This window comes from Salarias fasciatus, chromosome 7, assembly GCF_902148845.1.
Source record: "Salarias fasciatus chromosome 7, fSalaFa1.1, whole genome shotgun sequence".
In the NCBI taxonomy this organism is placed as follows: Eukaryota; Metazoa; Chordata; class Actinopteri; order Blenniiformes; family Blenniidae; genus Salarias; species Salarias fasciatus.
The window spans coordinates 8,928,182-8,999,057 of NC_043751.1; the positions used below are offsets into that span (position 1 = coordinate 8,928,182).

The 70,876-nt window shown below is 43.8% G+C and overlaps 5 protein-coding genes across 5 annotated transcripts in view; 3 read left to right on the forward strand and 2 right to left on the reverse strand.

Annotated features, from left to right (window-relative positions):
• Positions 1-491: 491 nt before the first annotated feature.
• LOC115391721 (peroxisomal succinyl-coenzyme A thioesterase-like) lies at positions 492-13,263 on the reverse strand. Its single transcript, XM_030096056.1, has 11 exons — positions 13,219-13,263; positions 8,915-9,111; positions 8,733-8,832; positions 8,460-8,650; positions 8,217-8,386; positions 7,379-7,498; positions 6,793-6,875; positions 6,440-6,527; positions 4,162-4,242; positions 2,099-2,240; positions 492-1,997 (listed from the first exon to the last, which is right to left on the reverse strand). Exons 2-11 carry the CDS (start codon positions 9,108-9,110, stop codon positions 1,861-1,863), a joined length of 1,308 nt encoding a protein of 435 aa, XP_029951916.1. The 5' UTR covers position 9,111; positions 13,219-13,263; the 3' UTR covers positions 492-1,860.
• A 1,706-nt stretch (positions 13,264-14,969) lies between these two features.
• Positions 14,970-27,801, forward strand: LOC115391720 (peroxisomal succinyl-coenzyme A thioesterase-like). Its single transcript, XM_030096055.1, has 11 exons — positions 14,970-15,053; positions 16,162-16,358; positions 16,441-16,540; positions 16,623-16,813; positions 16,911-17,080; positions 18,112-18,231; positions 18,378-18,460; positions 18,694-18,787; positions 20,036-20,116; positions 27,156-27,297; positions 27,388-27,801. Exons 2-11 carry the CDS (start codon positions 16,163-16,165, stop codon positions 27,522-27,524), a joined length of 1,314 nt encoding a protein of 437 aa, XP_029951915.1. The 5' UTR covers positions 14,970-15,053; position 16,162; the 3' UTR covers positions 27,525-27,801.
• A 9,254-nt stretch (positions 27,802-37,055) lies between these two features.
• Positions 37,056-58,828, forward strand: LOC115391544 (peroxisomal succinyl-coenzyme A thioesterase-like). Its single transcript, XM_030095819.1, has 13 exons — positions 37,056-37,068; positions 39,059-39,073; positions 41,802-41,805; positions 47,749-47,950; positions 48,035-48,134; positions 48,217-48,407; positions 48,515-48,684; positions 49,901-50,020; positions 52,017-52,099; positions 52,515-52,605; positions 57,442-57,522; positions 58,448-58,589; positions 58,692-58,828. The coding sequence occupies exons 4-13, from the start codon at positions 47,755-47,757 to the stop codon at positions 58,826-58,828; spliced, it is 1,311 nt and encodes a 436-aa protein (XP_029951679.1). The 5' UTR covers positions 37,056-37,068; positions 39,059-39,073; positions 41,802-41,805; positions 47,749-47,754.
• Positions 58,829-64,584: 5,756 nt separating this feature from the next.
• Positions 64,585-70,876, forward strand: part of LOC115391546 (peroxisomal succinyl-coenzyme A thioesterase-like) — a 26,832-nt gene continuing 20,540 nt past the window's right edge. Inside the window, exons 1-4 of the mRNA XM_030095822.1 lie at positions 64,585-64,780; positions 64,862-64,961; positions 65,044-65,234; positions 65,342-65,511. Of these exons, the coding sequence (XP_029951682.1) occupies positions 64,585-64,780; positions 64,862-64,961; positions 65,044-65,234; positions 65,342-65,511 (657 nt within the window). The remainder of the gene's footprint in view (positions 64,781-64,861; positions 64,962-65,043; positions 65,235-65,341; positions 65,512-70,876) is intronic.
• LOC115391727 (uncharacterized) lies at positions 68,266-69,636 on the reverse strand. The gene is made up of 4 exons (XM_030096061.1): positions 69,561-69,636; positions 69,336-69,445; positions 68,983-69,098; positions 68,266-68,647 (listed from the first exon to the last, which is right to left on the reverse strand). The coding sequence occupies exons 1-4, from the start codon at positions 69,633-69,635 to the stop codon at positions 68,346-68,348; spliced, it is 603 nt and encodes a 200-aa protein (XP_029951921.1). The 5' UTR covers position 69,636; the 3' UTR covers positions 68,266-68,345.

Genomic DNA, 70,876 nt, shown 5'->3' on the forward strand with positions numbered 1-70,876 from the left:
AATTACAAGAAAGCAATTGAAATGGAAAAAACTCTTGAATGTTGAGCAGGTTGGACGATGATCTCTCAGTGGAAAGAGGTGGGTCGGATGCGGAGGGACACAAATTAAGCAACTATTAGATGAAATGGAAAGTAACAGATGAGACAGATAAATTACTATTTACCAAAAATCCTGCAACTAATCTCCAAGAACCTGGGAAGCCGCGGTGGCGCCACTGAATTTACACCAGGCTGCCACAGTCTTTGAAAAACTTGAGTTTCTATCAAAGAACAAAAACAATTGAATTTGACAATGTTGATTTTATTGATATTTCATATCAATCATTTTAAATCATAAAAATATAAATTTGTGGAACATACATATGTCAGAAGCTTTGACTGAGAAAAAAATCAAACACAAGAAGCTTATAAATCAATCTGTATTTACAAGAACCTAAGGTGCTTTCAAACCAGTTAGAACTGGAAATGAGCAGCACCACAGCTGGATCGCAGCATCTCTAAAAACCACCTGTTCAGGACCCCCTCAGAGTCCACCTGCACCAAAGGTCAACAGGTCAACCTAAACATGGCCGGTGTCGAAGCAGAAAGTCGAAAGCTTTACTGGATGACGATTTAGTGCCAACATGTCCCTGGGATATTTGGGAATTTTCTTCCATTGGTTTTGTTTATGGAGGCCAGAGAGAGGTCTGTCGACTCTCCTAAAGCCGAATCTCACTGCTGCCACACAGCTCAACCAACAAGCTCACGTAGTAAGAACTGTACCATTTATAATGTCGGTGTTACTGCCACTTTAATCCTCGAAATATCCAAGTTTAAAGACTTATACTTCAGCTGTGATAAGGGGTTTGAAGCCTAACATGCACACTCTGCTGTCAGTGAAGTAGCTTCGGTGATGGATATTTTTGTCCGTCCAAGCCAATGGCCCAGTTTACATAGGTGTTTTTTCTCAATCCGATTGAAAACAATCATATTAAACGCATTTGTATACATGGACGGCATACAAAGCGTCGCACCTTCAAATCCTCGTTTACAAGAGCCCTGGCTGAAGCGGATTATACGACGTCCTCGCAAATGGACATCTGTGACACGCACAAAGTCTCTCACAGCTTTGCAGCCAGCAATCCGCAGCGCCTTGTGCTTTTATCTGCTGGATATCTGCTCAAATAATGTTCCAACCTCTCCACGATACAGGGAATGCATGTGCAGAACCAATAATCACCCTTTGCTCCACTGTCAAAGACCGTACATATGAGACACAGAGCGGATTATCGATCGGCGTAGACTCCTGCGTACAATCCGATCCGAAATATAATCCGCTCCAAGTGAAGCGGATCCACTCGGGTGTTTAAAGGACACATTTACAATCTGCCTCATCTTAAAATCCGAATCTGAACGTGGCCACTGTGAGCATTTTCTGGTGGTGCCATTTGAAAACTCGTCCTAAAGACAAGCCGTTTCATCTCAAATGTTGGCTGGGGATCACAACAGCTGGCGATTATTTCAATACAAGACATAAGCAGTTATTATTTCCCTGCACCCCACTTCTCATATAAAGGTTGGGGAAACTCTGTTAAAATGTATCAGAAACAAGTTTGATGATTTTGTTTGGCTAGCAAAATGTAAAGTGGATAGTGCAGCTTCTGGAAGCAGGAACTGTGAATTAACTGGTTTCATCAGATGGTGCAGCAGATATGCATTTACTACAATATTAACATCATGGGGAAGAATAAGCTAAAGGAATGATGATTTTTAGAGTCGTCAACACTGAACACTGGGCATCTAGTGTGATCACCTTCAACATAATTCAGCTATTTTGAAAGGAGGCCCAAAGACTTTCTCCAAACCATTAGCTCCGCCGTAGTTAAAGATTGGAAAGAGACTTTCCATCAGGTCTAGCTCCACTGAACAGATTCACCCTGAGAAAGAACAGCATCTTCTTCCAGGAGTCCTCTTGAGCTCTGGAATGTGCCAAAGTCTGTCCGCCCCACAGAACCATCACTTCACAGAGAGAAACAGAAGTCAGAGCTTCAGTGTTGGATTTTAATTAAGGCGATCTGCCTGTCCAGTGTTTATCATATACATTGTCAAAGAGAACCTACCCGTAAAATCTGTGCCGACTGATTTGAATTTGCTGAATCGAACGTGTGGCGTGTACGGGGGTTCGATCAGGTGACCTGCCTCAGGGTAGGACAGGACGGTCAGCAGATGGCTGTTCCCCGCTCGCTCCATCATCTCCTTCATCTGGAAAACAGGACATCAAATCATCGAAAGGACTGGAACTCAGTGTTACGTTGATAGACTCGCCAAGACCTTGTGGACGTTGGCTACCGACACAAGACAGCTGCTTCCAGAGACTTCCACTATGACTACCAGGTCAGACGAGCTCGCAAGAAAGTCGGGCTCTCTGTGGGTTGTTGTTGGGCTTGGGAAGCGGCACAGACGGAGGAGGAAGAGGAAGCAAAAGCGGGTCTGCAGGTCCGGCCTCCTGCTGAAGCTGAAGACCAACCCACACAAGTCACCTCTACTGAGGATATACCTGCCTAACGCCAGATCCATCACACACAAAATGAACCACCTTGGGGGTAATCACTACGTCTGAGGCTGCCGTGTTCTCATCGTTACGGAGGCCTGAATTCACCCGAACGTCCCCGATGCTAGCATGCAGCTAGCTGGCTGTTTTCTACACCGCTGGGGTCAGGCTGAGGACTCTGGTGAAAGCAGAGGTGAGGGACTTTGTATCTATGTCCATAATGCCTGGTGTAAGAGTAGCGTGATTGTAGAGAGACATGCTCCCCTGACATCGAGTACATGTCTGCTAGATGTTGGCCTTTGTTCCTACCGAGAGAGCTAACAGTAGTGATCGTCACTAGCACCAGGTGCTAATGTTAGCATGGTGCTTTCTCTCTTGCTGAATGCCATTAAACAGACAGCAGCAGCCCCACCTCAATGGCATCCAATGACCCAATCCAATGGGGACTTTAAAAACTGCTCTCCAGATCTTCCATCAGCACCTCAAATGTCAAATGCTACAGATTCATAAAAGCAATGACAGACTAAAAAACAGCTTCCTTCCAAAAATCATCACCACTCTGAACTCCCACGATATATCACCTGTTCAAGCTGTCACCTCCAGGAGGCGCTATAAGACAATAATTCCAAACAGACTGGGCCAGTCAGGACACTTCAGGGCTGGGAAAGCTCAATAAATCACTGTCAGATGAGCACTGGTGTCATCCTTGTTCTTTTTATCCACAGCAGATCCCTTATTTTGTACAGTATTTTTACATATTATTTATTGATTAACTCTATGTCTTTTTTAAAAAAAGTCTTTTATTGGCACTGAATGGGACAGCGTATAGTTTTGTTGTCCCTTACGCTCAATGACAATAAAGATCTATTTATCTAGCTACCTATTGTGCATCTCCTCAGTTCGCATGCACAAAATCAATTCACAAAACAATCCTCATCCCCTCCATGATATCCAGGTAACAGCAGGAGCATCTTCAGTAATACATAGACTCCTACCACCAAAGGACTCTATGATGTGTCCTTGAAAATTTTAAGTTGTTTTTACTCTCAAGTTAAGAACATATTTTGAACATAATATTACTATTTTATTTTAATCTCTTCTATTTCTATTTATTCTGTGTGGAGCATTTCTGTAAAATAAGTATAAGTAGTTTGGTAACAGCTCTTTCAGCTTTGAAATGTAAACACAAAGATGTCATCTGGTGATGATGCCATATCCTTACCAAAAAAAAAAAAAAAAGAAAGAAAGAAAACATTTGGTGTTCATTTGAGGCCCCAACAAAGTCGAAGTTCAGATCAACACTCTTAAATGTGAAAGAAGAAGAAAAAAAAAAAAACGACAAAAACAAAAAAAAAGTCTAAAAGTCTGAAGATTTTTTTACTGAAAAAAAATTCAAAAAACCTGAAACAAGATTGTCACTTTTTTTTTTTTTTTTTTTATTTCAAAGGTTACAAATCTATAACCAACCATTAAAAACAACAACAAGCGAATTGAAAAACTAGACCTGTTATCGCTGTAACACTTTACAAGGTTCCTAACATTTGTTTGGCAGAACACATCAGTAAGTTTTACATCATCGTATTTCCTCCATGCTGGTTTCAATAAAGAAGGTTGACTTGTCACCAAACTTACGTCGTTTGCAGACTCTTCGGCGGCCCAGTTCTGGTCGTCCTCACCAACAATCAGCATCAGAGGACACTGCAGTCGTCCCATCTGCAAGGACACAAAACACAGCAGCTCCTTCACTGACTGTTTTGTTTAGAATTACATTTACAACATAGAACTTTTCTCTCTGCTGTGGTTGCATACTTTTTGTGACGTGTGAGGTTTTCCAGCTAGAAACTTCAGAAAGTAGAGTCTGGACACTTAAAAATCCCTAGAAATTCAATTTTTGCAAAACAATGAGACAACAACTTTGTGTCATTACATTAATTATGCAGCAGACACAACCAGCGGCATCTCCACCCCCCACCACACCAGACACTAACACCAGGTCCAGTAGTGCACCAGTAATGCACCAGTAGTACACCAATAATGTGCCAATAATACACCAATTGTGCACCTGTAATGCACCAGTAATTCACCAAAATGCACCAACAGTGCACTAATAATGTTACAATTCTCTGTTTGCCTTCTTCCAGTGTCAGGAGCTTGTGAACTCTGTGGTGAAAAGCGTTTAACAACACCCAGTTGGTTCAGAGAGTAAAATCCACTTTCACCCAATAAACCAAACTCACCTTGAGGAGACAATACCTAAATATAATATAATATCTAAAGACTTCCTGAAAACTGATCCAGTCAATGACCTCAGAGCAACAACAGACTGGAAGTAAATGTCATGTCTCACAAGTCTTATCAGAGGTCCTGGAAACTGCTGATATGAAAACACTTCTCAAAGGGCAATCTAGCTTTATCAACCCTCTTTATCAAAAATTTGGTCCTGTTTTAACTTGAGTTTTACTGGCAGGCTTAGCACTGCTGATCATGACATTTGGTGACGGACTGGGTGGGCCTCAGGGACAGCACTAAACCTGATATGAATCTTATCCTATCTCATCCATTGCGTAAGTTGTGGTGTATTTTCTCCCTACTGATCACACTTTAGCAGCTCTATTAGATTGAGATCTGGTTACTCCTGTTGCCCGATTGTATTGAAATGTTTCATTTTGTAATTTTTTGCACTATTTTTGTTTGCATATTGTAGCAACGTTGCTTTTTTTAAATTGCAGTGTTTCTTTTAAATCCCCTTTCAGTTGCTATTTCTATGCTGGTGACCTCTATAGACAGAAGAGAAAGAATTCCATTGTGCAGGGAAACATGTTTTCTGAGGAACAGATGACAATAAACTTGAACTTAAAGAAGAAGAGGATTTGTTGCTGGTCACTGAGCGAGGACTCTGGATCACTGGGCTTAACAGGTGCCAACCAGAGACAAGCCATCAGTCACACCGTGGAGGCAGCGGAGACCGACACCAGATGGCTCAGGCTGAACAGAGGAGAGCAGCAGAATGCCACTCGGACACGGTCTTGGACGAGCCTCGGTCAGGACACCTGGAGAAGGGTGTCTGTCGTGAGACCTGAAACACCCAGCGATCCCAGGAAACAACACTGATGATGTGTCCGAGGTTTTGCACCACAAATGTGCTTCTGTAACTGGAGAGGAAGGAATATGCTGCAATATTTGTCCATTTTTCTGGTAAAAAAAGCTCAAACTCAGATTGACTGGACAGCAACTGTGAAGAGAAATTTTCAGAGAGATTGGATTCAACTGGATGAAGGTGTGAACCTGGACTGGTCCATTCTAACACCTGAACATGCTTCCATCTAAACCTTCCATTGAAGCTCTGCTGATGTTTCAGCTGGTTGTCCCGCTGAAGGTGAACCTCCGTCACAGTCTCCGGTCTCATCAGACTCTAACATGGTCCTGGATCTGTCTCCGTCTATCTGAGCAGCCTGCCTGTTCCTCCAGAAGAAAAGCATCCCCGCAGCATGATGCTGCCTCCACCGTGCTTCACAGTGGGGATGGTGTGTTCAGGGTGGTGTTCGGGGCTGGTTCTCATTCTGTTGTGTTTTACTCAGATCAGAGCTCCTTCCTAAACATGTTTTCTGATTCTCCAACATGGCTTGTCTCAAACTGCAAAAAATATTTGTGTTTCAATAACGGCTTTCTACTTGTCTGATTTGTGGAGAGCAGGTAGGTGTCCAGTGGGCAGATTGTGGCACTCTACAGCTCCTCCAGAGTTCCCATGAGCCTCTAGGCTTTTCCCTTTGGACCTTGCCCTTGATTTGACTGAACGGTCTGTTAATATTTGTTTCCGTGTTTGATGATCTCCGATTTTGAATTAACATGCTCTGTTTGTATGTCAGCGAAAGCTGAAAGGTGAATGACCCGTGACACCAGTGATACTCACATCAACCTTCTTGGAAGGTTCCGTGGGGATGGGCAGCACTAGACCTCGCCAGATTATCTGCTTCTCCTCATTCATACGCATGTTTGCTCTGAATGAACAAAACAACAAGGACGAGCACAAGAATCATCAGTTAGGCAGTTAGGCCACAGTGTTCACATTAAGGTATGATAATGAGTCCATCACAAGGCGCAAACACACCTACACCTAGAGGCCAGCTAACCTCACACTCACTAGGAACTGGCTCAGACTTGCTAGGAAAAAAAAAAACCACATTGGTAGATCTTTTCATGTTCTCATAATTACATTATTGGGAATCTGACCATCGGCTTTCACAGAACAACACATTTACTTACTCGTTAAGGGAAGTCAACATGGCTCCCATTTCTTTGTCAACCGGCTGCACGTGACTCCCACTGATGCACACTGCACATCTGAGCTGGGAGAAACACATGATAAATAAACCATGATAGACTAAATTAAAATGAGCCAGAAAAGATACAAGTTTGACATGCCTCAGCACAAAGCAAGGTCAACGGCATGTGAAAACGGATCGAAATTCAACCATGAAGGTGAACTGCTGTTACAAAAGAAGTGATGAGAGCCTGAAACTTGTAGCATTTAGTGATGCAGACTGGGCAGCAGACCAGACTGACAGAAATACTACGACCAGTTACGGCTGACTGCATTTCTGGGAAATCAAAGAAACAGTCCAAAGTAACTTTATCAACCTGTGACCAGTGATTGAACCCACAACCTTTTGATAGCAAAGCCAACGCTGTAACCCGCTATGAATTAAATTTTTCTATTAGACATGCCGGTATGTTTTTTGGTGTATTTTGGCAAACGAATCAATAAAAAAAAAGATAGTGTCTGACATCTGTTGTGTGCAAAATAATGATGAAGGCACAGATGAGCACAGGAGATGTCCTCTGAAGTTACCTTCATAACTTCGGAGTAAGCAGCCATTCGGAGGGTCACACCGGTGCCAAAGGAAAGTCCCATCATGGCGATCCTGCTACCGAGGATCTGAGGATGCTCCTGCAGGAATTTGTACGCAGTCTGTAATCAGAAAAGAAAAGGTTAATGAAGTGTTTCTTTTCTGGCCACATCTTAGTTATTCCAACAAACAGGCTGCTGATCTGAGAGAGACTTTTAACCAAAAAGTGTCCTGCTGAGTGTTCAATAGCATTTGTCTGTCAAACTACTTATTCAACCAACTTTTTTTCAGTATATTCACACTGAACAGATCTGTCCAGATTCAGCTGCTGTTGTCAGGCTGTTGCTGTAATGTGTTAATCATAAACTGTATTATAAAACTTTTACCCTTTTTAGTCCCAGACTTAATCTTTAACTGTGGGGTGAATGAACTGCTGACACTAGTTAGAGGGTTTATTACCACACAAACACACTCATACGCCCAGAGTCTGCTGTAAAAATGACGATACACCTCAGGATGTTCAGTGAGGCGTGTTGAGTGTGTGAAGACACTGTCTGTCTTTTCAGCAAAGGACAATTTTACAGCATTACAGTTAAAAAAAAATAGTGTAAATAAATGGCATTTCACCTCTTGATCTCTTATTAATTTTGGTTTCGCTGATCTACAGTTATTCAACTTGAGAAAAAGGCCTGTTCTGCACAGTGCACTGAACATTTTACCATTTGGTAAAAAAGCCTATAACCTTTTTACCTTCTAGGATATTTCACAACTTCACCAAATTCTGACACAAGTTTCCCAGGGTGATAAGAAGTCCACAGGCTTCACTGGGTGGACAGTTACCTCAAAATATGTGGCGCTCATATTAATTCCTGTTTGACTGGTATTTTTAGCTGTCAGGTAGTCGATGGCCAAAGCAGCAATGCCGTGTGAGGCCAGCAGCGCCGAACGATACTCCACCAGCTGCCCACCTCCCCCCCAAAGGTCCATGACAGCAGGGAAAGGTCCAGGTCCTTCACACAGGTCAACATGGGTCAGATCATCTTATCGTAAACTTGATGATGATAGAAAGTTCTCTGGTCCTACCTGGGGGCAGGAAGAGGGTTGCAGTGAGTCCACCCTCTGTGACCGGGATCCTGCGGACACCAGGCGCCATGTACCAGCGCTCCACCAAGACACTGGCAAGAGGGACAAGATCTGCAAAGCCCTCTTTCCTGTGACCCTCGTACACCGACACTGTGACCAACATGGGCTCCTGGACGTTCTTCTTCCGCAACCTGAGGAAAGACCAGCCGGTTACTGATACATGGTTCAATCCTGGAGAACATCATCTGCAAACATTCAGCCCAGATGGTCTACCTGAGTCCAGGTTTGCTGCCTGGAACTGGTCTGAGGCTCCACAGTAGACCCATCGGTTCAATTCCAGAATATGTTCCTCCCAGACTGCAGTCCTCAGACACTGAAGTGGAAAGGAACAAAGTTTAGACAATATTTCCTACTGAACTCCCCCTTTATTTAAGGCCATGTGGAGAATTTCATACCGTTCACTCTGCCGGTGGCATCAGAAATGTAGTGAGCAAACGCATCCCAACCATGACCGTCATCACACTGGTGCAAGGCGTGAACAGTCAGCTCAGAACCAGGAGGGGCATGCTGGACCAGGATGACAAACTTCTCGTCCATGAGTCCCCGAGACGGATTCACCGACAGCTGGACACAACGATGCTTCTCGTCCATCCTGAACAGAACAGAGAAGACAAATCAGCAGAAGACAGCAAAACGTGGCCAAAAACTGCGGTCTAGTTATTTCTTTCAACACAACTTGTTTGATCATAACTTGACCTCTGTGACCTACAAAGTCCTACATATTGCGCATAAAAGTTGACTAGCCTTCATGACTCTGAACAGAATTCAGATAGACTTATAGATACAGCAATCAAAACAATGAATCAAGACAGCTGATCCATTGATTGAATGAGACAACCCTGGACCCAGTGGGTGCAAGTGGTTTACTTAACCCCCAGGCTCCTGCCATGTGGAACCGGCTCCCAGTTTCGCTTCACTTCTCTCCTTTCTTTCTTGACATGTTTCATTACTTCATGTCATTAACCCTTGTCTCTGTTGCAGTCTATGAACTCGCCGCCTCCTGCAGCCCACCCCCAGGACCGCTGGAGGTCGTCATCTGAAGACTCCTGTTTTGATCCACCTGCTTGGGTGGAGCATTGCTGAGTTGATACACAGAACTGTATCTGTCTGTCCTATCTCGTTCTCTCTTTCTTTCCCCTCATCCCAAACGGAATAGCAGAAAGCCGCCACCTTGTCTTCTTTTATTATATGCAAACATCTACATCTTAGTATAGAGCTGAAAGATAAAAAACATAAAATGATGTTATCAACTATTGCCATCACAACATGACTTAGAATATTAAAATCTTCATTTTACCGTGTTTGTTCATGTTTAAGACTCATCAGATTAGACTGAAGTTAACCGTGGAGTTCCATAGAGTTCCGTTTTAGAACCTTTACTAAAGTTAAACATGGAGTTCCACAGAGTTTTGTCTTAGAACCTTTACTGAAGTTAAGCATAGAGTTAAACAGGGTTCTGTCTTTGGACCGGTACTTGTCAAAATCTACATGTAGGGAATATTATCAGGAAACAATCCTTTAACTTCTATTGTTATGCAGATGATACACACATTTATTCATCTATGAAACCAGATGATGCTGATCAATTGGTCCAACCAGAGCACTGTCTTGAAGACATAAAATTCTGGGTGAGGTGTAATTTTCTTCTTCTGGTCTTTTTACTTTAACCTCCAGTAACACTGAGAGGAACCCGGGAGTAACGTTAACCAAGACTTCTCCACATTAAACACATCTGCAGAACTGCTTTCCTTCACCTGCATAATATTTGTAAAATTAGGAACATGTTGACATTAAGCCATGCATTTGTTTCCTCCAGGGTAAGCTACTGTCATTCATGATTATCATGGTGTCTGAAGAATTCTTCAGCTGATTCAAAAAGCTGCAGCAAGAGGAAAGACATGGCCTAGCAGGAGAGATCACATCAGCACAATATTATAAAGGCTCTGTGGGACTGCGGTCAAGTGAGCCTACACTTCTTAGCCCGCAGTCAAATGAGCCGCACGTTCACTAGCTGTGCGCAAATACACCGAGCATTACGGTAACACCGTTCCAAAACCCATTTTAAAAAAAAGTGGAGCACTACGGAACACAGCTCACTGCATGTAATACATTATATATTGATGATTATATATTACTGCACTTCATAAATTATATATTACTTTCATAAACACTATGAAGTATGAATACTGTGTACTTTTACTCTCATTTGTTGCCAAAGTTCATTAGACATAGTAAGACAAGCCATTGTTAATCTGACTTTGAAGTGCATTAAAATCCTGTTTTTCAATAAGTAGTCCACAAAATCAGTACTGCTGGACTTAATACATTACAAATTACTTGCACAAGTACTATGAAGTACAATTACTGTCTACTTTACCTGTAATTTGTCGCCCCGTTGCTGTAAATAAAAGCCAATTTCGCCTAAGTTTGAAGTGCAATATAATCTTTTTTTTTTAATAAGAAGTCAAAAAAATCAGTACTGCTGGACTTAGTACATTACATATTACTTGTACAATGACTATGAAGTACTATTACTGTGTACTTTTCCTGTAATTCATGGCCGAAATCCCCATTTCATGTGAATAAAAGCCATTTTCGCCTGACTTTGAAGTGCATTAAAATCCTTTTTTTCAATAAGTAGTCCACGAAATCAGTACTGCTGGACTTAGAACATTACATATTACTTGTACAATGACTATGAAGTACTATTACTGTGTAGTTTTCCTGGAATTCATTGCCAAAGTTCCCTGTTGTTGTAAATAAAAGCCAATTTCGCCTAACTTTGAAGTGCATTAAAATCCTTTTTTTCAATAAGTAGTCCACGAAATCAGTACTGCTGGACTTAATACATTACAAATTACTTGCACAAGTACTATGAAGTACTATTACTGTGTACTTTTCCTGTAATTTGTCGCCAAAGTTCCCTGTTGTTGTAAATAAAAGCCAATTTCGCCTGATTTTGAAGTGCAATAAAATCCTTTTTTTCGATAAGTAGTCCACAAAATCAGTACTGCTGGACTTAGAACATTACATATTACTTGTACAATGACTATGAAGTACTATTACTGTGTAGTTTTCCTGGAATTCATTGCCAAAGTTCCCCGTTGTTGTAAATAAAAGCCAATTTCGCCTAACTTTGAAGTGCATTAAAATCCTTTTTTTCAATAAGTAGTCCACGAAATCAGTACTGCTGGACTTAATACATTACAAATTACTTGCACAAGTACTATGAAGTACGATTACTGTGTACTTTTCCTGTAATTTGTCGCCAAAGTTCCCTGTTGTTGTAAATAAAAGCCAATTTCGCCTGACTTTGAAGTGCAATAAAATCCTTTTTTTCGATAAGTAGTCCACAAAATCAGTACTGCTGGACTTAGTACATTATATATTACTTGTACAAGGACTTTGAAGTATTTTTACTGTGTACTTTTCCTGTAATGTGTCACCAAAGTTCCCCGTTGGTGTGAATAAAAGCCATTTTCACCTAACTTTGACGTGCATTACAATCCTTTTTTCAATAAGTAGTCCACAAAATCAGTACTGCTGGACTTAGTACATTACATATTACTTGTACAATGACTATGAAGTACTTTTACTGTGTACTTTTCCTGTAATGTTTCACCAAAGTCCCCTGTTGTTATAAATAAAAGCCAATTTCGCCCGACTTTGAAGTGCATTACAATCCTTTTTTTCAATAAGTAGTCCACGATATCAGTACTGTTGTACATAATACATTAAAAATGACTTGCACAACTACTTTGAAGTACTTTAACTGTGTTCTTTTCCTGTAATTTGTTGCCAAAGTTTCCTGTTGATGTAAATAAAAGCCAATTTCACCTGACTTTGAAGTGCATTAAAATCCTTTTTTTCAGTAAGTCGTCAACGAAATCAGTACTGCTGTACTTAATACATTACAAATTACTTGCACAATGACTATGAACTACTGTTACTGTGTACTTTTCCTGTAATTCATCGACAAAGTTCCCAGTTGATGTGAATAAAAGCCATTGTCGCTTTGAATTGTAGCCCGAATTTAAAGTGCAATAAAATCCATTTTTTCAATAAGTAGTCACCAAAGTCAGGCAAAATTGGCTTTTATTTACAATAGGGAACTTTGGCAATGAATTCCAGTAAAACTACACAGTAATAGTATTTCGTAGTACTCGTGCAAGTAATTTGTAATATATTAAGTCCAGCAGTACTGATGGCATGGACTACTTATTGAAAAAAAGGATTTTAATGCACTTCAAATTTGGGCCAAAATTAGCTTTTATTCACACTTACAGGGAACTTTGGTGACACATTACAGGAAAAGTACACAGTAAAAGTACTTCATAGTCATTGTACAAGCAATATGTAATGTACTAAGTCCAGCAGTACTGATTTCGCGGAGTACTTATTGAAAAAAAGGATTTTAATGCACTTCAAAGTCGGGCGAAAATGGCTTTTATTCACATCAACAGGGAACTTTGGCAATGAATTACAGGAAAAGTACACAGTAAAAGTACTTCATAGTCATGTCTGTCTGCAATAACATTTATCAATGTGGAAAAGAACTGATAAATGCAAGCTAGAATCTGCAAAAAAATCATTGCGTGTGTATCAATCATTAGTTAGGTTGGAATAAATGTGTGTTTAATGCACACACTGACCTTTTTATGGAGTCACTGCTACACATAAATATGTATAAATCACTTACTTTGCTCTGCAGCCTCTTGTCTTCTGCTCTGCTGTGTGTAAACCTCTCCGGAAGCTGCTCCAGCTGAATCCAACTGTCAGAACCTCCCTAAACAAACTGCGGGTCCGCAGCAGCTCCTCCCTCCAACTGGGTTGCCAAACACCAGACAAAATCCCTTCAATGAATGAATGAATGAATGAATGAATGAATCAATGAATAAATAAATAAAATAAATAAAAATCATGTCTGAAAACTGCATAAAAATCAATCAAACAAATCAATAATTAATTAAATCAATATACAACAAGCTACAGACAGTTTTATCTCATAGAGATGAAAGTTGACAGAAAGGAAAACAGGTGAAATATTTTGTTTTTACACTGAAATGTTTGGAATGACTTCAAAAATCATACAAGCAGATTCATGCAGTTGAAATGTCCAATATGCAAGACATAATTTCTACTCTACTACTGATTATATCCATGAAAAAAAATAACTTGGCAAACAAAATCATGATGAAGAAACAAATACATGATCGTCTCATTAAAAAGTGTTTTCCACCTTGTAATCCAATACTATAATGAACACTGAAATTGTGAAAACAAACTGTCAGCCACGGTTTACTGTTATTGATTCTTTTAGGTAAAAGCTGAAGGGCTCTGCTGCGGAAGGCCGCTGCAATGTGAGTGTGTGAGGACTTTGACCTTTCCTCTGTGTATCCTGTTCTTTATCTCTCTCTCTCTCTCTCTCCTTCACAGACACACACACACACACACACACACACACACACACACACACACACACACACACACACACACACACAAACACACAAACGCAAACACAAACACAAACACACACCTGTAGATGATACCGCATTTCAGCAACTAAGTTTTACAAAAATATGCATTCATCCCTTATGTACACTCTGCGCCACAACAACTTAAGTTCATATTTAATTCATGTAATTACTGAATTGGTAGTACTATTTTACCGGGGTAAATTTGGGCTGTTTGTGACCCCTGAACACCGATGGATTACAGGAGTCATGTCTGTGTCATGTTGCTGTGACCACTCGATCTCAGAGCCACCTCCAGGAAAACCAGCGTTGGTCAATATGGCCATTTCCAATTGACACAGGGATGCTTTTCTTTGAAAAATGTTATTTTTATTTCAATTATTATAATTATTATTATTATTATTGTATATTTGAATATGTTACTTCACGTTTGAAACCCAATAGAATTACTCAGAATGGATTAAAGGTCATATACAAGTCCATTTGTTGTTGTATAATATTTTGTACAAAGTCTGCCCCCTAGTGGTACCACACATATACTACACACACACACTCACATACACGCACACATACACGTGTGTGTGAATTGTCCTGTATCTCCTGGCTGAAGGGAGAAGTTTGAATATGTAAAACCAATAGTTCTCACATGTATGTTTTCTCTTGACATTTGAATGGGGAAATTACACATTCCAAATAGTCCAAATCTAAAATAATCTCTGAGTCTTCAGAGGGCTGGGGGAATGTGGAGTCACGTGACATGAGCCACTTGTACACAGAGGGAAGGTCAAAGTCCTCACGCTCAGATTACAGCAGGCTGCCTCACGAGAGCATTCATTCATTCATGCTGAGCCTTTACAAACTTTACTGCCTTCACTTACTGGGGGGGATTTCATTTGGTCCTCCAGCCCAACCTGGCAACCCGGCAGGAGGGAGGAGCTGCTGAGGACCTACAGTTTGTTTACGGAGGGTTGGAGAAGAGACTTCAGCAGGAGCAGTGTACAGAGAGGTTTACACACAGTTCACACACAGCAGAGCTGAAGAGAAGCGGCTGCAGGGCAAAGTAAGTGATTTACACACGTTTTTAGAGCAGCAGCGAGTGAGTGAAAAGACCATTATGTGCATTAATCACACAGTTATGTGATCCCTGTGTGAACACTTCCCATGTGGAAACTCTTCTCATCTTTGACCTGATGCAAAGACTAAATAAAACCAGATGTTTTTGTGTGGGAAATCTAGACTTATGGTCTCAGAGATTTCAGGTGAAAACATGTTTTTGAACTTATTATTGGACGGACAGAACAGAACTATTAAAGACGCTTAATCTGAGCAAACAAAAATCTACACTGTGTTTAAAGAAATGTTTGCAACCATCCACAGGAACGCACAATCATTTTATGAAGATTCCAGTTTGCATTGATCAGTTTCTTTCACACATTGATAAATGTCAATTTAGACAGACAGACTGAGACACAGACAGACAAATCTCTTCACACATTAACAGAAAGGTTTGCTCCAGTAATGGAAGAGGAATCACAGTTTACCGTAGAGTACAGTGTGCAGTCATGTATTACAGGTTTCCAGTTATGAAACTCAGGGCACCATGATACACAGCATCCAAGTGATGTAAAGAATGAGCAGAGGCATTCATATACATAACATCACCGTAATATAGGAGTGGTAAGAGCGTTTCCTGGCATTGAAAGACAAACAGGCTCTATTTCCAAAGAAGAATCCTAGCTTCAGTGTCAGCTTCCTCAGTAACTGCCCAATGTGACTTTAAAAGAAAGACTGTCATCGGCTGTCATGCCCAAGTATTTATATTTGGTCGCATGTTCAATCGGGGTGCCCTGAGCAGAAGAAATACAGGGTAAAGACACAGGCACTATCTTTTTGTTAGAAAAGAGCATGCATTTAGTTTTCCCTGCTTTTAAAAGTAGCCTTAGGTCCTATCGTTGCGTCTGGACAGTTTTAAAAGCGGACTGCAAACAGCTGAGCAACTGATGTTGCATGACAGTAGAAGACTGTGTCATCGGCATACAGATGCACGGACGCACTCTGTAGGTCACAGAGGTCAAATTATGACCAAACAGTTGTGACAGACAGCAGTGCTCAAGGTTTTGGTTACAAGTTGCCGTCTTCTGCTGATTTCTCTTCTCTGTTCTGTTCAGGATGGACGAGAAGCATCGTTGTGTCCAGCTGTCGGTGAATCCGTCTCGGGGACTCATGGACGAGAAGTTTGTCATCCTGGTCCAGAATGCCCCTCCTGGTTCTGAGCTGACTGTTCACGCCTTGCACCAGTGTGATGACGGTCATGGTTGGGATGCGTTTGCTCACTACATTTCTGATGCCACCGGCAGAGTGAACGGTATGAAATTCTCCACGTGGCCTTAAATAAAGGGGGAGTTCAATAGGAAATGTTGTCTAAACTTTGTTCCTTTCCACTTCAGTGTCTGAGGACTGCAGTCTGGGAGGAACATATTCTGGAATTGAACCGATGGGTCTACTGTGGAGCCTCAGACCAGTTCCAGGCAGCAAACCTGGACTCAGGTAGACCATCTGGGCTGAATGTGTGCAGATGATGTTCTCCAGGATTGAACCATGTATCAGTAACCGGCTGGTCTTTCCTCAGGTTGCGGAAGAAGAACGTCCAGGAGCCCATGTTGGTCACAGTGTCGGTGTACGAGGGTCACAGGAAAGAGGGCTTTGCAGATCTTGTCCCTCTTGCCAGTGCCTTGGTGGAGCGCTGGTACATGGCGCCTGGTGTCCGCAGGATCCCGGTCACAGAGGGTGGACTCACTGCGACCCTCTTCCTGCCCCCAGGTAGGACCAGAGGAAGGTCAAGAACTTGTGAATTGTCTTCAAACATTACTTTTTATTGCTACCATGCGTATGCCGTGACATGTTGACTTGTGTGAAGGACTTGGACCGTTCCCTGCTGTCCTTGACCTTTGGGGGGGTGGGGGGCAGCTGGTGGAGTATCGTGCAGCGCTGCTGGCCTCACAAGGTTTAGCTGCTTTGGCCATCGACTACCTGACGGCAAAAATTATCAAGGAAACAGGAAAGATGACCACCTTCAAGTACTTTGAGGTAAATGTTGTCATTCAGATTTCCATACTTATCATTTTCTTTTGAATTGAAGATCCGACAGCTGTGTTCTCTGTGCTGAAGTGATTTGCCTTTCAGGTGACCTCTTTTTGTGTGGCAAAAGAACATTTGAAATTGGTCTGAAGAATGAAGTCAGCTTGGATTTAAAGGTTCTATTCTGAGCTTCACGTCGAGCTCATTTATGTTTGAAAACATTTTCACACTAAATTCAAAAAGCCAGTTCTTCACTCAGCTGAATAAATTCATTGGATTTCCCCACTCCAAAAATGCACCAATTGCCTCTTTCAGCTCTGATCATCATTGGAGCGCTTTGTGGTAAATCAAGTTCCAGTGATCCATGACAGTTTTCACCAGGGATATAATGAAGTGACCGTGCTGAAGCCACAGGGACTCCACGATCAGAAATATCTCTTATCTCAGCGGTGTACTGTAAATGTTATTTTGTGTTACATTCATCCAGTGCGACTGAATACAGCTTGAAGTCCCACTCCAGTTCCCTTTTGTAGCTATTTTTAAACATTCTCAAGAGTGTTTAAATTGTGATTATGCAGTTTTTAGCCAAAATAAATAACCTGTGCCATTTTCCAGGCCTCTGTATCTGCAGAGTTCCAGAGCTCATGAGAAATTTGCCTCTGGGCTGTGGGCAGACTCAGCGCTGCTCCGCTCTCCCCTCTCCGCTCTCCCCTGTTGCCCCCCGGTTGACAGCTAGCTGCTAGCTTCCCCCACTAGCTTGCCTTGCAGCCACGTTCTGATTGCCCTCCCCCCCACAATAGATCTGCTGTCTCTTTCACAATCCCACCTCGCAGATAGGTTTATGAGCCTTTGCTAAGAAAAGCAATGTTTAGAGGGGCGTCCAGAAATGATTAAAGTATGTTACTGATAAACTTCAGCTGACACTCAGCAGGATTGGTTGGGGTCTAAAGTCTCTCTCAGATCAGCAGCTTGCTTGTTGGAAGAACTGAGATGTGGCCAGACAAGAAACACTCGATTGGCCTTTTGTTTTCTGATTACAGACTGCGTACAGATACTTAGAGGAGCATCCTCAGATCCTTGGAAGCAGGATCGCCATGTTGGGACTTTCCTTTGGCACCAGTGTGACCCTCAGAATGGCTGTTTACTCCAAAGTTATGAAGGTAACTGTAGAGGATCACCACTGTCCTCATCCTCAGATGTGTGTTCATGGGCCATTTTGATGTAAAAATCTAGTGAAAGGAATCATAACCAGGCTCGTTGTGCCACCTGTTTCAATGCCAGTGTTAAAATTGTGTGTTTCTCCCAGCTCAGATGTGCAGTGTGTATCAGCGGGATTCACATGCAGCCACTTGACAAAGAAATGAAAGACATTCTGAGGACCTTTAATGAGTAAGTGTTGTTATTTTGAAGCTGATATTCAGAATCTCTCTCTCTCTCTCTCTCTCTCTCTCTCTCTCTCTCTCTCTCTCTCTCTCTCTGTTCTTCCCCAACAACTAAAGTTTAATGACCTCACAAAAAAAAAAAGAAATTTCAAAGGGTTGACGTCCTTTTTCATCCCTCTGTTCACTGGCTTTTCCAGTGAAACAGGTGTGTGATTATCCCTCTTTTTTTCGTCCAACCAGGAATGTTGCTAACACTCGCATTACTGAGGAGAACCATGTGATCTTGCGAGATCTGTCTTTGCCCATTACCACGGACCCATTAAAGAAGGTGGATGTGAGTATTACCGGCAAGTTGACTGCAACGCAAGCATGTATTTCAAAATCAGAGAAAGTCGCGCAAGTCCAAACTTGGATCCAAAATATAAAAGGGCTTTCTAAACAGGTAAAGGAAGAATAATTCCAATCCCATTCTAACTGTGGAACAACAGATCATGGACTACACTTACATAGTGCTTTTACACAGCATTGACAGAGCCCAAAGCGCTTTACACTGCATGATCACATTCACCCATTCACACACACATTCACACACCAGTGGAGGCGGCTGCCATGCAAGGCGCTCAGTCCGTCCACTGGGGGCAGTTTGGGGTTCAGTGTCTTGCCCAAGGACACTTCGACATGCAGACAGGGAGAGACAGGAATCGAGCTAACAACCTCCTGATTGCAAGACGACGGCTCCCCACAGTGGGGAGCTCTTTACCCTCTCACAGAATATTGAGGGGGCAAGGGAGTTTGCAAATCCAGGTGACATGTAGACCTGGAGAAGACCTACAACCGCGTACCCCAACATGTCTTTTGGGAGATGTCAGGGAGTAGAGAGTACCGGAACCTCTGCTGTGGACTATCCTGTCTTTGTACCTCCACTGTGGGAGCTGTATCTGTGTATCCGGCATTACGACGGACCTGATCAAGGCGGCCGCTGGACCCTGAATTTAATGAACAATGTGGGAAGGTACTGCTGAGGCTGCAGAAAGTGGCTTCTCTGCTTTTTGTGGATGATGTTCTCCTGGCAGCGTCGCATGAAGGCCTCCAGCATTCACTGGAAGAGTCCGCTGCAGAATGTGAACTTGTTGTCTACATCTCTGCCTGCACCTGTGATCATGAACTTCCTGTCATAACCGAAAAAAATGACATTTCGGTCACAAGTGTTCAAAATGAGTTTTCTCCACAGGGTGGCAGTGGCACTCTTCATAGTAGACAATCGTGTCTTTGCAGAAAAAAAGCACAAGAGCTGGTGACATCCAGCAGAGCATCAAGATTATTCCCACTGGGCTGGATAAAAACGTCCCAATCTGGGCAGTTAAAACACAGTACCGACTCTTCTTACCTCTCAGTGTCCGTGGTCCTCATCTTCTCTCGTTTTAAAACAGACTTATAGATGGGCAGGATGTGATGGTCAGAAGGTCCCAAAGGAGGAAGAGGCATTTTTAAATGACCCACAACAAAAGTCCAATATTTTGTGCCATCTGGTCGAACTGGATACATGCTGGTAAAGGTTTTTCAGGATTGTCTGTCTGTGCAGGTGGGACGACTGCAGTGTCCTTTGATGCTGGTTGTTGGTGAGGACGATCAAAACACAGCCGCTCAAGAGTCTGCAAATGATGTAAGTTTAATGAATCCTCTTCATGACCACGAACGTGTAGCAAACACAATGGCATGAGGTGACATGAAGAGTCACCGTGGGGACCAGTGCTGTCCCTGATGTTTTATTCTTTGTGAACCAACTAATGTGGTACTTGACATGAATATCAACACATTTATTTCCAAATCCTGATTTTTTTTTAAGCCCTCCAGGGATCTTTTTTTTTTGTTGTTTTTAATTTAATGTATGACAAAATATTTCTTTAAAAATATCTGAGAGCATTTAGTGACATTCTTGCCAGGAGTTTGTAGTTTTTTCATGATAAATCATCAGATTTTCACTTGCTTGATCATTTTTTTTCTTTGATTGGGTTATTTTCCTTATCACATCAAATGTACCTTCAGTCCTATTGTTTTGTTTCAGTAAGTATGGATGTTTAATTTATACATCTGCATTCAATACCTTAAACAGTTCTTAATAAGATCTTAGATATTGACAGCTTGTTAGTTGTATTGTGTTTAAATGTGTCTGGAAAATGTGGCTTCTCTACTCAGTTCCACCTGTTCCAAACTGACAATTTGTTTTGAAAATCATGAACCAATCATCACTAAGTTTGAGGCCTCCCGGTGATAAATGGACAGACGTTACACCATCAGGCGCGTTGCTTGAGAAAGCTGACTTTGGGAACTCACAGCATAAAGTAAGCATGGTAAACGGTCACTACTTAAGAATAGAAAACAATTCTGATGATAAAAAAAATCACAAAAACAAACTGGTCAGTCATTTAAATATATAATTTGGGGCTCCAAATCCCACTTTTAAATGAAAAATAACCAAGTTCAGCCGTGAATCCTGCAGCCTTCATGGCGGGGCTCCATATTAACACTTGGCTGACCGGAAAAATTGATAGTGCTGTAGAAGCTCCTGATGCTATTGAGTCGAAAAAGGCCATATCTTATTGTTTGTTTACAATGAGCAGGCTCTGTGTCTTCTTCTCCAATTTTTGTTGTGTTTCTGTCAGAGTTACAACGCCATCTAAAAGTCTGGAAGATGTACTGCATTGTTTTGAGTTGGGAAATCTTTTGAAGAAGCACAGGGAGACAAAGGATGGTTTTGCCTCGTGTGGACAGAGTCTAGGAGGAGGAGGAGGCTGATAACAAACGAGTTGGCACAAGTATGTGGCTCTGGGACAGGTAGTCTACTCCCCAAATACCTGTCTCACAACTTGTGACTGACCGACTGTGTCGGTGGAGCTCATAAAAAATGAGACAGACAGAGATAAAACACTAAACAGACTGAAACAAACCATTGTAGAAGGACGGCCCGATGTGAAGCAAGGCTGCTCACCTGACCTGATGGAGGACAGGACCTGCAGAGCTGAACTTTCAGTTGTGTAGGGTGTCATCTACTGGGGAGGTAAGATCATCATTCCTCAGAGCATGAGGAAAGAAATGTTGCTGAAAATCCATGGCAGACATCTCGGGATTGAGAAATGTAAGAAAAGAGCACACGAGGTGATGCACTGGCTGCAGATTAACCAAGATATCACAAATGAGGTGTTGAAATGCACAATATGCCTGAAATACGGTGCAAACAATCCAGCAGAGCCACTAAAGCCACACCCAGTGCTGGACAGACCTTATCAAAAAGTAGGTGCTGACCTGTTTGTTTACGATGAATGAGACTAAATGGTAGTTACAGACTATTATCCCTTTACCAAAAAGTGCGTAGGCTCCACACCACAACAGCAGAGGCGGTGATGAAAGCCATTTTTACAGACATGTTGTGCCAAGTGAGGTCTTCACGGACCATGGGCCACAGTTTGCCAGCGCTGCATTTTGCTGAAGAACGGAGCTTCTTGCTCTCGACATCAAGTCCTCATTTTCCACAGTCCAGTGGTCTTGTGGAAAAGTCAGTACAGACTGTAAAAACACTGATATACAAAGCGAAAGACAGTGGAGCTGATTTCTACCGCAGCCTCCTTGTTTACCGCACAACACTGCTGGAATGTGGTGTGTCACGAGCACACCTCCTCATGGGCCGCCGCCTGAGGTCAAACCTGCCTGTCCCGGAGGACCGACCGAAAGCATGGGAGGGTGAGGCAATGAGGAGGTTCAAACAACATCAAAAAACAAAGCAGAAGTCTGATTATGATCAGGAACCTGTAAATGTTGTTTCAAGTTACTTATATTAAGTACTTCTCTTCAAGTTATAAAAGTGTGTTTGTTGGACCCACACATACACTGCAGAGTTTAGCTGCTAAAAATGTAGTCATTACTGACTGCTCAAGAAACTAAAAAACAAAGAAACAGTTGGGACACGGGACCTCTCAGCCCTAAATTGAGGGCTGGGGAGTGTAAATTTAATGAGGCCTGGTTGGAGAAGATCTCACACTCCACCTGGTTGACACCAGTAAATGTGGTGTCTGTTTGAAGCTTGTTGCACTTTGTACAAGAAATCAGTTGAACTCTGAACAATGAAAATCAAAGAGCTGAGTTGAATGAGAAATCATATAAATACACAACCCAAGTAAAAGCCGGACAACAAACTCCTGACGTCTGTGTTCACGTCTGCTTTGAGATGATCAGGTTCCCATCTGTACACCTACTGGTACGTCTCATCCGGAAGCAGACGAATCCACCACCCAACAATGTTTGGTTTTACCCCAACCTAAAAAGCTGAGGTTTTTAGGACTCTAAATAATGTGGCTAAGCACATTTCATGCAGTTCCAATGATGGACTCACCAACCTGTTTAACTGCATTTTCCCTGCCGAGGAAAGAGCTCACAGAGCTAAATTAAACTGGAGACTGTGGGAGTAGACCTCAGAAACATACTTTTGACTGTTTTTTGTAGCATTGTTAATTGTGACCTTTTGACATTTTAGTTATTGTAGAGGGATCTGAGATCGCTAAAGAGACTAAATGGTAACGCTTCCTTTTACAGTACGGTAATTACCATGTATTAACATGGTAATTGCAAGGTAAGTACCATGTAATAAGGAGAAGTTACTGTAAAATTACCATGTAATTACAGGGTAACTATGTTGCTAATTACCTAGTACTTTTAGAGTAATTACCAAGCCAATTCCAGGCAAATACCAAGTAACTACCTGGTAGTAAGTATTAATTACTGGGTAATTATAATGTATATAGCAACTATGTCAGTAATTGCCAAGTACTTACTAAGTAATTGCTAAGTAATTGCTAAGTAATTACCATGTAATCATTGGGAAATGTAGACTTTTTACTAGGTATTACTGGGTACTGCTAGGTGTGTACGCTATGTATTTCCCTATTAGTCAAGTGTTTTTTACTACTTACCTGGTAACTTCTTAGTATTTCCCAGTAACTACAACATTTACCATGTAATTACGGTTGAACTGTAGACTACTGCAAAAGGAAGTGAGGCCTGTTTCCACACTATTACCTGGTAACTACTTATTCGTTACCCAGGAACTGCAAAAATACCTACCTGGAAATTACATAGTTATTAAAGTGGATTTGTACTGTAAAAGGAAGTGAGGTCTGTTTCCATGTTATTACCTGGTAATTACTCAGTATTTAGCCCGTTACTCGGAAACTTTCACATTACCCCACACACTTGCACCAAAAATGCAGCAAACCCCATCAGTGTTTGTGATACAGTGTCTGAACAGCACACTGTATCTGTCAGGAGATCAGAGTTTCCATCAAAACCACCATCACCAGCCATCACATTACATTAAGATGAACGCATTATTATTACACTTCCTCACTCCAAACACCTCACTGTGACAGACATGCAAAAACAAGAGAGCTGCCAAAGATAAACATTTTAATCAAATGGAGTTCAACTTCTTATAAAACAATTTACAAAACAGTGCACATTTTTAGCAGTCAGGCACCTTTTTTTTTTTTTTAAGAAACAAAACAGATTTCTTTTGCAAAAAACAAAATACAAATAACAAGTGATAAACAATCACTATAAATCAACATTAATAAGTACACTGCTCCAGTCTTGTGAATTCACATCATGTGTTTTCTGCAGACCCGTCTGGTCTACAGGAACCCTTGATCTCCATCATCCCGAATACCCAGGACCGCCGTCGCCAGGTGTTGTCACGTCGTCCACGTCCAGACTTGTACCTCCATCGGCGTGATGAAAACGAGGACAGCACAACTGTTCCTTCTTAATGCTCAGGGTTTATTCACTTTAACACCCAAACCCCAAACGTGAGAGCTGAAAACATACAAATATACATATTAATAAACAGAAACTTAGACAATAAACAAATATACACATTGCACAAAACACAAATATCTTTAAACCTTCAAACATACACATGAAACCGACATTACAGCCGAAATATCCACCCAAGCCTGAACCACAGCCACCCAGCACCAGCTGCAGAGCTCCACACTACCACCACGATAATGATCAATAAAACACCAAGAAAAACGAAAATATACACACCTCACTGGCTGCTTCACATTGTAAAGGAGGTAAGCCGTTTGTTTTTGCTCTTTTCACTGAGTTTTTTGTTCTTATTTTCTCTCTCCGCGTTTATCTGTGCATCACTTAATGTGGTCCTACCCGGAATGTTCCGCCGTAAACACGCTTTCTCTCATTAGAGTAGGAACCGAAATTTAATTAAATATAAATTTAACCATATCACCAAGTGTCTGCAGACGTTCTGCCATAAATAAGCTTTCTCTCAGTCGAGGTAGAACCGAAATTTAATTAAATATAAATATCACCGAGTGGCGGAACTAACCCTCTGCAGACGTTCCGGGTAGGACCACATTAAGTGGTGCACACAAACGTGGAGAGAGAGAAAACGCTCCAAAAAGTATGTAAAAAGAGCAGAAACAAACGGCTTACAATGTGAAGCAGCCAGTGAGGTGAGTATATTTCCGTGTTGCTTGGTGTTTTATTGATCACAGTGGTGGTAGTGTGGAGCTCTGCAGCTGGTGCTGGGTGGCTGTGGGCTCATGTTCAGGCTTGGGTGAATGTTTCGGTTGTAATGTCGGTTTCATGTGTATGTTTGAAGGTTTAAAGATATTTGTGTTTTGTGCAATGTGTATATTTGTTTATTGTCTAAGTTTCTGTTTATTAATATGTATATTTGTATGTTTTCAGTTCTCACGTTTGGGGTTTGGGTGTTAAAGTGAATAAACCCTGAGCATTAAGAAGGAACAGTTGTGCTGTCCTCGTTTCCATCACGCCGAGGGAGGTACAAGTCTGGACGTGGACGACGTGACAACACCTGGCGACGGCGGTCCTGGGTATTCGGGATGATGGAGATCAAGGGTTCCTGTAGACCAGACGGGTCTGCCGAAAACACATGATGATGTGAATTCACAAGACTGGAGCAGTGTACTTATTAATGTTGATTTATAGTGATTGTTTATCACTGTTATTTGTATTTTGTTTTTTGCAAAAGAAATCTGTTTTGTTTCTTAAAAAAAAAAAAAGGTGCCTGACTGCTAAAAATGTGCACTGTTTTGTAAATTGTTTTATAAGAAGTTGAACTCCATTTGATTAAAATGTTTATCTTTGGCAGCTCTCTTGTTTTTGCATGTCTGTCACAGTGAGGTGTTTGGAGTGAGGAAGTGTAATAATAATGCGTTCATCTTAATGTAATGTGATGGCTGGTGATGGTGGTTTTGATGGAAACTCTGATCTCCTGACAGATACAGTGTGCTGTTCAGAGACTGTATCACAGACACTGATGGGGTTTGCTGCATTTTTGGTGCAAGTGTGTGGGGTAATGTGAAAGTTTCCGAGTAGCAGACTAAATACTGAGTAATTACCAGGTAATAACGTGGAAACAGACCTCACTTCCTTTTACAGTACAAATCCACTTTAATAATTATGAAATTTCCAGGTAGATATTTTTCTATTTACTGGGTAATAAATGAGTAATTACCAGGTAATAAAATGGAAACAGACCTCACTTCCTTTTACAGTACAAATCCACTTTAATAACTATGTAATTTCCAGGTAGATATTTTTCTATTTACTGGGTAATAAATGAGTAATTACCAGGTAATAACATGGAAACAGACCTCACTTCCTTTTACAGTACAAATCCACTTTAATAACTATGTAATTTCCAGGTAAATATTTTTCTATTTACTAGGTAACAAATAAGCAATTACCATGTAATAACATGGAAACAGACCTCACTTCCTTTTACAGTACAAATCCACTTTAATAACTATGTAATTTCCAGGTAGGTATTTTTGCAGTTCCTGGGTAACGAATAAGTAGTTACCAGGTAATAGTGTGGAAACAGGCCTCACTTCCTTTTGCAGTAGTCTACAGTTCAACCGTAATTACATGGTAAATGTTGTAGTTACTGGGAAATACTAAGAAGTTACCAGGTAAGTAGTAAAAAACACTTGACTAATAGGGAAATACATAGCGTACACACCGAGCAGTACCTAGTAATACCTAGTAAAAAGTCTACATTTCCCAATGATTACATGGTAATTACTTAGCAATTACTTAGTAAGTACTTGGCAATTACCGACATAGTTGCTATATACATTATAATTACCCAGTAATTAATACTTACTACCAGGTAGTTACTTGGTATTTGCCTGGAATTGGCTTGGTAATTACTCTAAAAGTACTAGGTAATTAGCAACATAGTTACCCTGTAATTACATGGTAATTTTACAGTAACTTCTCCTTATTACATGGTACTTACCCTGCAATTACCCTGTTAATACATGGTAATTACTGTACTGTAAAAGGAAGCGTTACCGACTAAATCTCTCTAAAAAGCAATCTGGGGATTTAAGATTGTTCGAAACCACATTTTATACTAACCCACTTCTAAAGTTTGATGCTGCCTGACATTGGAAAGTCATGATGCATTAGCAAATTAATGCCAAAAAGTAACTAAAACAAACACTAGAATCGCATATGAAATGATGAATTGTCTCCCAAAAAGTATAATCATGTCATAATTTTGATCCTGCAACACAGTAGAGAACTTTTGAAGTTGGGAGTCAGTGGAGATTTTTCAAGGTAAATGTTATTGTTTGATGAATGCATTTCCTGTTTTCCAGATGAAGGAGATGATGGAGCGAGCAGGGAACAGCCATCTGTTGACCGTCCTGTCCTACCCTGACACAGGTCACCTGATCGAACCCCCGTACACACCGCACGTTCGAGCCAGCAACTTCAAACCAGTCAACTTAAATGAGATATGTATGCTCTTTTTGGCACTTCTTCTGTTGAGATGCAGATAATGTGGATTAAAATCCAACGCTCTGACTTCTGTTTCCTCTCCTTGTGAAGTGATGATTCTGTGGGGCGGACAGACGGCGGCACATTCCAGAGCTCAAGAGGACTCCTGGAAGAAGATTCTGCTCTTTCTCAGGGTGAATCTGTTTGGTGGAATAAGACCTGCTGCAGTGCCGCTTTCCCACCTTTAACTGTGATGAAACGTCATTTTTTTAAAGGAAGTGTATGATTTTGGTTTCGACAAAGCTATTGTTTGATCACTCTTATTATTCAGCAATGTGAGCTGTAGTTTCAGCTGATTTCAGCTCTTTAAAGTTGTTGTCTCATAAAAAAAGTGGATGTGGAGATTCTGACAAGCCCTCAGCTCTCAGCCACATTTTTGGAACTTGCAATTCATTTGGGGCGACAGTAGCTCATTTGGTAGAGCGGGTTGTCTTATGACCGGAAGGTTGGCGGTTCAATCCCCGCTCCCGCAGGTGTAAAACTGTCGTCGTGTCCTTGGGCAAGACACTTCACCCACCCAGTATGAAAGTTGTGAGAGTGAATGGTTGGTGGTGGTCGGAGGGGCCGATGGTGCAGACTGGCAGCCTCGCCTCCGTCAGTCTGCCCCAGGGCAGCTGTGGCTACAGTAGTAGCTTACCACCACCCAGTATGGAGAGAATGAATAATGCAATGTAAAGCGTCTTTGAATGTCCAGAAAAGTGCTATATAAAATCAATGCATCATTATTATTATTGTTGTTTGCAGTTTAAAGCTCGGATTGGTAATTCTGTTCAGATTCTAAGTAATTCTGCTTTTTGTTATACTGGGTGAAATGGCAGTTCCATCCTGAAAGTAGTCAATGCAGTTATAAATAGGAATTATACAATTATAAATAGGAATGAAAAAGATAAAAAGACCACTGTTAGAACTGCAATTGTTGCCCATTTGAAATGAACACTGTAGTCCATAGTCTCTTGTTGTTTTTATTTTGAGCTCAATTTTTAGAATGTTTTTTTTTTTTTTTGTACAAATGTCAACAAGGAAAAAATCCCCTGTGAAAACACACAGTGCAACAATCAGTATAATTTAGGATTAAGTTAGCAGTGAATCAAATGAGGATAAAAGGAAACACGTCTTAGCCACGATCACTTTACTGCAGGCCACAGCCTGGTTACTGCACCACACGCCAGCTCACAATGAACAGGCTGTGGACCTACTCTACACAACAAGACCACACCCCGCACCTGGCGTGGACCGGGCGGTCACGTGACACACATTTCCCGAGATGTATCAAAATCAAACCGACTAAAACGAATGTAATGATAATCGCAGAAATTCCAAATAAACATATATACTGTTAGATACAGTGAACCGATAATACAAGATAAAGTGCAGTAGTGTTGTACAAAAATGCATATGAAAAACCAGTTGGCAACACAATATTGTAAAAATTGACCAATTCCTGCCATTCGATCGGAATGGAAACAACCTGTAGCATCAGGTATACTGGCAGACGGACACCCCGTCTGTCCCCCTGCTGCTGCAAAAAAAAAAACAAAAAAAAAAACATGAGACCATGGTGGTGGGCATCTCTTTACATGATAGACAAATGAGTTCAATCATCTGGGAGGGAATCAACGTGGAGCTGCTCCTCCTCCACATTGAGAGGAGCCGCTTGAAGTGATGAGGATGCAGCCTGGTCACCCCTCCACCCCTCCTCCCCTCCATGGAGGTTCAACAGGCACATCAGATGGAGGTAAAGGATAGTTGAAGCTCTGTCAAACAGAAATACTTTGGAGAAATGGTGGCATGCACAGATGCAGCAGCTCGGTGCTCCTGGTCTTTTTGTCTGTTTTTCCTTTTTCTCGTGCTTTTCGTGACATTGATACCTTTATCTTTCGACAGGATCTACCAGCACAATTTCATGGCAGTGTTTTACAGTGACAATAAAATACCTCTGACCAAAAGTACCTCATGACCAGCAGTGACAAGTACAACAAAGGCATACTCATGTGTGGCTGAGATCAGTGGGGATTTGCCTTATTTGCACCATGAATCGGAAATGTCAGGAGATAATTGGTGCACATATAATCAAGAATGAGTAATGTTACTTCAGGTGCAGCAGGGAGAGCTTCTGAATTCTTTTCAGTACTTCTAAGCTGAACATGGCCTCTGGCCATCCAGTGTTCCACAAACTGTTGTTTTTATCCTTGATTAAATTATTGAAATAATTGCATGAATTAGTGATTTTGTATGAAACATCATTAAAATCAGCACTGGAAACTTCAAATTCTTTTAGTTCTCTGAGAGAAACTCAAAGTTTGAGTGATCACAGGCTGTGGCGACCTGCTAATCTTTCAGGTGGCAGGATTATTGGGAAAGTCTTGACCAGACTTCCATTCATATAAATCAGCTGATGGTTTTATTTTATTAGTTAAAGTTTTACATAAATCGCCCTATCACACTGCCTCCTCTGTCCATGTCATGTGGTCATGTGACAGGCTGGGCCAATCACAGTTACATCCAGTTTCAAATGTTCAATGTGGAAACGTCCTGGTCACTCAAATTGACTTTATTCCATCCCAGCCATTTATGGAAGAGCTTCCTCGGCAATCTTCCTTTAGTTTAGATTTTCCAATGAGTTCGTTTGGTGCTCAGCGTTTTCTGTTGGAATAATAATGCCTTTTGTGTGTGTGTGTGTATGTGTGTGTGTGTGTGTGTGTGTGTGTGTGTGTGTGTGTGTGTGTGTGTGTCCTGTCCAGCATCGATGCAAGCAGAATGAAGCGTTGTGGCTGCTGTAATGTGCCAAAGAGATTTGATCTTTCAATAAATGATTGTAGGTATAAAGCTCCTTTTGATTATGATTTCTTCCTTTATTTTATTGAGTTTCAATACTTGTACATGATATTGCTGGACCTGACGGGGGGACAGAAAGACAGGTAGAGAGAGATATAGAGAGAGGGAGGAAAGAAGTGGACTGTTCGATCAGAACTAACACACCTGCAGAGAGCTATATCAAAGAACATGCTACGGGTTTTTGTTGGGAAACATAGCTGGAATTATATGAGATGTGCAAGCTAAGGATCCAGGTATCAAATTAAAAACCAGAACAGCAGGAGAGACCTAATACAGATCACCATAAGTCTTAACACAACACGGTGACTGAGTCCACATGCAGAATATGAAGAGAGATCAAAGATCAGTGTGATCATTCAAATATGACTGTCATCATACAAATATGACCTCTGACTTTTGAGAATATCAGATGCCAGAGAGGTCGTCAGGACCCAGACAGTCTGCAGCAATCCCAGAGCCCAGATCCCAGCCAGCCCATCCAGGAAGACATCCACACACTGGTCTAGAAGGGGGCAGAAGAAGGCCCCGGCCGAGACCAGAGAGGCAGAGAGCCCCAGGCCCCTAGAACTGCCCCCGCCCACTCAGACAGAGGGCCATGGCCATACCCAGGAGCTGCCCCCAGACGGCTACCCGGACTGGGCCAGTGCCCAAAACCCCGTGAGTGTGTGAAAGAGTAGGGTAAGAAAGGGCTGTGGGGATGACGTCTGGACTGAAGAAATCTTCCCTCCGGAGGGCGAGCCACTGTCCTCCATGGGCCCCACGGTGAAGGGCAAGTCAGGAGCAGTCCCGCCAAGACCCAGGCACTCAGCAACCGCAGTCGGTGAACTGCTAACTCAAGAAGCACCCAACCATCACACATCAGGAGGGGAGGTCCACCAACCAGGCACACGAAGGCCTCCTCCTAATCACTCCCACACACACACACACACACACACACACACACACACACACACACACACACACACACACACACACACACACACGACATGTGTTTCTGCAGCTATGAACATGAACAAGGTCCAAAACGTAATTCAAAGCACTCAGTGACAAGATTTGATTTAATTATTTCTCAAACTCTCAGAAGTGCTCCTCTCACAATCTGCACACCAACCAGAATCTTCTGGGCAAGTCATTTTCCAAGAGAGCTGATTGGTCAGGAGGTGGAGCTTTTATACTCATTGATCTGTTATCCAGGACATAACCTCCTGCGGGGCATGTGAGCCATTCAGTTTCAGTTACCGGTGATTTACCCCAGTAAGAAGTGAAGCACCTTCGTTGGAGGAAAACCAGAGTGAACCCTGAAGAGAGGAGACTGGAGCCCTGTGTCTACAGTAAGTCATTGGTGGATGTTTTATGAGAATGTTTCATGTTTATTAAGTGTATCAAACATGGATTGATGCAAACATAACAAATAACAACTGAAAAGACAAATATGTGTCCTCTTAAGTTAAGTCAAATCGTGTTGGAAACTGTAATGATCTATGATATCAAAACTTAACGAAACCAGGTGGTTTTAAGTTTAAAATATGGGGTCGTAGGATTTTAGGTAAAAAAAAAAAAAATGCTGTGGAATTTATTGTTAAACTGTCAAAACCAAACCATTGTACAAGACTGAAAAATACAGTCACATGCATTTAACAAAGTCCAACTGGCACTCGTGATTGTATCAAGGTGGACAAACAAACAAAAAGAGTTCACAACAGCAGCCAAACTTAAAACAGTTCGAAACAGTTAAACTGAAAAACAAGATGAACGGACCTCCTATTTTAGTTTATGAACATGAAACAAATAAAAGGTTTGGTATGTTTTGTGATAAGTGGCAGTCACCCACTGATAGTGTTGATTAGGTTACTTGTAAACACTAATTAGTTAGTGATTACTGATTACTCCTCCAAGAAATCAATCCTGTTACTTTAGTGACTCCTTATTTTCAAAAGTAATTAGTTACTTTCTTACTTTACTTTTCAAAAATGTGATGCACAGCTTGAATAAACTTTAAAGAAATAGTTTTCAGCCTAATTATACTCTTTCTGCAAATTCCATCATATAAAACTGAATCAAATAAAATGTCCTTATTCAACTTTTTATTAGTTTCAACCTTTTAACTTTATGCACAATGCATCCACCATATTTAATTAAGATAAAGTTATGTTTCTGTATATTCCAGCATAATAAACACAAATGTATTATTTGTGTACACTCCTCCATTCCAACACAACAAAATGCAAAAATAAAATAGTCAATGGTGTGTATCCTTCCAGCATCCGCACTATGGCAGCAGGAGGCGCTCCTGGTGGGGATGTGGTCTCCTCACTGGAGGTTCTCCTGATGGGGGTGCTGTATCTGTGGCACCCCCAAAATTGGGGAACCACAAGTTAGAGTGGCTGTATTTAATTTTGAACATGGCAGCTAATTTTGTTAATATTTATTTGTTTTTGAATGAATATTTTGGGCACAGAGTTGCTACTTTTATGTTAACAGTGAGAGGGGGGAACGTTCGTGTTCGGACCAGTTGCACTGGGGAGCGATTAAGGGGAAGCGGTCCCCTCCCGTATCCTCAGATGCAGCCTGGGAAGACACGTGCAAAGACGTTTCTGACTCCTCTCTCTCTAAACTATTTAAACAGGTTAGTAAGCAGTCCTGACATTACCCTGTACGGTGTCCTGACAATACCCCTGATATTTATTTTAAGTTTTCGTGATGCTTTGAAGATTTATATGTTGTTAAATAACTTAAATAAGTCGGATGGTTTTGTCACGCGGCCGCCATTTTGGATCAGGTCCGGCTGCAGTTTCATTATATACAATGGGGAAAATGGCAATGAGGCTTCTGTACACTCGGGTTTTGCTAATGTATGTATTTTTTTATTGCCCAGTATTTGTTCATCACAGTTTGGTTAAAGGTGTATGAAAAGGAAGAGAAGTGTAAAATAAGCACATTTATTTCAGATATTTGAGGCTCTTTGATAGAGACAGACAGATTCAGATTCAGCAGAGGTTGAAACACTATTTAGGGTAATATATCCAGTTTATTCAGTCTACACTGAGCAGAAACAATGATAAATTCATTTTACTTGTTTATTGAGATAAATGATTAGGAAGCATGTATTTACAGACATGATTGGAAAATGAGAAGACATGGGAAAATGTGAATTGTGATTGTCAAGTGATGTGAAATGGAAATTGAAAGGAGATGAATGACAAACCCTAACTGAACTGTCTTAAGAAAATGAAAGTTATGTGCTATGGATTTTTGTTGTTTTGACATGTTCAAGAATAAACTGAGATGCAGCCTGGGAAGACACGTGCAAAGACGTTTCTGACTCCTCTCTCTCTAAACTATTTAAACAGGTCGGCCGGCCGGTCGACATTATTTTTGTTACTGCGGCCACTTCACTGGGACCCGTAACAAATCTTGGGGGCTCGTCCGGGATCGGCGCCACCGGCTGGTTTGGAGCTGATCCATCGATGACATCTGGGACCTAGAACAGAACGACTGCGAGCAGAGGAGCGGTGAGCTGGACCATTGCCGAGCTGAGCGGAGCGACTGCCATGATGGAGAGTGGGAGGAAGAGCCTAGTGTGGGACATTAGGAAGAGCCTGGTCACCTTATCGGCAGGAGAGCTCCTCAGGATCGCCAGACAAGTGGGTCCACTGCCAGATCACGACCAGCCTGAGCTCGAGAAGGAAGATCCGGAAAGCTGCTTCGATTACATCAGTACTTTCCTGTACAGTAAGCACTTGTTAGAATTAGAGGATGGTGGGATGGTGCATTTGCTGATGCTAAAAGATTGTATTGATACTGTAATCAAGGAACGTGATGTTATGCTGTCATCAGAAGTTAAAGGGGATGCTGAGTTACACCTTATGCAGCCAGACACACAGATGGAGCGTACTGCTGACATGATAGATGACACTGACAGTCATCCTTCCACAGTCGATCCAGTTACACCAAGGTTAGCCAGGGCTGCACCAGATATCACCAACACTGAACTGCAGCAGATGCTATTAGACTATGAGGAGCTTGGTAGGAAGCTCAGACAGAATATCACTCTCACGACTGCCCAGTCACCACCACACTCCTCCGGGATGCGATCCCATGTTAGTCAGCCGAGTAGTGACTTATCTCAGAAAAGGGCCAATTCAGTTGGTCGGCCTGCAGCGCGGCCTGACCATGAGGTGCTTCTCCCCTTTAGAGACTTTTCCTGTTTTCAAAGAAGGGAGTTTAAAGTCCAAGGAGGTCAGGTTGGCGATCATTCGTCCGACATAAGCTACAACCACATAATCAAACAGATTGAAGAGGGGAGCCGAGAAGGGTTCCATGACACAGAGATAGTTCGTGGTGTGCTGAGAATAATCAAGCCGGGGACTTTCAAAGAAATGTTGATCAACAAAGATGATCTTACTGTGTCAGAATTGAAGGGGTTCCTCCAGGCACACCTGAGAGAGAAAAACAGTACAGAGTTGTTTCAGGAGCTGATGTGTGCCAGACAGGATGAAAACGAAACACCACAGCAGTTCCTGTACCGTGTCATTGGACTGAAACAGCGAGTCTTATTCACATCCAAATTGTCAGATGCAGGTGTGAAGTATAATGCTGCAACTGTCCAAGATGTCTTCCTACACACTGTTTACCAGGGGTTGGGATACAAACACAGTGATGTTCGACGGGAGCTAAAACCTCTATTGTCAAACTGTGAGGTGAGTGACGAAACCATCCTGCGTCATGTAATGAGGATCACAAGCGAAGAAAGTGAGAGACAAAAGAGGATGGGGTCTTCTCGTAGACAGACTGCAAGTGCCCATAGTGCTCAGCTGGAACTTAATGCAATCCAAGAACAAGTGAAACAAGAGAGTCAAGTTCCTAAAGCAAAGACAGACCCAATCAAAGAACTCACAGATAAAGTGGCGAAGCTTACAAGTCTGGTTGAAGCAATGCAACAACAAAATAAGCCTCAACCCCCGGACCATGTGACCTATTCTCAGAACAGAGTCAAAGGAAAGAGGGAGAGACCTTATGGCTGTCCAGCATGTGTTGAGCAGAACCGTCAAGATTGTGGCCATTGTTTCATCTGTGGTGAAGTGGGTCACAGGGCGGTTGGCTGCCTGAAGAAACAGCAGAACCAGGGAAATGTGAGCCGGTCGCTGCCACGGGGCACTCAGTGATCGGGTCTCAAAACCAGCCCCAGAGTGAACACCAAGCAGAAAGAAAAGATCCAGCCGGCAACAAAGATCCAAATCCGACTTCATCAGGAGTCGCCATCCATAAACAAGGTGAGACACTTGCTCTCTTCAGTGATGAAGCGTCGTGCAATAAACGAGGAGCAGTTGCTAAACTGATTGGGAGAAAGGCTCTGATACAATGTAATTTCAGTGGCTTGACGGCTACTGCTTTGCTTGACACTGGTGCACAAGTTAGTATCATAAGCCGAGACTGGAAACAGAGGTATTTGCCGGACTTGGTCGTGAGACCCCTGTCAGAAATCATTGAAGAACTGGATGAACTGAAAGTCTGTGCAGTAAATGGGGACCCCATCCCATTTGATGGCTGGGTACCTATAATGATCAACTTACCTGGAAGTGAGGATCCTGGCCTCTCCATCAGCACACCGGTGCTTGTCAGCAGCCTGCCCATGGACAAACCACTGGTTGGTTTCAACGTCCTGGAGCAAATCATGAAAGGACAACCAGAACAGTTAATACCTACACTGGTTACGTTGCTTCAAAAGGCCATCTGTGTCTCTGCTGAGAAAGCTGAGGCGATTGTAAGCTTCATTCAGACAGAAGTGTCCCACCTGCCACAAGGTCAGCTAAGAACAGGTGAAAAGGACGTGATCATCCCTGCTGGGCAAGTCACCTGGGTGAGATGCCGAGTTCCGTTAAAGATCAACTCCGGTGACCACTTGGTGTTGTTCGAGGCAGGTGAAGACATTCAACCCTTAGAGCAGCTGGAGGTGGTGACAGGGTTGGTTGAAATTAAGAACCCTGCCAAGCCCTATGTCACAATTGCTGTTGGTAACAACTCCAAACACAATGTTACTCTGCACAAAAAGACCACTTTGGGCACAGTGCAGCCCATTGACCGGATTGTGGAAGCTGAAACCACCGACAAACCTGCATTCACCACAACAGTCAATAAGGTTACCATTGAGCCAACTGAACCAAGTCCACCTCATTGGCATCCTCAGGTGAACCTTGACCATCTGGAAGAGAAACAACAGGAGGTTGTCAGGAGAATGTTGTTTGAGGAATGTGGAGCTTTTGCAAAAGATGGCAATGATATTGGATGTAATCCGAGTCTGCAAATGGTGATCAATCTAAGAGATGACATCCCAGTGCAAAGAGCTTACACTTCTATACCGAAGCCACTCCTAAAAGAGGTCAAAGAGTACATCCAGGACCTCATTGTGAAAGGATGGATAGTCAAGTCCAAGTCTTCATACGCTGCTCCCATTGTGTGTGTGCGAAAAAAAGATGGCACATTACGACTCTGCATTGACTATCGTCTGCTGAATCAGAAGACAGTGCCAGACCGACATCCACTGCCTCGTATAAGGGACCTGCTTGACACCTTGGGGGGATACTCCTGGTTCAGTATCCTGGACCAGGGCAAAGCATATCACCAAGGATTTGTGGCAGAAGGCTCCCGTCATCTCACTGCCTTCATCACGCCCTGGGGTCTCTACGAGTGGATACGAATACCATTTGGGCTTTCCAATGCACCTGCAGCATTTCAGCGAAGCATGGAGGAGATGTTGAGTTCTCTTAGGGACGAGTGCTGCATACCGTACCTGGACGACATCCTCTGCTACTCCAAGTCCTTTGAGGATCATGTGGAGGGCGTCCGCAAGGTGCTCCAGGCTTTACAGCGCCAAGGTGTGAAGCTTCGACCTGAAAAGTGCGAGATGTTCAAAGGAGAGGTTCGCTATGTCGGGCGACTGGTTAGTGCTGAGGGTGTTCGAGTTGACCCCAAAGACCTGGAAGCAGTACTTGCTTTGAAGACCCAAGTACCACAGACTGTAGGGGACTTGAGGAGGATCCTCGGGTTCCTCAGCTACTACCGCTCATACATTCAAAACTTCTCAAGGACAGCTCAGCCTCTATATGAGTTACTCCAGGGGAAGTCTGCAGCACAACAAGCCTACTGTCGACCGAGCAAAACCAAAGGACCCCAACTGCCATCAAGAACATCCATACAGTGGGCTGCCGAGCATCAAAGTATCCTTGAGAGACTGATTGATGTGTTAACGAATCCTCCAGTCCTAGCGTACCCAGACTTTGACCTGCCATTCATTCTGCACACTGATGCATCGGCGCAGGGCCTCGGGTCCGTCCTCTACCAGCAGCAGGAAGGAAAGCTACGAGTCATTGGCTATGGATCACGGACCCTGACACCGGCAGAGCGCAATTACCATCTGCACAGTGGTAAGCTAGAGTTCCTGGCTCTAAAGTGGGCAGTGTGCGAAAAGTTTCGAGATTATCTCTTCTACGCTCCACACTTCACGATCTACACCGACAACAACCCACTGCTATATATCATGAGTACAGCTAAACTGAATGCGGTCGGTCATCGCTGGGTTGGAGAACTGTCAGACTTTCGGTTCAGCATCAAGTACAGACCAGGAAAAGCCAACGTAGATGCTGATACCCTGTCCCGTATCCCCCTTGACATCGATCAGTACATGTCCAAGTGCACAGAAGAGCTGTCACAGGAGGTGGTGAGCGCAACTTGGGAAGGGACCCGAGCAGCCCAGAGGAAAGACGTGGCCTGGGTGGCTGCTCTCCTGGCCTCCTCTCAGGATGTTATCCTACAACCTCGCACACCCCTCCAGGAAATCAAACATGATGACTTGGTTCAGGCTCAAAGGGAAGATCCCACAATTGGAGAGGTCATGAGACTTAAAGAATCTGACACAACACTTACTGAAGACATCAGGAGGTCCGTGAAAGAATCTGCAAGCAAGCTCCTTCGTGAGTGGGACCGTCTGCACCTCGAGCAAGGTCTCTTGTATCGGCGCACACCGGAGAGAAAACAACTCGTTTTGCCCCTCAAGTATCAGCCCATCGTCATGAAACACCTGCACAATCACATGGGCCATGTGGGTACTGAGAGAGTATTACATCTTGCAAGGGAAAGATTTTATTGGCCTCACATGAAAAGGGACATAGAGGAATATGTGACGAGGAAATGTTCTTGCATAAAACAAAAGAAGCCGACAGTCCATGTACGTGCTCCCATGAGTAGCCTCAAATCCAACTCACCACTTGAGTTAGTCTGTATCGACTATTTGCACCTGGAGAAGAGCAAAGGGGGGTACGAATACATTCTGGTGGTTGTGGACCACTTCACAAGGTTCGCTCAGGCCTACCCGACTAAAAACAAGTCAGGCCGCACAGCAGCAGAGCGAATATATTGTGATTATGTCCCTCGCTTTGGCTTTCCCAACAAGCTCCACCATGACCAAGGTCGCGAGTTCGAGAACGAGCTCTTCCGGACTCTCGGACAGCTCTCTGGGGTTGGTCACTCCCGAACCTCCCCGTACCACCCCCAAGGTAACCCGGCTGAGCGGTTCAATCGCACATTGTTGCAGATGCTACGCACACTGACCGATAAAGAGAAGGCAGCGTGGAAGGACCATCTCCCACAAGTTATACATGCGTATAACTGCACCCGACATGAGTCCACTGGTTACTCGCCCCACTTCCTGCTCTATGGTCGCCACCCCCGCCTGCCAGTGGATCTCTTGTTTGGGTTTGCAGAAGAGACTGATCCAGTGACACGCAGCGGATATGCTGAGAAGTGGCGTAAGAGAATGACAGAAGCTTATCAAATTGCGAACAACAATAGCCTGTCATCTAGCTCCAAAGGTAAGACTTACTACGACCAGAAAGTGAGAGGAGTGGTTCTGAAGCCTGGAGACAGGGTGCTGGTGAGAAACCTGAGTGAACGTGGAGGACCCGGCAAGTTGCGTTCGTATTGGGAGGAGAGAATTTACGTCATCAAAGAACAGGTCTCGGACAACCCCGTGTACATGATCCACCCAGAAGGGAATGACAAGGGCAGACCTAGAACCCTGCACCGAAACTTGCTCCTGCTGGTCAACGACTTGCCAGTGGAATTCTCAACTCCGCCAGCCAAGCCAACCCCAAAACAAAAGCCAGGACCAGAAAATTCTCTTGCTAAAGTGAACTACAGAAGCAACCATACAGAGAATGAAGAGACTTCTGATTCGGATGATGACTCAGGAAGTGAATATTGGCTGAGGGTCCCCACAAGGTGGTCTGAGCCGAGAGCTGCTGCTACCCATGACAGGCCAATGAACAACCAGAAGAGAGAGATGCGAGTGCCGGAGACACAGGTCCCCTCTGAGAGAAGGTGTGTCAAGCTTGATAAGGAGCCTGTGGTCGTCCAGGGTGAGTCAGCAGAAGCCCGAGACATGGGTGAACATCCATCCGAGTGGGCGGAGGCCCTTCAAGGAGGTCAGACACAGAGGGAGATCGAAGTTGTTTCAGAAGTAGGCCCTGTGCTACTGGAAGATGAAGTGGCAATGGAGGATCAGAGGCAGGATGAACCGCAACTGAGGGATGGAGAAAACATGCCATTGGAACCTGGAGGGAATGATCAATTTCACTTACCTCAGTCAGACGCAGAACTTCAGTTCACCCAGCATGAAAGCCATGAGGAACCGAAAACATACTCTCAGCCCAGTTCACCTACCCCCCTTCGACGCACTACTCGCCGGAGACAGCCAGGCCAAAGACTCACCTACTCAACTCTTGGCCACCCGATATATCAATCGTGTCCCACTGTGAATTCTGTAGATACTTACCTTGTACCTTCCCCCCAACCATACGGACTACCATTCCAAGGGCCACCTCTTGTCCCATTTCAGTTTTTCCCTTATCTGTACCCTATATACAGTCATTAGAAAGCTGGCGAACAGGAGAATCACACATTATTAGGCACATGATCTTTGGTAACTTACAGGTTTTGAGAATTATATTGTGACAGAAGAACAGAATGGGTTGTGATTTTCTTGAAAGTTTTGATTAAGTGTCAGGAGCCACTTTTGTTGTCGGGGAGGATGTGGCACCCCCAAAATTGGGGAACCACAAGTTAGAGTGGCTGTATTTAATTTTGAACATGGCAGCTAATTTTGTTAATATTTATTTGTTTTTGAATGAATATTTTGGGCACAGAGTTGCTACTTTTATGTTAACAGTGAGAGGGGGGAACGTTCGTGTTCGGACCAGTTGCACTGGGGAGCGATTAAGGGGAAGCGGTCCCCTCCCGTATCCTCAGATGCAGCCTGGGAAGACACGTGCAAAGACGTTTCTGACTCCTCTCTCTCTAAACTATTTAAACAGGTTAGTAAGCAGTCCTGACATTACCCTGTACGGTGTCCTGACAATACCCCTGATATTTATTTTAAGTTTTCGTGATGCTTTGAAGATTTATATGTTGTTAAATAACTTAAATAAGTCGGATGGTTTTGTCACGCGGCCGCCATTTTGGATCAGGTCCGGCTGCAGTTTCATTATATACAATGGGGAAAATGGCAATGAGGCTTCTGTACACTCGGGTTTTGCTAATGTATGTATTTTTTTATTGCCCAGTATTTGTTCATCACAGTTTGGTTAAAGGTGTATGAAAAGGAAGAGAAGTGTAAAATAAGCACATTTATTTCAGATATTTGAGGCTCTTTGATAGAGACAGACAGATTCAGATTCAGCAGAGGTTGAAACACTATTTAGGGTAATATATCCAGTTTATTCAGTCTACACTGAGCAGAAACAATGATAAATTCATTTTACTTGTTTATTGAGATAAATGATTAGGAAGCATGTATTTACAGACATGATTGGAAAATGAGAAGACATGGGAAAATGTGAATTGTGATTGTCAAGTGATGTGAAATGGAAATTGAAAGGAGATGAATGACAAACCCTAACTGAACTGTCTTAAGAAAATGAAAGTTATGTGCTATGGATTTTTGTTGTTTTGACATGTTCAAGAATAAACTGAGATGCAGCCTGGGAAGACACGTGCAAAGACGTTTCTGACTCCTCTCTCTCTAAACTATTTAAACAGGTCGGCCGGCCGGTCGACATTATTTTTGTTACTGCGGCCACTTCACTGGGACCCGTAACATATCCACAGCAGCATGTCAGTGGCTTTATCTGTGGGTTCTTATGGATGTCTAATGTGCTTGCTTTAGTTTAAGGTGGGAATTTTTTTGCTGTAGATTAAAGCTTTCTTCCCCTGTGCTCTGCATGCACCGTACAGCGCAGGCTGTTTCCCCTCCCCGCACCTTTTACTGAGTCAAACTCAAAGGAATGTCAGTTCTTCCAAACATGGAACTCTCTTCCTTTCTACAATGTCTGTTTATCCCTCATACGAGCGGCTGGTCAGGCGTAAGTAAAATGATGTAAATACATTTTATGAAATATGATTTAAGGTTGATGATTAAAACATGCACATCGTTATTTTCAGTTGAAGCAGATTACTTTGTATGTGACACCTTGCTAAGCAGATAAGGGGTTGACAGTGTAGGAAGATAAGGAAATGTAGGTTGTCTGGGAGTCTTTTGTTGAGATCTTGCTTTGATAAGATTTGATTTGATTTGGAAGGAAAGTGATAAGAAGAGGACATCAAACTGAAAGGACAATAAAATTAAGCATGAAGGCAGACCCTGAGAGAAGCATGATCTGGGACCAAGAGAGACTGATGCAGACCGGTTTTAGGATGGACTAGAGGGAGCACCCTCGGAGACTGAGCTTCAGACGGGAAGATGGAGGACCTCAAGAAGATAGAAACTTAAGACTATGGTGAATCCGTTTAATCTGTTGTTGTAGTTTCATGGCTGGATAGATGTAATGTTGAACGTCGATCAAATGTTGTCTATCTCTCCCAACATTAAGAATGATCAGTAAGGAGTTCAGGCTAAAGAAAATAAGTCTTCCACTAATTATGGGACTACAGACTGAAATGACAAAATAGTATGTTTACTTGCTGTTTTCTGTCACAGGGTGTTCAAACTCAGTCCTGAAGGGCCGACGTCCTGCGTGTTTAGCTTTCTCCCAGCTGCAGCAAACCTAATGAGGGACTCGTTAGTGGGCCTTTCTACAGTCTGAGGATGGACATCAATATGAGATTGAGGTGTTCTGCAACAGGGTGAGAGCGAAAACATGCAGGAAGGTGGCTGTTGGGGACCGCAGGTGGACACCCTGGGAGTAGAGTGATGTTAAGAATTAAATTCACTAGACTCTGTTGTGTTCAGTGACCTTCCAGTGCTGGTTAATGTTCAGGTATGAGAACATGCTGGTGGGAGGAAGCCCCGGCCTTTAGGTGTTCTGCCATATGCCAGAGATAGAACGCCTGGATCTTCACTACTCCTGGATTTTAAATTGCACTTTAGACACATAATGCACCCACATCTTCACACGTTAAAGTCTGGTCCATGCTTCCCATGTCCACATGTCTGTTTCCACGCACTACTGATGCGCACGCGTTTTCTCTCATGCGACAGTTTGACCTCAGCGGTGCATGTTCCATGCATGCGCACTGATCCACGCATCCTTGAGAAGCTTTTCCATTGCTCCAGACTCTTTATCTTGTCTTTTATTACAGATTATTTATAGAAAAGGAGGCACATACATTGTCAGTCTATTATCATTTAGTATTAGAGTTTATTTAGCCTTTTTTACTGCTTCTGAATCGTGGGGGCGGCACCTGAGCGATTAGATACTTTCATTTCTGTCGGCAGATCTTCTCCTCCCTCCTGTCAGAGTCTGCTCTCTCCGTCCATGAGTTTTTCACTCTATGGAAGTCTTTGTAGACAGAGCGACAGCCTGAAGGCTTCACACAGTCACTTTTCAAAGTTAGTATCGCTTTGGTTTGTTTGGTCACAAAATTTGGGCTGCGCGCAGACGTCCGCTGATCCATCTGCCCGGACCCTAGCGGACAGGAATTGATCACGCTTTTTTACGTCACAGGGACCAATGCACAACACGCACCCACGTGGACTTGGGCAGCATGGACTAGGCTTAACACACTGCTCCACTGTGCCATGTGCTTATGGCCAGAGTGGTGAAGGTCCTGCCCGTTGTTTCCCAGGCTGGAGGAAGCTGGTCACTTAGCCTGTGGAGAAATCTTAGAGAGGAAAGTTGGTGAAGAGTTGAGGCTGTGCTCCTCTTACGGCAGGGCTGCTCCTGGTGCTGAGATACTGGGTCAGGCCTCTGGTCCATGGCCTGTGGATCAGGCCTACTCTTCGTTAGCTGTTCGCAGTTCTTGCTAGCCAGCTCTTGAACAGGAGCTGTCCCGCTTATGTTCAAAAGGTCCCGGGAGGAAGACTGAAGAGGTGGAGGGTTGGAACTCATGGCTGAGCAGATGATATCACAGCAGAGGGCAGAGTCTGCAAAGCTATTCAATCACCATTGTTTACCTGCTGAACAGGCAGGCTTTGAACCTTGGTTTCAGAGGGAGGGGGAAGGGTTGAGCTCTCCCTGCTGTATGGTATCTTCCACCAGAGACACACACAAAGTTTCATGGCAAATGAAACTGTTTCTTTCATGTAACCATGAATGCCAACTCTGAGCATCATACTTGGCTACAACACTCCATAGATTTGTCCTAAAATGACTGAAATAGCTGCTGAGGCTCCAGAGTCAAACATCTCTGATGACGTTTCTGACGGGAACAACATTGGAGTCAAACCTAAGGCATCCACGCCAGCTCAGATCTGGTGTCATGTTGTACATAACAGAGGAAACACCAGTGGAGAGCAACCAAGAGACCTCAGATACTCAATTCTGGCAGCTGAACTTCCTCTGCAGAACAGCTATGATTCCCTGACTCTCAACGAAATGCGTGATAACAAATCATTCAAAACTCATTGTTTCATTCACACACACTGTTGCGTAAGACTGATCTGGAGGTCCTGAATATGGACTTTTCCCAATTAATGGAGACATTGAAGGGTTATAAGTCACACAATGTTTTCATTTCCATTTTCCATTTCAACCTTTTGGAAAGGAAATGAATTTTTCTCTTGCCTTTTAGCCCCGAATTTATGATTGACTGCATTTTGACACCGTAAGAACCACTTCAAACAAGATGGGGTTAGTTCAAATATGACTGGATCAACATTGTTTGGCCCCTCTATTACGTTGGGTCCGTGGGATAACTCACTCAAAGCTGATTAAAAGATTGAACCAAAATGGCAAAAGACAGATCCAAAACAGCAGTACAGCAGCCCACTATAAAACACAGACATAAGTTTCGGTAAAATGAAATCAACTAAGACAGGACTGAATATACTGGATACCAGGTGCAGCAACTCCCCATCCAGTGGAGAACATGAGCGTCAGAGGGCTGTTCAAAGACGCACACATACAAATTATGCACAGTCAGCTGGGCGCCGAGCAACAACAGGTAAACAACACGCAGATCATTGTACTGTAGCAGGCAGTCCACTGTGCACAGTGAGATTGATCACTCTTCCCCTCACCGTCCCGACAAGCAGTCCCACTAAAAGGGTGCACGGCACCCGCAGTGCTTAGCGACCAGGAGGAAAACTACCTCCAACTACATTCGGCAAGATAATTGAAGAAAAGATTTTTATACTTCTTAATGTTTTTGTGCCAGAAAGAGTCTGTTTTTCAGTCTGGATTCAGGTGAAATCACATCAGTGAAACTCTACTTATTAAAGTGCTGTATGACATATACAGGTATGTGAACATCTAAAAACTCACTTCCAGTGTTTCTGGACCTTAGTGCTGCTTTCGACAGAGCTGTCCTCAACTTATCGCTTGACAGATTTGAGAAATGATTGGGAACTTCTTGTACTGTGATAATTAAGATAATTTAAATCTTGACTTCAAGAAAGGGACTATTATGTATCAGTTGCTAAATATAAGTCTGAGCATTTGAAAATCCCTTGTGGGGTTTCTCAAGGCTCTATCATTGACTTTTTTTTTTTTAACCTGACCTACACATGCTCCCTCTGGCTCAGATCTTGGAACATTACAACATCCCCTATCATAACTATGCAGATGACACACAGCTCTTTATAACAGTTCCAATGAATGGCCACAGACCTGTATAGCTCCTGAAAAAGTGCAGTAATGACTGGATGTGTCAAAAATTCCTACAACCTAACCTAGAAATAACAGAGCTGATTGTTTTTGCCCTCAAAAAGGAATGATTAAAAATCAGCGTTCATCATGTCATTCAAGACAACAAATTCATCCAGAAATGTGGCAGTAATTATGGACTCAGTATGGTGGTGGGGTGTGCTTTGAGCTCAGCTGTGCAGGGGAGGTGTTGAAGGAAACCACAGGAAAGCCATGGGTGACAGGTAAGGAGGGACACCTGTGATCAATAATCAGTGACTCTCCTCCCCTGTCTCCCAATAGCTGGCAGGGTTAAAAGGATTAGTGGCTCCATATGAGAGGGGCTGAGTTACTGGACGGCAGACACAGGACTGACGTGCTATTGTTGGATCTGCGGACAAAAGACCCAGTGGAGAAGGCTCTCCAGTGTTTCTGGGATTGTAAATCAATAAAACGTTAAAACCCACGATGAGCTGAATGCATTATGTGCAGCAGGACTCAAAAGGAGAGAGAGAGAGAGTAATTACACTCAGGTATCCTGGGCACCTGAGCACCAACCCACCCAAATCATTGGTTGCCAACTCACATCCAGTTGATGACTGTGACTGTAGAGAGGGCTGACATGAAGAGGATGAAGCTGCTGCAGATCTAGGTTGAAGACCAACAGCTTATCCATGAGTTCTGGGTAGTCAGTATTCAAGATTCATGCATCATTTCTGTAGCTGTCTCACAAAAAAGTAGTGGGATACTTCAGATGTTTTCTGAGTTAGGCAGAAAAGAATTATTGCTTCACCAGACTGTTGGCTGTGGTCCTGTCTGTGAAACATTTTCAACCTTATCTGCATGGTCTTTGTTTCTTCATCCACACTGGCAATGTTCCACTGAGCTGGCTCCTGACTTTCAAACATCCAGACATTCAGTTGGCTTGGTGGCTAAAAGATCTGTAACTATGTGACACTGAGATCCATCACTGATGTGCAAGGCATCATGGGAATGCAGATTCCCTGTCCTGGTGTCCATGTGTGGCAGCTGTGTGCCACTATTGCCAGCAACAAGGGGTGCAGTCAAAGGTTACCGCTGGTGGCGACCACCCAGGTCATCAGCCAAGCGGAGGGGTTGCTACAACTGTAATGCCAGCAGGAGGCTGATTTGACCCTGGTCCAGATGTAAAGGTGGCTGGAGTTGGGGTCAGTGTCCTCAGTGGGTGGAGGCTTCAGCTGAAGCGCCTGAGGTGAGGGCATACCATTCTCAGTGGAGTAACTCTGAGGGGAACAATGGCCTGCTGTACTGAAAGTGGCACAGACCAATGTCCTGCAGGTACTAATTCCCCCTGGATTTGGCCCACAGGCTCTTCAGATGATTCACTGCTCTTTAAGCACTGGGCACTTTGGAATCACCAAACTTTCACTGTGTGAGACAGCAGATTGATCAAGCGCTAGACAGGATGTAGAACTTCGTGTATCTTGATGTTGTGATGCCTGCACCAACCAAAAAGGGCCCAATCACCACTCTCATGCCCCCCTACAGTGATCTGGTACAAGCTCTCATGAAACAAACGAGGGTGGAAATTCTTGGACTTTCATCATAGAATATTTCACAGAGTGTCATGAAGTCTACATGTCATCTCACCAAAGGATGGTGGATGAGATGTTGACCTCTTTTGGGGGTCTCCGCTGGGCTCCACAGTGACCAGGAGCAGAATTCAGGAACAGATTTGCTTTTGTCTTGGGAGTGAGCAACAAGAGCTCTACACCCCCAAAGTGATGGATGTGTGAAACAGCTCCACTGCTAACTTACCACTCAACTGGTTATCTCGACACAGTCAGCAGCAGAAAGATTGAGGCCACAACTTTCCCCTAATTGTATGTCCCGGCTTCCAGTCAGTATGCCTGCTGCCTTCATGGTTTGGTGGTGTTACGTGTGAGCCCCTTGTCTGCATGTCTGTGTGTGTGCGCTCACCCCTTCTCCTTACCTTGCCACAGAAACACCTGAGCACCATTAAGGCAAAGCAAGACTGGCTGAGGGTATAAGCAGAGGTGAGCACTTTGGCAAGGGAGACCAACCAGCTCAAACCCCAGGGTGAAGAATTGGCTCTGGTTTCCTCTTTGCCTTTTCAGTGGGTTATTAACCTGCTCTTCCTCGGCGCACATAAAGTGTCAGAGGTTTTTCTTCATTCCGGTTTGATATTTTAGTTTGGAGCTGGAAATTGCCGGCAGTCCTGTTTTTTGTTTGTTTGTTTTTGCAACTTTTTGTTTAATTAGAAATAATTACGTCTATCTGCAGGCAGGTGTAGAGGTTGATGCGGGAAGTGACGACCCAATGCATGGGTGGCTATGTAGCTTTAAAAGTTTAAGTTATAATAGAACACATTGTATTGATTAAAAAGAAAAAATAGCCTAGACAAAAGTCCCAAAACTTTTTGTCACATTTTGCTGTCTTCTGCTGATTTGTCTTCTCTGTTCAGTTCAGGATGGACGAGAAGCATCGTTGTGTCCAGCTGTCGGTGAATCCGTCTCGGGGACTCATGGACGAGAAGTTTGTCATCCTGGTCCAGAATGCCCCCCCTAGTTCTAAGCTGACCATCCACTCCTTCCACCAGTGTGAGGACGATTTTGGTTGGGATGCGTTCGCTCACTACATTTCTGATGAAACCGGCAGTGTGAACGGTATGAAATTCTCCACATGGCCTTCAATAAAAGGGAGTTACGTGGAAAATGTCATCTAGAATTTATTCCTTTTCCATTTGACAGTGTCTGAGGACTGCAGTCTGGGAGGAAGATATTCTGGAATTGAACCGATGGGTCTACTGTGGAGCCTCAGACCAGTTCCAGGCAGCAAACCTGGACTCAGGTAGACCATCTGGGCTGAATGTTTGCAGATGATGTTCTCCAGGATTGAACCATGTATCAGTAACCGGCTGGTCTTTCCTCAGGATTCGGAAGAAGAACGTCCAGGAGCCCATGTTGGTCACAGTGTCGGTGTACGAGGGTCACAGGAAAGAGGGCTTTGCAGATCTTGTCCCTCTTGCCAGTGTCTTGGTGGAGCGCTGGTACATGGCGCCTGGTGTCCGCAGGATCCCGGTCACAGAGGGTGGACTCACTGCAACCCTCTTCCTGCCCCCAGGTAGGACCAGAGGAAGGTCAAGAACTCATGAAAAACCTTTTAACATTACTTTTGATCGTTATCATGTCCACGATATGATGATCTAAACCATGTTGACTTGTGTGAAGGACCTGGACCTTTTCCTGCTATTCTTGACCTTTGGGGGAGTGTGGGGCAGCTGGTGGAGTATCGTGCAGCGCTAATGGCCTCACACGGTTTAGCTGCTTTGACCATCGACTACCTGACAGCTGATATCGTCAAGGAAACAGGAAAGATGGTGAACCTCCAGTACTTTGAGGTAAATCTCTTTTCCACATAATGTGAAATCTGGATTTCTGATCACTCTGTAAAACTTACAATATCCAGAGGAAGACAGAGGAACTGGAAACACTAGGAAAGAAGTCACTGGGTCTGGTTCTTCTGCTTGTCAATGAATGCTTGGGCCTTCAGTGTTTCTCAGATGACAATCTTCTATATGTGAAATCGTCTCAAGAATTTCTTCGAAACTTCAGCCATCAATTTGTTGACATGTTTTAAAACAACACAAGTGATATAACCAAGTATTTTGCACAATAACTGATTTTTTGCACACTTGTGGTTCAGAGTGATGTTGCACATAAATCAAAAACTATTGGTCTGGCACCTTGAAAGACCACTCACTCATTGCTGACTTGATTGTGCGCATATGTGTGTGTATAGATTACTTATCGATTAAATATGAATGTGACCGCAGTTCATTCTTTACAGGGTGACTTAAACCGACACCAAGGAACTTTTCAACCTTAATAAAACATTTTAATATCTTTTGTGATAATACATCGACTTACAACTGGTTGAATGACCCCTCTGTCACGGCCTGAGGGCGTCAGTATTGCTTCACTTGGACTAAGCAGCTGTGAGGAGGGTGGCAGGAACCCTGCACACTAAAAAACTCCAAATGTGCGGACTGCTTTACGGCATGCGTCACATTATGATATAACATTGTTTGCCCACCATTAGATTCATTACCTCGTCGCTATCCATCCTTCACACAGCCACTGGAAACAAATGAAGGCGAGTTCAGTCCGACAACATGCAGCATTTTACGACGTCACGCGCTAGTCCTCATGCGAACTGTAGTATTCCTTCAGGCAAAACACTACTGCTTTTGTCCACTGGCGCTGCCAAAATCAACGAAAACTGAAAGTTCCTTAGTGTTGCTTTAAGTCAGGGACTGAAATTTGTCAATCATTTGTATTTCATTCTATGAATAACACACAATGGCAACAGCCTTGGTTTGACCTAACAGACCAGATCACACCCTGTCCTGTAAGATTTACTGATCAGTGAACAAATGTCATTTATAAACTTTATAAGCTGGTTGAAAAATTAGTTTCACAGACAAATGCTATTGAACACTCAGCAGGACATGTTGGGGTCAAAAGTCTCTTTCAGATCAGCAGCCTGCTTGTTGGAATAACTAAGATGTGGCCAGAAAAGAAACACTTCATTAACCTTTTGTTTTCTGATTACAGACTGCGTACAAATTCCTGCAGGAGCATCCTCAGATCCTCGGGAGCAGGATTGCCATGTTGGGACTTTCTTTGGGTTCCAGTGTAACTGTCAGAATGGCTACTTACTCCGAAGTGATGAAGGTAACTTCAAGGGAAATCTACTGTCCTCCTCTTAGCCTTCATCACAGCAAAATGCTTTCTGTTATTATGTCAGAGACTATCTTAACCTGAAGTACAAAGTTCTCAACTTCTTTTACTGAATCATCAGGGACACTATAATAATATCTGAAATGTCTTTTAAATCACAGAATTGATGCTATAGGGGGTATTGTCCCGAGACTTATTGTCAAAATCCAGTGGCCTGCAAAAGATTTACACTCCTTGAACTTTTTCTCATTTTGTCACATAACGATGACACATAGATACAGTCTCCTTTCTCCTTTCCTTCAATCCGCCTAAATAAAAATCAGTACACATAATTGCCTTTGTAAGTCTTCTGATGAGTGAATAGAGTCAATCTGTGAACAATCTACTGTCAGTATACATGCAGCTCTCATGTCAAAATCAAATCAAAATCAAATCAAACTTACTGCCATGTGTAAAGTATAGCTCCTCCTGGAAAGAGCAGACTTCGTGGTTGGGGTGTGGGCAGGTGGACAGCCAGGACTTAGATGTAGAACAAGACTGGATTGCTGGCGATGCAGGACATCAGCCTGAAGTCAGAAGCAACACAAAATTAGACTGAAGTTCAGAACATCTAGAGCTGAAACACCTGTCTCACACACTGACGGGAGAGAGTACGATTATGATCCAGCACCAGATGAGGTCTGAGGTCCAGGTAAACAGAACGACTGCTTATCAGGGAATGATCCTCACCCAGCACTACAGGTGGTACAAATCACTGCCATCAGCAGCCGGCCTCTGCAAACACAGTCCAGCACTCCCCACCTGACACAAAGAACTGGAAAAAACCAAAACAAATTCACAGTGCTAGTGACTGCAGGAGTGCAGAACGTGACCGTACTGTCTCTCCTACGTGCGCCTCCTGGTGAACGACAAATTCAACCAGGGTAAAGACCGTGAACTCAGTAGGCGGCACCTCTAGAAGAAGGGTCCAACTGTCTAACATCCTGGGTGGAAGAGGGGGACGGATGGGACTGCCAGCTCACCCACCACCATAGCTTTAACAGTGGGCCACAGGGTGAACCTCATGCCAACGAGCCCCAGAAATGAAGCAAAAAGGAGCACCAACAGAAATGGGACTGGCAGGAACAGGACAAGTGGAAAACTCAAAAGCCAAGCTAGGGGACCAGGAACTGACTAGAAAAAGAGTGGCAGCAGAAAGTGAATCTGGGCCTGCGACTGGGACCACGGCAACAGAGCCAGAGGAAAAAAGGTCATAGGAAGGATGGGATGAGAGGAGGCAGAGACAGAGACACTCAGAACAGAACAGACACGGAATCACAGACACACTGACTCAGAGCTGAACACAGCGACTCAGAACTGCAGGGCACCAAGACTCACAGAGGGGTATAAAGACCGAGACAGACACAGTGACTAGAAGAGAATGTGGACAGAACCTTCCAGGACCAACAGCTGATGGCCAAAGGTCTGGTGCGGCCCTAATGACTCTCCTGGAGACTGGGTCTATGGCTGAGCCCAGTTCCACCCTGCTCAAGAGGGAAGTGTCACGGAATATCCAGGGTATCATCGTAATCTGTGTCTAGGTCCTTGCAGCCTTCACTGACTGGGTGGTGGTTGATCGCAGAAAGAATTCAAACCGAGATAAAAGTGATCCATGTAACCCAGCTCATCATTAGGATGATCTCTGCTCTCTGTGCTCTGAGTTTCAAAGGGTCAAGGTTACTTTATTTCTACCTGTGGGGACATTCGTTTTGAATAACATGACTGCATTTCACATTCCATTACAAAAACTCACATTGAACCTGATGGACTGAACCCTATCTCGCACCATTAACTTTGGAAAGATTGCAAATATATTGTAAATTTTGCAAATGGACCGTGTTATTGCTTTAGATTGGTAGTTTGCTGTGAAAATAGAACACGAACAAATTGTGATCAGCTTTGTTGTGCCACCTGCTTCTGTGTGAATGATAGAAGTGTGTGTTTCTCTCAGCTCAGATGTGCAGTGTGTATCAGCGGGAATCATGTGCAGCCAGTTGACGAAGATTTTGAAGGCATTATGAGGTCCCTTAACAGGTGAGAAGTGTTATTTCGAAACCAATATTCATTGTACATAATACAAATCGTACAAAAAGTGCAAGATGAAAGTTTTTTTTTTTTGTTTTTTTTTTTAATTCTTCTTTGTATTTTTTTCCCTTATTCATCATGAAATGCAGCGCTGCCTGGTCTTCAGAAAGGCAGCCACAAATCATGATGTTCCCTCCACTTTACACTGGATTTTTTTCATGGTGCTTTTTAATCTATGGGCTCTTTGTTCTTTCATCGCACCTCAACTTTAATGACCAGTCAAAGAAAAGGCAGTTTTTCATTTCTCTGTTCACTGACTTTAATGGCACATTACAAAATCTTAGATCCATCCTTTGATAAGCAGTTTCTGTTTAGAAGTTTTTGTTTTATCTGTGCAATCATCCCTGTTGCTTTGTCCACCCAGCAATTCTAAGGTCCGTATCAATGAGGAGAACCAGGTAATCTTCCGAGATCTGACGCTGCCCATCACCTCTGACCCTTTACAGAAAGTGGATGTGAGTATTACCAGCAAGCTGAGCCAAGCAAAAACATGCACTTCAAAATCACAGAAATTCCTACAAGGACAAATTCTGAGCTAAAATAGAAGCAGGCAGTGCAATCATTCAGAGGAGGGAGGTTCTGAAGCTATAAAAAATGTAAGACTGTGTGTACTAATAAATCAGTGCAGCCTTTGTCCATATTTGAGAAGTTGCAGTGTTCCATCCATCCATTTTCTACCGCTTATCCGGGGCCGGGTCACGGGGGCAGCAGTCTCAGCAGGGATGCCCAGACTTCCCTGTCCCCAGACACTTCCTCCAGCTCCTCTGGGAGGATCCCAAGGCGTTCCCAGGCCAGCCGAGAGACATAGTCTCTCCAGCGTGTCCTGGGTCTTCCCCGGGGTCTCCTCCCAGTGGGACATGCCCGGAACACCTCCCCAGGGAGGCGTCCAGGAGGCATCCTAAACAGATGTCCGAGCCACCTCAGCTGGTTCCTCTCGATGTGGAGGAGTAGCGGCTCTACTCCGAGCTCCTCCCTGGTGACTGAGCTCCTCACCCTATCTCTAAGGGAGCGCCCAGCCACCCTACGGAGGAAGCTCATTTCGGCCGCTTGTATCCGGGATCTTGTCCTTTCGGTCATGACCCAAAGTTCATGACCATAGGTGAGGGTGGGAACGTAGATTGACCGGTAAATCGAGAGCTTCGCCTTTCGGCTCAGCTCCTTCTTCACCACGACGGACCGATACAACGACTGCATCGCTGCAGCCGCTGCACCGATCCGTCTGTCAATCTCACGCTCCATCCGTCCCCCACTCGTGAACAAGACCCCAAGATACTTGAACTCCTCCACTTGGGCTAGGGTCTCTCCACCAACCTGGAGGGGGCAAGCCACCTTCCTCCGGTCGAGGACCATGGCCTCGGATTTGGAGGTGCTGATCCTCATCCCTGCCGCTTCACACTCGGCTGCGAACCGCCCCAGTGCATGCTGTAGGTCCGGGTTCGATGAAGCCAACAGGACAACATCATCTGCAAAAAGCAGAGATGAAATCCTGTGGTTCCCGAACCGGACCCCCTCCGGCCCCTGGCTGCACCTAGAAATTCTGTCCATGAAGATTATGAACAGAACCGGTGACAAAGGGCAGCCCTGCCGGAGTCCAACATGCACCGGGAACAGGTCTGACTTACTGCCAGCAATGCGGACCAGACTCCTACTCCGGTCATACAAAGACCGGAGGGCCCTTGACAAGGGGCCCCGGACTCCGTATTCCCGGAGCACCCCCCTACAAGACACCACGAGGGACACGGTCGAATGCCTTCTCCAAATCCACAAAACACATGTGGACTGGTTGGGCAAACTCCCACGAACCCTCGAGCACCCTATGGAGGGTATAGAGCTGGTCCACTGTTCCACGACCAGGACGAAAACCGCAATGTTCCTCCTGGATCCGAGGTTCGACTATCGGTCGGATCCTCCTCTCCAGTACCCTGGAATAGACTTTCCCGGGGAGGCTGAGGAGTGTAATCCCCCTATAGTTGGAGCACACCCTCCGGTCCCCCTTTTTAAACAGGGGGACCACCACCCCGATCTGCCAATCCAGAGGCACCGTCCCCGACCGCCACGCGATGTTGCAGAGACGTGTCAACCAAGACAGTCCCTGCACATCCAGAGACTTAAGGTACTCAGGCCGAATCTCATCCACCCCAGTGCCTTGCCACCGAGGAGCTTGCCAACCACCTCAGTGACTTCAGCTTGGGTGATGGACGAGTGCACCTCTGAGACCTCAGCCTCTGCTTCCTCCACGGAAGACGTGGCGACGGGATTGAGGAGGTCCTCAAAGTATTCCTTCCACCGTCCAACAATATCCCCAGTTGAGGTCAGCAGCTCCCCACCTCCACTGTAAACAGTGTTGGCGGAGACCTGCTTTCCCCTCCTGAGGCACTGGACGGTTTGCCAGAATTTCTTCGAGGCCAACCGATAGTCCTCCTCCATGGCCTCCCCGAACTCCTCCCAGACCCGAGTTTTTGCCTCCACAACTGCTCGGGCTGCAGTTCGCTTGGCCTGCCGGTACCCGTCAGCTGCTTCGGGAGTCCCATGAGCCAGCAAGGCTCGATAGGACTCCTTCTTCAGCTTGACGGCAGCCCTTAATTCCGGTGTCCACCACCGGGTTCGGGGCTTGCCGCCACGACAGGCACCGGAGACCTTACGACCACAGCTCCGAGCAGCTGCTTCGACAAGGGAGGTGGAGAACATGGTCCACTCGGACTCAATGTCCCCAGCCTCCCTCGGGACATGAGAGAAGCTCTCCCGGAGGTGGGAGTTGAAAGCCATGCTGACAGAGGGTTCCGACAGAAGTTCCCAGCAGACCCTCACAACACGTTTTGGTCTGCCAAGTCTGTCCGGTTTCCTCCTCCGCCAGCGAATCCAACTCACCACCAGGTGGTGATCGGTCGACAGCTCTGCCCCTCTCTTCACCCGAGTGTCCAAAACACGCGGCCGGAGGTCAGACGACACGACAACAAAGTCGATCATCGACCTCCGACCTAGGGTGTCCTGGTGCCAAGTGCACTTATGGACACCCCTGTGCTCGAACATGGTGTTCATTATGGACAAACTGTGACTAGCACAGAAGTCCAATAACAGAACACCACTCGGGTTCAGATCGGGGAGGCCGTGCGATCCAATCACCCCCTTCCAGGTCTCACTGTCGCTGCCCACATGGGCGTTGAAGTCCCCCAGTAGAACAATGGAGTCCCCAGTCGGAGCACTGTCCAGCACCCCTCCCAGGGACTCCAAGAAGGCCGGGTACTCTGCACTGCTGTTCGGCCCGTAAGCCGAGACAACAGTGAGGCACCTATCCCTGACCCGAAGGCGCAGGGATGCAACCCTCTCGTTCACTGGGGTGAACTCCAACACATGGCGGCTGAGCTGTGGGGCTATAAGCAAACCCACACCAGCCCGCCGCCTCTCACCGCGGGCAACGGCAGAGAAGTGGAGAGTCCAGCCCTTCTCGAGAGGTTGGGTTCCAGAGCCCAGGTGGTGAGCCCGACTATATCTAGCCGGTACCTCTCAACCTCCCTCACAAGCTCGGGCTCCTTCCCCGCCAACGAGGTGACATTCCATGTCCCTAGAGCCAGTCTCTGTGTCCGGGCACCCTGCCGTCAGCTGCCACCCAATCCACACTGCACCCGGCCCCTACGGTTCCCTCGGTGGGTGGTGAGCCCTCCGGAGGTCAGACCCACGTCGTCCATTCGGGCTGAGCCCGGCCGGGCCCCGTGGGCAAAGACCCGGCCACCAGGCGCTCGCTTACGAGCCCCAACCCCAGGCCTGGCTCCAGGGTGGGGCCCCGGCTGCGCCATACCGGGCGACGTAACGACCTTTGTTGTCTCTCTTCTCATAAGGGCTGTTGAACTGCTCTCAGTCTGGCCCGTCACCCAGGACCTGTTTGCCATGGGAGACCCTGCTAGGGGGCATAAAGCCCCCCGGCAACATAGCTCCTGGGATCATGCGGGCTCTCAAACTCCCCCACCACGTTAAGGTGGCAGTTCTAGGGGAAGTTGCAGTGTTGTGTTTTGTTTTTGAGTTTGGCAGTGTTTTTGGAAATCATTGTGGTAAATGGATGTGAAGTGTCGGTCTCAGGTTGTGAGTTCTCCAGTCAAAGATTGGAAGCCAATCATCAGCAGGAGAGCCATCCGGCCTAGACAATCGCACTGATGTGTCATGCTGGATGTAGGGAGTAAAACAAAACTATCTCCTGGCTTGGCCCCTCTGTTGGCGTTCCTGGGCCAGGAGCAAATTCTCCCGTGACAACCTCCAAAGTGTGGGAAGCTTTGCTGTCAGGTCCAGGAAGTACTGAATCTCAGACCGTTGGTCTGTGGATGATAAAGGCTGGTTCAAATAGACTTGATGCCAGACTTGATGCCCACTAATCCATACAGCTCCTTTAACCTGCAGGACATGAACGAGGTGCCCTGGTCAGTGAGAATCGCTTTCGTTGTCCCGACTCGGGAGACAATGTGAAACTGCACCTGTGCAACACTCTGCAGAGATAGTGCATATGGCGCTGCTTCTGGGTATGGCGTTACATAGTCCACCAGAACCGATACTCAAATGGAACATTTGGACCTTGAGTGTGTGAGACATGAGCGAGGTGCCGAAAGATTGACTTCATCAAAATTATATCATAGAATGAAAGTGATTTTTATCCAGAATTTTTGTTTTTAAAGACACCGCAGAATGTTGTGTCGGATTCGTCTCCTTGTTGATGCATTGTAGAGTCGGCACCAAAGAAACAAGTCCAGCCAGGAATGAATCCAGCAGATCTGTCATTATGCTGCTCGATTCAGCACTGAGCTGAAACAAACCGATGAGAGGGAAAAAGGTAATGAGTGACAATACAGAAGACGTCAAGAGTCAACAGACACTGCCAAGTGTGGAATAGAACACAAATATGAAATGATTCACAGTGTCTGGTTGAGCAAAGCAGCTCGACATTGAGTCTTCATTGGGGTCATCAGCTGGATTAAGAGATTTATGGATCTCTTTTCTGCATTTCTAGGGCCACGTTTACTCTACAATGTTTCCAGCGAAAACTCATTGGTTTTGCATTTTTATTTCAGACTATTTTCACATTTTCACAGCGGCGTTCTAAAAATGTGAGCATTTCCGCTGTATTAATGTAGATGGACAACAGGCTTTTTTAGAAACAGTAGTTTTGCCGTCTCCACTGCGATGGAGACCAAGCATTTACGAAAAGAACACATCATTAAACTTCTAAGCAAAGCAGAGAGAAAGGGTCTATGTTGGAAAGGAAAACAAAGCGGTTGATGAAGGAACTGCTGTGTTTCTGTCTGCAGGTGGGACGACTGCAGTGTCCTCTGATGCTGATTGTTGGTGAGGACGATCAGATGTCGCCTACTCGAGAGGCTGCAAACGACGTGAGTTTGGTGAAAAGACAACCTTCTTTAAGCACTCCAACACGGAGCAAAGAGCTGATGTAAAAGTCACTGATCCGTTCTGCAAAACAAATGTTGGGAAACTACTTTGTAAAGATCTACAAAGGTAACCAGTGTGGTCTCTGGCGTTTGTTTCTTTGTGAGGCAAATTGCTTGTTCCTTATTGACCCAGTTACAATGACAACAAAGAGAAGAAACATCCTAAACCAATATCAGTTAAATATCCATTGCAGAATTAGAGGTGTTATAATGCACAAACAGGGAAAATGATTCTAAAAGCACTCAGAAAATGCAGACCTCCCCTCCCAATCTGATGTAAAACAACACAAATAAGTTGTCTATTTACTTGATCTACTTTATTCGATATCTTGAATACTAAAACATCCCTACTTATCTTTTTTTCCTTTCAATTTTTGTTTTATTTTCTTTTGGATCTAGTTCCATATATTGAAGATAGGGCAAATCTGTTTGTGCACTCTCCTTTCAGTAGACTCTCAGCTACAATTTTGTGTTTGTTGTATATGTGGACCTTCATTTTTGTTGTTACCTTATGGAAATGCCACAGACCCATATTTTTTCTGTTCTGGATCATATAATTAAAATTAACCTTTAAAAATAAGTTAGAATGCCATTGTACTAGGTTCAGCCACTTTTCTGATTGTTCCTTCTGTTTTAGACTGAGATATTGCAGAATTAAATTTTAGTTCCCATTTACTGTAATGTTAACATAAATTTCAAATCGATCCTGATTTGTCCCTGGTCACGCTCAGATGCCGTTGCCCTGACTTTTGGCTTTGGATGTTTCTGAAATGGCACAGTCGAAACATTTTGAAAAGTAGGAAATCAATGCTGTTTTTAAAGGGAAATGGTTTTCCAGTGTTTATTGATTTGATTTCCTGTTTTCCAGATGGAGGAGATGATGGAGCGAGCAGGGAACAGCCATCTGCTGACCGTCCTGTCCTATCCTGACGCAGGTCACCTGATCGAACCCCCGTACACGCCACACTTTCCATATGGCAAATTCAGATCAACCATCACAAAAAAGAAGAGTACGTTCTTGACATTGTTCTGACTAATAAACACTGGACAGGCAGATAATCTGGATTAAAATCCATCACTGAAGCTCTGACTTGTGTTTCCTCTGTGTGAAGTGATGGTTCTGTGGGGCGGAGAGCCAGTGGCACATTCCAGAGCTCAAGAGGACTCCTGGAAGAAGATCCTGCTCTTTCTCAGGAAGAATCTGCTCAGTGAAACGAGACCTGCTGCAGCGCCACCTTCCCACCTTTAATTCTGACAAAACTTAATGGTTTAAATAAAGTTTGCGGATCTTGTTTTGAAATTGCTAAATTACTGTGATGGACACAGTGAAAGTCAAACTATAGTGATTGAAGCTGTTTGTGTTCAGCGGATGATTCTCTAAAAACCTGCCCAGTCAGGTTTCCTGTGTCCTCGTAAAGACTCAGTGTCTTTCCTGTTTTCCCTCTTGCTCATTTTTGTTTCTGTGTTATGCTCACGTGACTTGTCTCCATCACTCCATACTTGTCTTCTCTCTCGGTGTCTCTCATTTCCCCCTGTGGAGATGGGTTCTCCAGTACAGATGGTGCACGCATTGGAACAGTTCATTAAGCGCTTTATTTTCGCCTTCTCTTTCTCTGTTTGTCGCTCCGACACCGCCTTTCCGCCTTTCCAGGCCTCATGCTCTGCTCTGCAGCAAGACCCCCACTCCTTCACCGGAGAGCCACCGCCATCCCCCCTCTACAGCTGAGACAAAACCACGCCCACCACATACCCCCTGTTCTGATTCACCTGAATCTTCCCCTCCCCAGTCTCTACCAACCCTCTTCTCTCTTGCTTCAGTGCCAGATTGTCTTTCTACCTGTGTGTCAAGACAGACGACATTCTTCCTTGTGTTTCTCTTGTCGTTCTCTTTGTGTTTGTTCTCTTCTTGCTTTTGGTTTTTAACTCTTGCTTTTTGATTTACCTTTTTGGATTATCGTTTCATGAAACTTTTGTTTTGGACGATCTTTCAATAAACTTTTAAATTTAATTTTTGTGTGAGTCTAGTTCTGGTGACGGATCCTTCCACAGGACTGATCTGTCTGCTGGACTTATGAACTTATGGCATGCAGCCACAACAAAAATTCCTCAGTGTTTCCCAGATCTTTTCTTTGGGCAGTCGGGAGCATAGTGGTATTGTCTAATGCAGTGTTTCTCAACGGGTGGGCTGCAGACTCGCTTTCAGTGGGTCGCACACGTCTGCCATTGAAAAACTCTTTTGGAAAAAGAATCTTGAACATCTATTTGAACTCCCTAACAGTAGCTGCTGATAATGCAATGTAATGCAGGTTGACACCCACCATATCACAACCTTAGAAGAATAAATGAAAAGTTTGGCTGTGATTAACTGCATGTTACATCACGGGGTTCTTGGGAAAGTATGGTTTTTGTACTTTGCGATCGCTTTTATTTTAAATAAAACAAAAAAAATATTCATTAGTTTCTGACAGAAATGTAGAAGAAGACAGCTGCTACCAAGCGATGGAAGTATTTGGAGGCAACGGAGACGAAGAGAAGAACGGATCAGAGAGCAGACAATGAGTGGAAGGATGAGGACGAGATGAATGAAGAGGAGGGAAGGAGATGTCAAAAAAGAGGTGATGAGAGGGAACACCAGATGGGGAAAAAATAGAAGAAAATATAATGAATTTTATCTAGGTCTGGGCTTCACTTGGATCAGCAATCCAGATTGGCCAAAGCCTCAGTGCGTGGTGTGCAGTGAGATTCTGGCAGCTGTTTGAAGCCATCTTATCTGTGTTTCCACCTGCTCACCAAACATGGCAGGCTAAATCAAAAGCCCCTCACATTTTTTAAAGCTAAGTTGGATGAGTTACAGAAAAGGGAGCTTCACTCATGCGTTGGGGCTACAAAAGATGCATTAAGGGCTTCATATCTGCTCAGTTACAGAATAGGGAAAAAAGCACACAACAGCTGAAGACGTGTGTTTGCCAGCGGCCAGAGGAATGGTGGAGTGTATGATCGGAGAGAAGGAGGCAAAAAAGTTGGACCTGATTGCCATTGTGGGGCGCCGCATCAACGCCTTGTCTGAAGATATCCTGACTACACAAGTCAGCTGAGGGAAGAACACTGAGTTTTATTGACGGCAAGTAGACGAGTCTACAGACGCGGCACATCTGGCCAATCTTCTCCTGTATGTCTACCTTTTTGAAGACTTTTTGTTCTGTTGGCTCCTTGCTACCCGAACAACTGGAGAGGAAATCTTCAACATAATTAACTGTTTTTTCAGGACCAATGGGATCGACTGTGTGACAGTTTGCACAAATGGGGCAAAATCAATGATGGGGAAACACACGGGGTTTGTAGCTCATATCAGGAGACTGTCCATCCATCAGCTGGTTACAGTGCGGCATTCACAGAGAGGCCCTAGCAGACACATGGCAGATGATCTAAATGCAGTGCTGAACACCACTATCAAACTGGTGGACTTCATTAAAGCTTTAACCATTAACCATTAATATCAAACTCAATATTTCAGTTGTAACTGTAGTGGAATTAAACAGACTTGGGACTAAGACATGAACAGGATCAAAAACGTAATGCAAAACACTCGGTGACTATACTTTGCTTTATTTTTTCGCAGGATTGCATCTCTCTCTACAAACTGTCTGAAGTGCTCCTCTCACAATCTGCACACCAACCAGGATCTTCTGGGCAGGTCATTTTCCAGGAGCTCTGATTGGTCTCCTTGATGTGATCCGAGGTGGAGCTTTTATACTCATTGATCTGTTATCCAGGACATAACGTGGCATGTTAGTCATTCAGCTTCAGTCACCGTGGTGATTTACCTTGGTGAGTAAAAAGTGGAGTACCTTCGTTGGAGGAAAACTAGGGTGAACCCTGAAGAGAGGAGACCAGAGCCCTGCGTCTACAGTAAGTCATTGGTGGATGTTTTATGAGATGTGCATTATACATGTTCATTATGTGTGTATAAAATATGGACTGATGCAAAAATAACAATTGACAACTGAAAAGACAACTATGTGTCTTCTTGTCATGTCAAACCATGTTGGAAACTGTAATGATCAATGATATTCTTCAAAGACTTAATGAAGTGTTTTTTTGAGGTGGGAAATGTGGGGTTATAAGATTTTCGGTGATTTAAACCATCAAACCAAATCATTGTGCAACACTGAAACAGAGTCACTCAAACAGAGTTTAAGTAAATGCTACTGGCACTCTTTGTGGTATCAAGGATGGACAAACTAAAAATGAAAAAAGACTGACAGTTCTCCTCTTTTGGTTTATGATCATGAAACAAACTGAAGGCAACACACAATACAGTTTTTTAATGCTTTGTTTTGCAGTCACCCAGAGAAAGAGAGGCAATTCTCATTCATTGGATGACAGACTGAAATGTTTACTTTCTGTTACTTGCTGTCAGTGTGTATGAATGAGTGGAGCCCGGTTAATATTGCAACAACACATCACCAGCTGGGTAAAACCTGTCTCACCATGGTCAAAACCCAGCTCACGTTCACTACTAGTGTGTGATCAATCCAACGCTTGGTGAATTCTGCTTCACAATGACAGGAAGAACCGACATCGAATTATTCAATTGAATTCAGTTCGATTCAATTCAGCTTTATTTATATTGCGCCAATAACAGCACAGTCATTTCTGGGCATTTTTACAGAAAAAAACCAACAGTTCCTTATGAGCAAGCAAGAGCGACTGTGGAAAGGACTGTAGAAGGATCAAAAAGTGACGCCGCTATGAGCGCTTGGCCTCCACAAGCCAGTTATTCCTGTGATAACTTTTCTGACGCCTCCTGCTTAAAAACCAAAAAGTCAGAAGCAAACATTTGTCCTGCTCTGCGGGAGGTTTCTGTCCTGTTCCAGTTATGGTTAATGTTCAGGTATAACAACATGCTCAATGGGAAGAAGTCCCGGGCTTTTGGGGGTCTGCCACATCCCAGAGATAGAACACCTGGATCTTCACCATTCCTAAGTTTTAAATTGCACTTGAGACACACATAATGCATGCACATGTTGTCTCTTGCAATCACAGAAACCCAATAGTCCAATTCTCAACACCACTGAGAATCTTGTGGCATTTTCAGCTCCTCATGTGCCTGTGTTCACACAGGAGGAATGGAATAACTTCCTGAACTTCTTTGTGAACAAAGTGCAAGATATCAGGGCTAATATCAAACCTTCCTCAAAGAGATCATCTCCTACGTCGTGTCCGTCACACTCCTGGTCCTCCTTTTATTCTGTCAGCCTGCAGGATGTGAAGGCTTCAGTCTGCTACGTCCGTCCTCCCATGGTTTTCCTTGTATGTAAAAGGAAGAGCTTTTCATGTGACGATCAACAATGTAATGTCTGATGTATCAAACCTGCTTTGTGGAGTTTCTCAAGGTTTAGTTTTTACCAAATGAGAAATATCTCTAAGGTCAGTAAAATGCTGTCAAATTCTGACCTTGAACCGATTATTCATGGTTTTATGCCACTATCCGGAACCACTTCCCCTGCCACTCCGTATGGCTGAGTCTGTGGACTCCTTCAAAAGGACTTGAAGACGCTTTTATTTAGAGGAGCTTTTAGCTGAGTATCTCACCAGTGAAAACTATGATATGCAACAACTTTCAGTCTTTTTTCCTTGTTTCTGTACAGCACTTTGTGATTTTATCTGTGAAATGTGATTTGTAAATAAACCATTTATTTACTTATTCTATATATTATTCTATATATCTTATTCTATATAGTTCCAGTGAATGACCACAGACCTGTATTCCTGCTGAATAAGCACATAAATGGAATTAATGAGTGAATGTGTCAAAACTTCCTTCAGCCTAACCCAGAAAAAACAGACTGAATTTTTTGGCCGAAAGCAGAGCTGGGCAACGATTAAATTTCGTAATCGTGATTAATTGTACCCCAATCCTGGAGTTAGTCACAATTACTCGCGATTGCATGCGTCAGATGGATGATGTTACGTTATCGTTACGTTTTTATGATGGGTTGGCCTCTTAATACTTAAAAATTTGTGGCGCAACTTAAAACTGTAATGCCAAAGTACCATGAGCCAGTACAGTGATGAACACTCCTTACAAGCAAGTAAGTGAATTTAACTCATCATCCACTAGTTTCAGACTCGCCCCTCTGCCCGTGCACAGCGCTCCTCGCCCGGCTTGGAGACCTCCAGAGACTCTTGGTGAGGAGAGACTTCCAGGAGCGCCCCGCAGCCCGCGTGCAGTGCGCCTCCGCTGGGCACCGGAGCTCCGCAGCCTCCCGAGATGCCCGGGCGCCGTGACATCCGAGGCCGACTCAGAGTGCCTTTCTACTGGGGAGAGGAGCTACACAACGTTCCCATCCGAGCTAATTGTGGCTAAGTTAGCGAAAACTGTCAGCTGACCCACCTGAAGATGGTAGACGAGCTGACTTTATGATAACACTGGCGATGGATGAAGAAATATAGCCGAAATGAGCGATTGTGCAGAGATTATGTCCCGCGCTTGCCGTGGCCCCCGCTAAATCGGTTGGATTGAAATAACTTCTGAAGGACTCCGAGCTGCACGATGTTTGTCTGCATGAGTATATGAGCATGCACACACCTAGAAATAAGGTCCAGGTGTCAAAAAACCAGAGTTGCCCTTTAATAGCAACATATTTGCAGTGGGCAGCGGAGCGATCCGGAGACACATCCAGTGGAATTTGCCCATAACTTTTGGTCAAAAGTTGGAGCATGAATTCATGACCACTGTGGCCATTTGAGTTGGAGGACTTGTCGATACAACCCATTGGCAAGATGTACAGACCCACCTCTGTAGTGATTTGGCAACTGTACTTTGTTTTATTTCCAGGCCATCATGACTGGGTAAGTTTATAGACTTTGTCGTTCACACAGTTTAAGTTGTAATGTACCAGGTTTTGTGGAAGGAAAAAAAATCAATTGCGAAAGCAGTAACCAAACTTTTTGTCACATTTAGCTGTTTTCTGCTGATTTGTCTTCTCTGCTCAGTTCAGGATGGACGAGAAGCAATATTGTGTCAAGCTGTCGGTGAATCCATCCCGGGGACTCGTGGACGAGAAGTTTGTCATCCTGGTCCAGCATGCCCCTCCTGGTTCTGAGCTGACCGTTCACGCCTTCCAACAGTCTGAGGACGGTCATGGTTGGGATGCATTCGCTCACTATATATCTGATGCCACCGGCAGAGTGAACGGTATGAAATTCTCCACATTTACCTAAATAAGGGGGAGTTCAAAAGAAAATGTTGTCTAGTCTTTGTTCCTTTCCACTTCAGTGTCTGAGGACTGCAGTCTGGGAGGAACATATTCTGGAATTGAACCGATGGGTCTACTGTGGAGCCTCAGACCAGTTCCAGGCAGCAAACCTGGACTCAGGTAGACCATCTGGGCTGAATGTGTGCAGATGATGTTCTCCAGGATTGAACCATGTATCAGTAACCGGCTGGTCTTTCCTCAGGTTGCGGAAGAAGAACGTCCAGGAGCCCATGTTGGTCACAGTGTCGGTGTACGAGGGTCACAGGAAAGAGGGCTTTGCAGATCTTGTCCCTCTTGCCAGTGTCTTGGTGGAGCGCTGGTACATGGCGCCTGGTGTCCGCAGGATCCCGGTCACAGAGGGTGGACTCACTGCAACCCTCTTCCTGCCCCCAGGTAGGACCAGAGGAAGGTCAAGAACTCATGAAAAGCCTTTAAACATCACTTTTGCTCTTTCTCATGTCCACAATATGATTATCTGACCCATGTTGACCTGTGTGAAGGACCTGGACCTTTCCCTGCTGTCATGGACCTTTGGGGGGGAGGCGGGCAGCTGGTGGAGTATCGTACAGTGCTGCTGGCCTCACACGGCATTGCTGCTTTGACCATCGACTACCTGACCACAAAAATTACCAAGGAAACAGGAAAGCTGGTGAACCTTCAGTACTTTGAGGTAAATCTTGTTTCCACACAATGCAGCTTCTGGAATTCTAATCTCTCAAAGTTATACACTCTCAAATTTAAAGGTACAATAAGTAAGAAATTTATACTATAAAAGCAATAAAAATCATTCCCATTTTTCTCCTGCCATTGAAGAAACCTTCCCTTTACAATTTGTTGTATCCATCAACAATGTCAATAGTCAAGTTTTTTTTCTTTCAAAATGAGAATTCTGGGATGGAACAACTCTGATGGGCGGGGCTAGACCATCACACTTCAGGGTTCCAGAGCCAATCGTATGTGAGTTTCTGAGGTTGCGAAACAAGCCGCACAGCTATCTGCATTTTATGATCGCACTGTCGGCTGACCAGCCGAGTGGATGCGCGCCATGCATGCCGGACACCAGCTGTGTGCACATGCTGCTATGGCAACATCCCTGAGCTCACTTAAAGGGCTCTATTTTAATTTTGCTGTGCAGGGTGCAAAAGGGCGGAGCAGGCTCCACACAAGTAATGTCAACAGGCACAACACCTTGCGAAGTCAAAATTGGTTTTTCTGTTGACTGATCAACTCTAATTGCACCAAGATAGGTGAGGCTGCGCACCAGGCAGCGGTGTTGACAGACTCAGCTTGGTGCAGTTACAATTTTGTGACAAAACACTTTGCGTGAGGTGCGCACCAGCTGGAGCCACATCTATTCTCTGCAGGCAGAGCAGACCCGGTGTGGTGATAATTTGCCTGACAAAATTTCACAGACAGGTTTCCAGAGTGTCTGTTACATTTAAGAGACAGAAAATCATTCATGAAAAAAAAAACATTTTATTTTAATTATTTGTAATAATCACGGCGCATGTTTGTTTTTAATCCTGTCCAATGCGTCATGTTGATAATTTTTCTTCTGATAATACTGGTCCAGTTTGCATTTGCACCTCAGTGACTGGGGGTGTTTAGTAAGATTCTTTCCAAATAAATTCCTTCCTTTTTCCTGGTAGAATATACTGTATAGCCACACACTGTACCATTTTTACAAACTTAGAGAATGTGAAGCAGGGCAGAGTAGAGAACAAAAGGTGGGGGTGGGGGGGTGGGGGGGGGGGTCGTCCACATCCTCTCAAAATTGTTGATCTTTCACTTGGGACTTATTAGGAATTATTTCAGAGAATATTAATATGCAAGACCAGCAGCACTTCAGTCCCAAATATAGTCACCCCAGCTCCACTTTGAGTGATCGATGTACAGACAGAGGTGATTATTTTATACCCGTTTTCACGGGTGTGAGGTGAAAGGACCCACACGCAGGCACAACAGGTTGATCACAAAGTCCTTTATTCCTCGAACACGAGGATCAGAGGAACGAGCAGGGTTGAGCTGGTGCAGGCACAGGAAACAGGAACACATGGGCAGACCCACAAGGAGCCTGACAGACACACCAGGGGAGCAGGGCTTAAGTAGAATTGACACAGGTGAGGCACATTAGGTGGTAATGAGGCAGGCAGGAGAAAATGAGGGCAGACAAGCACAAAACAGGACCCAAGCGCCCCCATCAGGCGGCAGGGGCACAGGGCGTGACACCCGTGTGTTTGTGTGATTTGGGGGACATGTGTGACATGTTGCGTCAGAGTTGGGGGAGGTCGCCAGAGACTGCAGCCGCCACCTCGCATGCGCCCCCTCCTATCCGCTGCATCCTAGGCAGCCACCTAGTTTGCCCTTCTTTCATATTTGTGCTGTCGGCGCCCCCTAATAGACGGCGCCCTTAGCATCTGCCTATACTGCCTATGCCACGGGTCAGCTCTGGTTATAATGCACATAAACTAAAACCAATCTGTCCTTTTCCTTGGAAGTTAAGTTCGTTAGCTAGTTATTTTGCCTCTAATGGAGGGTGTCATTTGTGTCAAATTGTGTCATTTTATGGTATTGGCTGTATAAGAAGCAATATCTCATTAGAATCCATTAAATTTTGGTAATGCATACCGAGCCATCAAAGGGTCTCAAGATGTCTTAAGACGTGTCATAAGACGCATTTGTTGAGATGTCTTGAGATGTCTTGGTAAGTCAAGACGTGTCTATAAGACGCGTCTATAGACATGGGTCTTAAGATGTCTTAAGATGTCTTGAGATGTCTTAAGATGTCTTGGAAATATGAAGATGTCTTAAGATGTCTCAAGATGTCTTAGAAATATTACTGTCTCAAGATGTCTTGTAGGCTCTATGCACAACTCAGCCACTTCCTGAACTTCAGGAGGCTCGTTTCCTGTCTTTCATGATAGGATGAGCTGATTAATGCAGGTGTATCTGAAGTTGTTACAGAGGTCAAACACACCTGCATTAATCAGCTCGTCCTATCTTGAAAGACAGGAAACAAGGAACCTCCTGTATGAGCTCCATACAGCCACTTAGTCTATTAGATGCAGCGGACAAAACTAAACTTTCTACTGCATCTAATGTATTTTGTGGCCATATGGAGCTCATACAAACCCACTTCAAAAAACTATCCCTTTAAGGTATCCCTTTTCACTATTCCTTTTCCGTCAGTTGACTTTAACATTTTATCTTTTATTTCAGTTAAACTTTCATTACTAATGTCAAAAAAGAATGAAAAATTGTATGACATACTCAGCATTTAATAGTAAAACATAGTATTTACAGAATGATTATGTTTACAAACTGATTATATTTATATTGGTATCCTTCCACCCCCTATCGTTCCAGCCCCTATCATATAAGGCATACATCTCAAAATCACATTGTACACATTAAAGACTGCTTCATTCAGGCACAACAAAAACATCTGTATTTTGGACTGGTACCAGTCCAAGGCTTTAGCAGCACAAAGAACTGATTGAGTGTTTACTCTATATGAGAGTGAAGGAATGTGTTCATCAGGTATTGTTTGTTCCTGGAATTGTGGATGATTTTTTTGTCAACTATTTGACAGTACTGTTCATTGGTGGCAGTGGACTTTGTCCCGATTCCTAGCTGTCGATTTGGTTCCCAGAAGCATTTGTGGTGGAGGAACATGAGGGTGTCAGTGATGACTGCCGTTGGGAAGAGTAGTTTTCCTCCTTCTTGGTATTCTTTGCAGCCTGTCAGGGGATCTTCTCTGTGTTGAGGCAGGAAGATGGTGCCCTCAAACAGGACCAGTGGATTATCTGGGGAAAAAAAAACGTCATGCATTTAGCTATGGGTTACATCAATATGTTTAACTACAATATTTAACCTAACACGATAGCATCAAGCAGGGCCGGCTCTAGGCATAGGCGAACTAGGCGGCCGCCCAGGGCGCCACGTACGGGGGGAGCACGCCGTGGCCGTATAAGGGGCATCCGACACTCCGTGTGAGCACTGGTCTGTGCTGCTGTGACGGCCGATCATTCGGCTTTGTTCACCGCTAACCCCCCCCCCCCCCCCCCCCGCCCCCACACACAGCTTGGTTCCTCTGTAATCTTCCTTACATATTTCATTCAAGATCTTTTAACTACTTTACCTGAGATGGTAGCCCATATGGCGGTGATTTTCACTGGTTGCCTGTCACTCACATGGGTTTGGTTGAGGGGGGCTGTCTCCACAAATGAGCCAACTTTTATAGTCTTTATATCAAATCTGCAAATGAAACAATACATGTTAAACACACTTTGGTTTGCTAAAAAGATGAATTATAAAAGGGGTATTCCACCTCTTTAGATAAATATCTAAGGTCCTAATCTAGGATGCACAGCATCTGGGAAATGCTATGCAATCCTATTGTGTTGTTGGTAGAAATGCAGTGCTATAATGCACTGAATACAGGTTTCTCAATAAAATACATTGCTTCCACTATTAAACACATAGATAACATACTTGTATTTTTGTGGGGACAGTGTAACACTCTGGTGTTTCGTGCATCTCTCCGGTTGCCCAGAAAGAGGGTTGTCAATGACGGTGATGACAGGCTTCCCCCGTATCCAAACCTAGGAAATAACAGCATATGATGCAAAAAAATGCTTCCATACAAAAATATTGTACTGATTTATTAATATGCATTGTCTGTACTTGACTGAGAATGATCAACTACAGGGATCATACCTTGGGTCCAAGGAAGATCTGTTCCCCTGCCAGGACTCTATCCTCCATCCTCTCCATGAGGTCCGGCTGCCGCATCATTTTTGCCACTTTCAGATGGCATAGTTCTGGCATTTGGTTTCCAAGCTGTAACCCTGTAAAGAAATAAGTTAGAATAAAATAAAGAATGTTGTTACCATCATTTTAGACATCGTTGGTTGAACTAACATGCAGGAATATGTTAACCCTTGACTACAGTGTTAAAACACATCCATAAGTCCTGTTTTGGCTTTTTAAAAGCCACAGTTTGAGGTGTTGTAAAAACATAACCCATTATGTTTTTTAATTTGTTTTTACTCAGATCTCTGCATCTAGCTCAGCCCATTTAAAAATCTTAAACATTTTGGATTTTAACCATTGAAATTCCTTTTTTATACGAGATGCAACTGATTTGGTGAAAAAAAAATGGTTATCAATTTAAAGTGACTGATTTTCAATTTAAAAAAACGATCAGAGGCTGGAGATTTTTTTACAATAACATTGACTTTAGTGCTTTTTCTTTTGCACCTCACCAGATTTTAATTTTTACTACCCTTTTTCCTGTGTTGGCTGTTAACAACCCACAACCTTACCTGATGTAAAACGTATCAGAAAAATATTTCATTTCTTTCTTTTCCTCAAGCTCATCCCTGATAAAAAATAACGAATACTTTCAAAAGATTATGGATTTGAACCTTTCAAATGCCCATTCCATATTGATTTGGTGGGAAAAAAACACACTAAATGACAGTTTTTCAAAATAATAAATAAATAATAAATAAATCAAAGGATGGATATTTTTTACGTGCTATCACACTCTTGGATATGTCAAAGATTAGTTAAAAAAAAACAGGCTTTGGTGCTTTATTATATTTTGCGCAGCATCAGATTTTAAGTTTTACTCCCTACTGACTCCCATAATAACCACATTTTTTAAAATGCAGCCATTACACTGCCGTGGAACCACCTACAAAATTTGCATTTAAATTGTTAAAATCGACAATTTAAAATAGAAACGTTAGTTTTGATCAGGACTGAACCTGACAAAGAGATATGGGGAAAAAATGTTTTAAAAAAATAAATATTTGATACATTTTTACAGCAGGTAAATGTGTGACTTTTAAATAAACAGGACAAAGGGGTAGTAAATTTGCCTACAGTGTGTTTTCGACCATTTAAATTTTTATGATCACATTTTTTAATTAATGTAGAATAAATAGGGTTCCCACTCTTTTCGATAAATCATTTTCCAGGACTTTTCCAGGACGTTTTCCAGTGTCGAATAACCAACTAAAGTTACA

Excerpts from the sequence above, each read along its gene's own strand:
- LOC115391727 (XM_030096061.1), bottom strand. The coding sequence starts at position 69,635 with ATGCGGCAGCCGGACCTCATGGAGAGGATGGAGGATAGAGTCCTGGCA. Across the intron at positions 69,446-69,560 it reads AGATCTTCCTTGGACCCAAG|GTTTGGATACGGGGGAAGCC; the intron begins GTATGATCCCTG and ends GTTATTTCCTAG. Across the intron at positions 68,648-68,982 it reads CATATGGGCTACCATCTCAG|ATAATCCACTGGTCCTGTTT; the intron begins GTAAAGTAGTTA and ends TTTTTTCCCCAG.
- LOC115391720 (XM_030096055.1), top strand. The coding sequence starts at position 16,163 with ATGGACGAGAAGCATCGTTGTGTCCAGCTGTCGGTGAATCCGTCTCGG. Across the intron at positions 17,081-18,111 it reads CCACCTTCAAGTACTTTGAG|ACTGCGTACAGATACTTAGA; the intron begins GTAAATGTTGTC and ends TTCTGATTACAG. Across the intron at positions 18,232-18,377 it reads TTTACTCCAAAGTTATGAAG|CTCAGATGTGCAGTGTGTAT; the intron begins GTAACTGTAGAG and ends TGTTTCTCCCAG.
- LOC115391544 (XM_030095819.1), top strand. The coding sequence starts at position 47,755 with ATGGACGAGAAGCATCGTTGTGTCCAGCTGTCGGTGAATCCGTCTCGG. Across the intron at positions 47,951-48,034 it reads TGAAACCGGCAGTGTGAACG|TGTCTGAGGACTGCAGTCTG; the intron begins GTATGAAATTCT and ends TCCATTTGACAG. Across the intron at positions 50,021-52,016 it reads CTTACTCCGAAGTGATGAAG|CTCAGATGTGCAGTGTGTAT; the intron begins GTAACTTCAAGG and ends TGTTTCTCTCAG.
- LOC115391721 (XM_030096056.1), bottom strand. The coding sequence starts at position 9,110 with ATGGACGAGAAGCATCGTTGTGTCCAGCTGTCGGTGAATCCGTCTCGG. Across the intron at positions 8,833-8,914 it reads TGCCACCGGCAGAGTGAACG|TGTCTGAGGACTGCAGTCTG; the intron begins GTATGAAATTCT and ends TTTCCACTTCAG. Across the intron at positions 2,241-4,161 it reads CCGAAGAGTCTGCAAACGAC|ATGAAGGAGATGATGGAGCG; the intron begins GTAAGTTTGGTG and ends CCTGTTTTCCAG.